Source organism: Cryptomeria japonica, chromosome 2, assembly GCF_030272615.1.
Source record: "Cryptomeria japonica chromosome 2, Sugi_1.0, whole genome shotgun sequence".
NCBI lineage: Eukaryota > Viridiplantae > Streptophyta > Pinopsida > Cupressales > Cupressaceae > Cryptomeria > Cryptomeria japonica.
Genome location: NC_081406.1, coordinates 635,260,343 through 635,332,431, shown reverse-complemented (window position 1 = coordinate 635,332,431; position 72,089 = coordinate 635,260,343). Strand labels below are relative to the sequence as shown.

General features: G+C 35.7%; 1 protein-coding gene across 1 annotated transcript; it reads right to left on the bottom strand.

Moving 5' to 3' along the window:
* Positions 1-29,616: 29,616 nt before the first annotated feature.
* On the bottom strand, positions 29,617-31,746 carry LOC131046897 (pentatricopeptide repeat-containing protein At1g63330-like). The gene has a single exon (XM_057980725.2). The coding sequence runs from the start codon at positions 31,605-31,607 to the stop codon at positions 29,631-29,633; it is 1,977 nt and encodes a 658-aa protein (XP_057836708.2). The 5' UTR covers positions 31,608-31,746; the 3' UTR covers positions 29,617-29,630.
* Positions 31,747-72,089: the final 40,343 nt, after the last annotated feature.

Sequence of the window (72,089 nt, the reverse complement as noted above, 5' to 3'; positions counted from 1 at the left end):
TTGCCCCGATTATTAATGGTTATCGGAATAAGCATGTTAAATGACGTGACCGATAGTTATCGGCATTAACTGAAGTGGTGCCTATGCACCGATCAAGGCATGCCTTGATCGGTGAAGCATAGACTATAAGTATATGCAAATGAAGTGCTGAAGATGCATCGAAATAATTAATGTTATCTTCAGCAACCTGTGACATAAGAAACAGAAAATATCAGTAAAGAAAAAAAATAATATATATAACTCCAGACTTGAACATAAATTTGAATATCATTTACAACATTGATTGGCTCAGATAAAATCCTCATCAAAGGCCAAGATTAAAAGATAAAAACCCTAATTAGGGTTTGTTACACCCAATACAAAGCATTTAATGCTTGACCAATGATAGAATTACATTGAGTGGGACACATGTCCTTCATTGAATATTCGACCAATAGACAGTGAGGGTAGGTGCATCGAACTTTGTGCCTTCATGTGGTAGTTATCTCTTTGATGGATGAGTCAGGTGCATTGAACTTGGAAGCCTCCACTTAGAATGATGTGATTGGATAAGTGATGACTAGGCACCACCTTAGTTTGCTTATTTTTGTAACCCATCACAAAGGTAGGTGATGGAGGCTAATATCTTTATACTCAACATTATCCAAGCACCTGCAATGAAGGATGAGATGGTGGTGGGATATACTCCCAAATTGCATCATCTTCCTAACTTGATCACCCCCGCATTGGAATTACCATCATGATTACTCTTGCTATATTGGCAATGATTCTTGGATTTGCAAAGGAAATTAACATTGTGCAAAATTTCTTCCTTGAGTGCTTGATCTTCCTTGTACAATGTTATCTTTTTCATGTAGTGGAAATCCTTCATACCAAGCCTAAAGTTTTCTTGTGCTCCTTGATCTCTTCCTTGCCTTGTAGTGCTTTGTGTTTGATCCTCCAAGCCTCGATTCGCCCTCTTGCATGTGAGTGATGTTCCTTCCATGCCTTGAAGTCTTGACCTTCTCACATTCCTTTGTATGTTCATCCCACTTGAATCAAATATGGAAACAAACATAATTTGAATCAAAACATTGTAGAAAGTACTACAAACACTTCACAACACAAATCAAGCTTCTCACTACCCTCCCTAAATCTGGAAATTAATTTTTGGATCATGGAAACATTTGATTTTAAGTCTAATTTCTCTTCTTTTGACTTAATTCTCATCAATTTCAGTCTGATTTTGTGTCTCGAACCTGATACATGTCTCATTACTCACTTTTATATGTCTGATTTGATAGGTTTCAAGTCTGAGACATGCCTGTTGATGTGTTTTTTATGTACATGCAAACACAGAATAAAATACCAAGGTATCTTATCCTCTCTTGAACAAAGTCTCTCATATGCTATGCTTCATGATCAAATGAGACAACTCCAAGGTTACGAAATGTTAGGTCTTGACTTGTGGATTGTTGGCATATGTGCAGAGTATGACGACATGATGGTATTGTATGTTGTCATTGATGTCAATATGCTGAAGTATGAACCGGTATATTGAAGTAAGCGAACTGGCAAGTGAACCGGTATGATGGTACAAGTGAAGCGGTATGTTGAAGTGTGAACCAGTATGATTGTATGAACCAATATATGCAGAAAGTGAAGCGGTATGTTGGAATGTGAACCAGTATATGCAAATTTTGTATTGGGGTTTCATTTGATATGACTACCGGTTGCTAGTCTCAGCTTTAAGGTTTCCGGTTGACGCATTCCAAGTCTATGTGATTCGACCGATGACATCCTGTGATGAGTTAGCATTGAAATGAAGATTAGATCGCGTTGCCATGTCAGTCTTGTGCGCATGAAGAATCTCCTTGAAGATCTTGCATGAAGAAGATTGATTCTATCTATCTCGGGAATGTGCAAAATTTTAGTAAACAGTGGAGAGCGTGTGATGGGTTATCAGCTTCCAGAAGCGGTGAAGAACGGACGATGGAGAACGTCTTGAGATTTGTTCAAGATTGTTTTACCCTATGAAATGTGTTTAAACGGCCAGGATTGAACCGACTGTATTGTTAACCTAGATGCTTAGGGTTTTAGGTTTTGGCCACCAACCTAATTGTTGTCTATAAGGTCGATGATGATTTTTATTTGAAGTTGTTGGCAAATGATTGTATGTGAGGTGATTCTTGCCAGACCAGAGAAGTGAGTAGAAACCTGCAGAGTGTGATTGCAGATGTAAAGGAACTGAAGTGGATCTGCCTTGGCATTAAGTGTTGTTATCAGATCAGTGTATTACCTGTTGACTTCTAACCATTTCAGCAGACGGAAAATCCCTTTACTAGGTAGCTTTAACAGGCCTTTTGTAAATCCTTTAACAGGGTGACTCAAAATCATTGAGTTCTTCAAATCCTCTCACAAGGTAACCTTTAACAGGGTTTTAACCTCTAACCGGGTATTTAGCCATCCCTTAACCGGGTGATCCCTAGCGGGATCAGTTCCCAGCAGAACCTATTGTAAAAGTCTTTAACCGGACTAGGCTCCTAACATAGCAAACTTCAAAAGAGTTCAAAGAACTTGTGGGTATTCATCCCCACCGTGGTTTTTTCCAGTTGGGTTTCCACGTGAAAAATCAGTGTGTTATGTGTGATGTTTTTTCATATGATGTTTTAGTGTTTTTTGTTAAGTGGTAATGCAAACTGATCCAATGGTCATTGTATTTCTGATGTATTACTTGCTTAAGCATATGGGTGAAGTTGAGATGGGTTATTAGGTTTTGAGAAGACCTAGATGTTACCGATTTATGTCTGTTACAATCATACTGTGTTTTACTGGGAGTGTCTTGATTTAGATCGGTGATATTGTTTACCAGTTAGTGCAGTCTTTGCAGTTTAAGTTGTTGAAGAAGTTTTTGTCCATACTGATTGACGCCCCCCCACCCCCCTCTCAGTATCTGTTGAGTATTTACTGTTCATCATTATTCATCAATTGGTATCAGAGCATCCTCCAGGTCCTCTGTGTTATAAGCTTAACCGCTTGAGGAAAAGATCCTATTCTAATGATGAAGAGGGAAGGTCCTATGTTCAACAGAGATAACTTTAAGATATGGAAGGACAAAATGAAGATCTACATTAAAAGCATGGGTGCTCAACGCTGGAACTATGTTGAGAATACTTATGTTGTCCCTACCGGTACTCTCACCGATGATCAAAGAAGAGAGAATCAAGAGAATGGGCAAGTCATGGAAACTCTTATCAGCAGTCTATCTGATGTTGAGTTTATAGATGTTCAGGATAAAGACAATCCCAAAGATGTATGGGATACTCTGGAGACTATCTATGGTGGTGATGAGCATGTGAAGCAAGTTAAGGAAGAGAGCCTTAGGGGAAAATATGAAGACATGTAGATGGTTGAAGGAGAGACCATTCAACAATATGGGATAAGAATTAAAACTGTTGTTGGAGACATCAAGAGTGCAGGAGGTACAATGGATGATTCCACCGTTGTTAGCAAAGTTTTGAGATCCTTATTACCGGTCTATGCAATAAGGATTGTCGCTATTCAGGAGTTGAGATCTATTGACAAGACAAAGGTATCCCTTGACTCCATCATTGCTAAGTTGACCGCATATGAGCTAAACAATTATGATGGCAGTGTTCAGAAGACTGAATCAACCTTTAGAGCATCTGCTGCACTATCTAGAAAGGGAAAAGAGGTTGGTACTAGCTGTGAACCCAGACAAAGCAGGGATATGGATGATGAGGAGATCCTGATGGAGTTTGAAGCTCTTCTTGCCAAGAGACTTCCTAAGGGAACTGGAAAATACAGAGGTAAGCTCCCTTTGAAATGTTTTTCTTGCAATAGGATAGGACACATTGTTGTCAACTATCCCAACAGTGATAATAAGGACAAACCGGAGAAGTTTAAAAAGTTCAAAGGAGGAAATAGGAGAAACTGTCTTGTTGCAGTCGATGAAGGTGTCACTGATGATGAATCAGAAGATGAAGAAAGCGAAGACATAGTGTTTGTAGCTGTTAAGGAAGATGTGTCAGACAAGAAGGCTCTTGTCTCCCGCTTTGATAATTCTAATGAGTGGATTATTGATAGTGGATGTTCTCACCACGACTGGTGACCGGAGAAAGTTTCTGTCTCTGGAAGAGTACGATGGAGGTGTAGTCCGATTTGGTAATGATGCATCATGTATGGTAAAAGGCAAAGGGTCCATCTCTCTAAATGGAAAAAGCAGTGCTGATAATGTGTATTGGGTAGAAGGTCTAAGGCATAACCTTTTGAGTGTTGCCCAGCTGAATGATAAAGGACTCACTCTGGAATTCAAAGATGGAGTGTGCAAAATAAAAGGAAAGAGTGGTGAACTGATGGCCATCGGTATGCAGACCAAAGGTAACTTATTTCAGTTAAATACAAATATCAGTCAATGTCTAATGGCTAAGTTTGATGACAGTTGGATATGGCATAGGAGACTCTGCCATGTAAATTTTGATAATATTGTGAAGGCCAGTAAGATCAAGGCAGTTAGAGGATTGGCTGTGCTGAACAAACCGGAGAATCCTTTGTGCAGAGAATGTCAACTGGGGAAAATGTCTTCCTCAACCTTCAAAGGTAAATCTTTCACAACAGATAATTTACTTGATCTTCTGCACACTGATTTGTGTGGTCCTATGAAAACTAGGAGTGTTCAGGGAGATAGGTACTTTATGATTCTTATTGATGATTGCTCAAGAATGATGTGGGTCACATTCTTGAAAGACAAGTCTGAAGCTTTTGGAAAGTTTAAAGCCTTCAGAGCACTAGTTGAAAAGGAAAGCGGTAAGAGGATTAAATGCCTTAGAACCGACCAAGGAGGTGAGTTCACTTCTAATGAATTCAATATGTATTGTGAAGAGAATGGCATCAAGAGGCAACTGTCTGTCCCTCGGACTCCACAGCAGAATGGCCTAGCAGAAAGAAACAACCGGACTGTAGTTGAAGCTGCCAGAACAATGCTGATTCAAGGGAAGGTTGGTCACACTTTTTGGAGAGAAGCAGTGAGCACTGCAGTCTACACTATGAACCGAGTACTCATCAAGAAAGGTAAGGATAAAACTCCTTATGAGTATTGGACCAGCAAGACTCCAGTAGTAAGTTACTTTAGAGTGTTTGGTAGCAAGTGTTATATCAAAAGAAGTGAACACCAGAGAAAGTTTGATGCAAAATGTGATGAGGGAATATTCCTAGGGTATTCCACCAAGAGCAAAGCTCTCAAGTGTTTTAACAATAGGACTCGGAGAATTGTTGAAAGTATCAATGTTAGAGTTGATGAAACCTCTGAGAAACCTGAGGAAACTAGCAGCGAGCAAGCGGTAGATGAACCGGATGTAACCTTCTGGGAACCGGTTGCAAAACAACCAAGTACAAGTAACAGTGCTCCTACACCAATAGATGTTGATGTAGATGCTGATAAAGATGAGGATGAAGAAGAAAAGCAAGAGGAATCAGTTAAGATTATTCCTAGTTATGTAAAGCTGCATCGTGATCCAAAGCAGATCATAGGGGATAACGATGCAGGAATACTTACAAGAAGAAAGGTCAGAGAAAATTCTTGCATGATTTCTGAGTTTGAGCCCAAAACATTTAAAGAGGCACACAAAGATGAAGACTGGATTAAGGCTATGGAAGAGGAACTTGACCAGATAGAAAAGAATGGTACATGGTCTTTGGTACCCAGACCTTAGCACAAAAATGTTATTGGCACCAAATGGGTTTTTAGAAACAAGCTGAATGAAGATGGCACAGTGGTAAAAAACAAAGCAAGATTGGTATGTAAGGGATATGCTCAAGAAGAAGGAGAAGACTATGGAGAAACCTTTGCTCCAGTAGCTGGATTGGAAAGAGTTCGTATGCTACTTGCATATGCAACCTTCAAGGGATTCAAAGTGTATCAGATGGATGTGAAATCTGCATTCCTAAATGGAATACTTGAAGAGGAAGTGTATATAGAGCAACCAGATGGGTTTGCACTATCAAAAGACAGTGATATGGTGTGTAGGCTACATAAAGCCTTGTATGGATTGAAACAAGCACCTAGAGCATGGTATGAACGTTTACACTCCCATCTTGTGAAGATTGGATTTGAAAGAACAAGTGAAGATAGCAATATCTATCTGAAGACAGAAGGAGATCAGATTCTGATCTGTGAAGTGTTTGTTGATGACATAATTTTTGGTGGAGATGACAAGATGAGCCATGCGTTTGCAGATGAAATGAATAAGGAATTCGAGATGTCACTAATCGGAGAGATTAAGTTCTTCATTGGACTACAGATTCAACAAATGAAAGATGGTATCTTTATCACTCAGTCCAAGTATGTCAAAGAGGTGTTGAAGACCTTTGGCATGGAAGACAGCAAACCGATTGATACACCAATGATGACCGGTTGTAAATTGTCAAAAGAAGATGACTCAGCGTTGGTGAATGAAAAGGAATATGTAATGTCCCAATTTCGCAAATCTAAGGAAACACATAAACAATGATTTTCTTAATGATTGATTAACTCATCTAAGGTATAATTTGTCTAGAATTCATTTGAGTTTATTATATATCAATAAGTCGACTACATGTTTAATGCCTAGTGGAAATAAAGGATAAGCTACCGTAGGAATGCCCGTAGCGCTTATCAGGCCCAAGGACGGTGCATACCCCCTTGGCCCTCCTGCTAGAAGCCCTTTGTCAACTGCAGTGGGTGGGCTACCTGACAGAGGCCTAGTTCCTGGCTTATCAAGCCCAAGGACGGTGCATTCCCCCTTGGCCCTCCTGCTAGAAGCCCTTTGTCAACTGCAGTGGGTGGGCTACCTGACAGAGGCCTAGTTCCTGCTATTCCCTGTTGCCCAATTCCTCATCTACCCCACCAGGTTTTAAACATGTAATTGCTTATTTCATATTATTCATAATTTAATAATAATGCATATTATGTCCATTAACCCTTAATTACTTTAAGATATTATTTCCTTAGTTAAGATTTGTGGTTTATTAATTAGTTCTATTTATTAAACTATTTACTACCTGTTCATTCCTGATGATTTATTCATTATTGTGTCACATATATATATATATATATATATATATATATATATATATATATATATATATATATATATATATCTATTATTTTATATTACTACATTATTTATCTATCATTAATATAACACACAATGCATTTAAATAAGGAACCTTATGCTATTATTTCATCCTAACAATTTATATACTATCTATGAAATTCTATATTTTAATATTACTTTTTCTATAAAATATATTTAAAGATTTAGCGGACTTACCTGTTGCCTGCGCGCAGTCCTTCTGCCCGAAATACCCTCGGTCGAGTGTCTGCCTGCGTTCCTCTTTCCTTTCTTCCTGCGTTTTCGTCTTTCTTTCGCTCCTTATTCTTTTCGTATCCCCTTCCTTCTACCGCACACCGTCTTTTAATACCCTGCGTGAGGGTTATCGTGGATCCCCCAAGAGTTGCGACCCGAGGGTGAGGTGGCGTCTTCGGGGAGTCACCCTGGTTCTCCCGCAACTCATTCAGGCGTCTTAAAACGACGCGTCTTGTTCGCAGTCCCTTCGTTGAGTGTCACGTGTATTGCACATACCCGATAGTGCAAGGGATAATGTGCATCCTTTTAAATATGTTAATATTGTATTTTAGCGCAAGGTAAGAAATAAAAATGAGTGTATACATAAGGTAGTAAGTATTTAGTCTTTGTGTTTTATTATTATTATATAATAAGAAATTATTAATAATTATATTTAATAATAATTATTAGTCTTGTGTATTTTACATTTATTATTTTATAGCACCCATTATATAAAAATTATGTATTAACAATTATATTTTTTTTAATAATAATAATTTGTTAATTAGAGCGTAATTATAAATAATGAATTATTTCATATACATGTAATGTATAAATAATTACAAAATGTGGGGTCATGACAGGCCTCCCCACTCAAAATTGCTTGTCCTCAAGCAATCTGGGTTTGAGATGATTAATGGTCTCATCTCCTTCCCATGTAGCATCTTCCCTAGGAAGGTTCTTCCATTTGACCAAATACTCTGTTATGGTCCTCCTTCTTAATTTTCTTTCTCGTTTGTCAAGGATAAGTTCAGGTTCCAAAATCAACTTTCCTTCATTATCAATTGGGGGTAGCTCGGTACAAGGGAGAATGTGTTGGCCTAAAACCTTTTTTAATCGGGATACATGAAATACATTGTGTATTTTACTGTGATCTGGTAGCTCCAATTCATAGGCTACTTCGCCTATTCTCCTCAAGATTTTATAGGGACCATAGAATCGTGGTTTCAATTTCTCAGCTCCACTGATTTTAATGGATGACTGCTTATAAGGTTGGAGTCTCAAGAATACCAAGTCTCCCACTTCAAATGATCTTTCAATCCTTTTTTTGTCCGCATACAGTTTCTGTTGGTTCTGTGCTTGGTGAAGATTATCTTTAAGGGTATTCATGATATCTGTATTTTGCTGGAGGAAATCTTTTGCACCTGGTACATGACTTTCTGATCGGATGAGATCCCCAAAGGATGTTGCTTCATACCCGTAGAGGGCTTTAAAGGGACTCATTCGGATTGACATATGATGGGTTGTGTTGTAACAATACTCCCCAAGATGCAGCCATTTAACCCAAGCATGCTGCTGACCTGAAACATAGTTCCTTAGATAACCTTCTATCCATTTATTTACTATTTCTGTTTGCCCATCGGTCTGTGGATGATAACTGGTACTTGGAGTTAATTCTGTCCCTGCTAGTTTAAATAGTTCTTGCCAAAATATGCTAAGAAATCGTCTATCTCTGTCACTCACAATATTTTTGGGTAAACCGTGTAGCTTGAAGATTTCTTTAAAGAAAATGTCAGCTATGTGGGATGCTCCAAAACTTGAAGGAATGGCCATAAAATGTGCATATTTCGTTAATCTGTCTACTACTACAAAAATGCAGTCTTTATTCTGTACCTTTGGAAGTCCTGTTATGAAGTCCATAGATATGCTCTCCCACTTTTGATTTGGGATTGGTAGTGGTTGGAGTAATCCTGAAGGGAAAGTGTGTTCTTCTTTATTTCTTTGACACACCATGCATTCTTGGGTGTGTTTCAGTACATCTTCTTTTAACCCTTTCCATGAGAATCTTTCTCGGATCTGCTTGTAGGTTTTATAATACCCTTGATGACCTGCTAAAGGAAGGTCATGATAAGTTCTTATAATGTCTTTTTTCATATTTGACCCTGATGGAACATAGATTCTGTTTTTGTAGAGAATGAGGTCATCAATTACCCGGTAATTTTCATCTATTTCTTTTCCCTCTAGGATGTTGCTAGAGAATTTGTCTTTGGCATATTCGGTACTTAGAGCTGTCTTCCAATCTATAGACAGGATTGATAAAGACCCCAAGTAAGGTTTCCTTGAAAGAGCATCTGCCACAACATTATATTTCCCTTTCATATATTCTATGTCGAAATTATATGCCTGAAGTTTACTCACCCATTTCTGTTGTCTATCGTTCAAATCTTTTTGATTGAGAAAGAACTTCAAACTGTTATGATCAGTTTTAACTATAAACTTCCCACATATCAGGTATTGTCTGAACTTCTCTAATGCATGCATAATAGCTAGCATTTCTTTATCATAAACTGAATAGGTTCTTTCTGGGTCTCTAAGTTTCCTGCTTTCAAAGGCTATGGGATGTTTCTTTTGCATTAAGACAGCTCCAATGCCCTCTCCTGAGGCATCACAATAAAGCTCAAAAGGTGCTGAAAAGTCCGGAAGTGCTAAAACCGGGCAAGTACTCATAACCTCTTTAAGTTTTTCAAATGCGGATTGGGCTTCATCTGACCATAAGAATGCTCCCTTCTTAGTTAAATTGGTTAAAGGAGAAGTTAGCTTTGAAAATCCTTTAACAAATCTTCTATAGTAACTGCATAAACCTAGGAAACCTCTGAGGTGAGTGAGGGTTCGGGGTCTTGGCCAATTTTTGATGGCTTCAATTTTTTCTTCGTCCACCTTAACTCCATGGGTGCTGATCTTATGACCAAGATACAAAATTTCTTCCATCCCAAACTCACATTTTGACATTTTGGCAAAAAGAGAATGTTGTTCAAGTAGGCCCAATATTTCATCTATGTGTCTCAAGTGTGCTTCCCAAGTTTTGCTATAAATCAATATATCATCAAAAAATACTAACAGGAACTTTCTCAATTGTCCTCTGAAAATGTGATTCATGCATGACTGGAAGGTGGCAGGGGCATTTGTAAGCCCAAATGGAAGGACCAAAAATTCAAAGTGGCCATAGTGGCATCGAAAAGCTGTTTTGGGAACATCTTCCTTCCTCACTCTTATCTGATGGTATCCCGATCTCAAATCTATTTTTGAAAAGTATACTGCTCCATGTAATTCATCTATAAGTTCGTCCACCCTAGGGATAGGGTATCGGTTCTTTATAGTCTTCTTATTGAGTGCTCTATAATCAATGCACATCCGCATGGTCCCATCCTTCTTTTTTACCAATACAACAGAGGAGGCGAAAGGACTGGAGCTAGGTTGAATGTGCCCCATTTCTAGAAGCTCTTTGATAGCTTTCTCAATTTCTTCCTTATAGCCCCTTGGATGGCGATACGGTGTGGTGATTACTGGTTTTGCACCTTCTTCAAGTTCAATAGTGTGTTCAAATCCTCTCTTGGGTGGCAGTCCTTTTGGGATATCCTCAAACACTTTTTTATGTTTTTTAATAATAGGTTTAATATCAACATGGATGGCTTCCCCTTGGTTTGAATTTTTGTCTAGTACCATGCATTGGGCAGCCCACTCTCCTTGGTTACGTCTAAAAATCCTTTCCATCTTTTTGGAAGTTACCATTCTGGTTGTGCCATCATGCATCCCTTGGATTAGTACTTCCTGTCCATTTTGAGTGAAACCTAACTCCAATTTGGGGTGATCGAGGTAGAATCTTCCCAAGGAATGTATCCATGGAATTCCTAGGATTACATCTGAATCCCCTAACTCTACCACATAAAAATCTTCTTTGGTAGGGTGTTTCCCTAATGTTATGTTTAATTGAGGGATTTTTTTGTTACATGAGGAAGTGGATCCGTCTGCAAGAGCTACTTGGAAACCCTTAAACTCTTGTGTTGTCAGCTTCAATCTTTTTACCAAACTTTTATCAATAAAGTTGTGGGTAGCCCCGCTATCCAGGAGCGCAATTACTCTCTGCCCTTTGATTAAACTTTTGATTCTGAATGGATGGTGTTTTGAAGCTACGGAAATGGCGGCTAATGATACTTGCACATCTTCAGAAATTTTTTCTCTTTTGCTTGGGGGTTCATTGAGTTCTTCTTCTTCATCACTAGATAAGGCTTCCAAGTTGTGGGCTTGGCTCTTCCTCCCACATATATGACCCGGTTGCCACTTTTCTTTGCACTTAAAGCATAGCCTTTTTTTCTTAAGCATATCTATTTCATTTCCTTCTTTGCAACTGTGACCATATTCCCATTTCTCATGACAATGGTAACATACGTTCTTTCTTTTACTCTCTTCCCTTTCTTTAAAGGTGTTTCCCTTCCTAGGCCATTCTTTAGTATGTGTATTTTTAGTGATTGTTTTGGAGGATTTCTCCCACGTTGAAGTGTCTTCTAGGCCCAAAGCTTTATCTATGGCATCGTCTAGAGTAGGAGGTTTTAATGCTCTCATCAATCCTTTAATGGAGTCTTTGAGTCCCTCCACAAAAAGATAGGTGAGCCTGTCCTCATCCACTCCTGAGACCCTTACGGAAATTTTTTGAAATTCAGTGATGTATTCCTCCACTGTTCCCCTTTGTCTTAAGAGGGTTAATTCTTTAAAATCTTTTTGTGGGTGTTTCCTCTCAAATCTCTTAATGAGTTTCTGAGTGAACTCATCATAAGTAGTTATACCGTCATGACCTTGTGTGAGGGTGCCATGATACCACCACTCATGGGCTAAACCTTCTAGGTGTAAAATGGCAAATTGAACTGCATCATTTTCTGTCATGGGGCTGAGATTTAAGTATGTATTAAGTTTTTGTATCCATGCTTGGGCTGATATTTTTCCGGAGCCATCAAAGTTAGGTATTGATAGTTTATTTACTTTGTGTTTTAGATCCCTGCTGAATGGTTTTCTCCTAGGGGTCTCATTTTTCTTTGCTTCACAAAACTCCCTAAAAGATACAATCTCTCTCACTTCTGGCCCTAATTTAGCATAGGCCATGGCTATTTCTTCTGTATTATTCATGGAGGAGTTATTTGTTTCTTCTCTATTATTTCCCTCTCTAGGTAGGAAATTGGGTTTTTGTATTCTGGAGCTGGAAGATGTATTATGAGTGTTTTCAGAATTATTAGAATTTTCTTCTCTGCCATTGGAATGATTTCTAAGAGTGTTCATGGTAGTATTCATATCTTGTAAGGCTTGAAGCAAAGCCTGACTTGTTTTTTCATTTTGCTCCATTAGAGCTTGAGTTTTTCTATCATTGTTTTCCATGAATGTTCTAAGTTCAATTTCCAATGGTTCACCCATGGGGTTACTACTTCCTCTGGTTCTCCTTTGATAGGTTTGCATTAACAACCCTTAACAGGATGGCAGAATCAGGCTCTGATACCAATTGTAATGTCCCAATTTCGCAAATCTAAGGAAACACATAAACAATGATTTTCTTAATGATTGATTAACTCATCTAAGGTATAATTTGTCTAGAATTCATTTGAGTTTATTATATATCAATAAGTCGACTACATGTTTAATGCTTAGTGGAAATAAAGGATAAGCTACCGTAGGAATGCCCGTAGCGCTTATCAGGCCCAAGGACGGTGCATACCCCCTTGGCCCTCCTGCTAGAAGCCCTTTGTCAACTGCAGTGGGTGGGCTACCTGACAGAGGCCTAGTTCCTGGCTTATCAAGCCCAAGGACGGTGCATTCCCCCTTGGCCCTCCTGCTAGAAGCCCTTTGTCAACTGCAGTGGGTGGGCTACCTGACAGAGGCCTAGTTCCTGCTATTCCCTGTTGCCCAATTCCTCATCTACCCCACCAGGTTTTAAACATGTAATTGCTTATTTCATATTATTCATAATTTAATAATAATGCATATTATGTCCATTAACCCTTAATTACTTTAAGATATTATTTCCTTAGTTAAGATTTGTGGTTTATTAATTAGTTCTATTTATTAAACTATTTACTACCTGTTCATTCCTGATGATTTATTCATTATTGTGTCACATATATATATATATATATATATATATATATATCTATTATTTTATATTACTACATTATTTATCTATCATTAATATAACACACAATGCATTTAAATAAGGAACCTTATGCTATTATTTCATCCTAACAATTTATATACTATCTATGAAATTCTATATTTTAATATTACTTTTTCTATAAAATATATTTAAAGATTTAGCGGACTTACCTGTTGCCTGCGCGCAGTCCTTCTGCCCGAAATACCCTCGGTCGAGTGTCTGCCTGCGTTCCTCTTTCCTTTCTTCCTGCGTTTTCGTCTTTCTTTCGCTCCTTATTCTTTTCGTATCCCCTTCCTTCTACCGCACACCGTCTTTTAATACCCTGCGTGAGGGTTATCGTGGATCCCCCAAGAGTTGCGACCCGAGGGTGAGGTGGCGTCTTCGGGGAGTCACCCTGGTTCTCTCGCAACTCATTCAGGCGTCTTAAAACGACGCGTCTTGTTCGCAGTCCCTTCGTTGAGTGTCACGTGTATTGCACATACCCGATAGTGCAAGGGATAATGTGCATCCTTTTAAATATGTTAATATTGTATTTTAGCGCAAGGTAAGAAATAAAAATGAGTGTATACATAAGGTAGTAAGTATTTAGTCTTTGTGTTTTATTATTATTATATAATAAGAAATTATTAATAATTATATTTAATAATAATTATTAGTCTTGTGTATTTTACATTTATTATTTTATAGCACCCATTATATAAAAATTATGTATTAACAATTATATTTTTTTTAATAATAATAATTTGTTAATTAGAGCGTAATTATAAATAATGAATTATTTCATATACATGTAATGTATAAATAATTACAAAATGTGGGGTCATGACAGAATACCGATCAATGATTGGTAAGTTGCACTATGTGGTACACAGTAGACCGAACATTGCACATGCAGTGGGCATTGCTGCACGTTTCCAGAAAAGTCCAAGAGAATCCCACTTGGTAGCAGTCAAGCAGATTCTTAGATATCTGAAGGGAACTATAGATTATGGATTGTGTTATCCATACAGTAATGATTTCAAACTCAAAGTGTTTACTGATGCCGATTGGGCTGGTAATGTGGACGACCGGAAGAGCACAACCGGTGGTGCATTCTTTCTCGGTGGTAGACTAGTCTCATGGATGAGCAAGAAGCAGAGTTGTATCTCTCAGTCCATAGTAGAAGCTGAGTATGTAGCAGCATTTATGAACTGCACTCAGACAATTTGGATGAAGCATGTATTAAGTGGTTTCAAAGTCCCTGTATCTGAACCGGTGAGTATATTTTGTGATAACACAAGTGCAATTAATATTTCCAAGAATCCGGTATTGCATGCTAGAACCAAGCACTTCGAGCTCAAGTATCATTTCTTGAGGGAGAAAGTTCAAAACAAAGAGGTTGTATTGAAACATGTTTCCAATAAAGAGCAGTTAGCAGATATATTCACCAAGCCTCTACCGAAGGCTACATTTACGTATTTAAGAGGTGAATTAGGGGTGTTGCCCCTTCAAGAGGTGAACTAAAGGTATGTGCTCCACATCAGTCAGGTATTGCATTGTCAAATCTTTTCAGGATTGATGTGTTGAAGGATGCTACTCCTCAGGGGGAGCAACATAGTAGATCATGGATGTTTTTGCCTCCACTTTGGCATTGTTCTCAAAGGGGGAGAAGATGTGAAGCAGAGAAGATATCTGCAGTATTGAAGACATATAACATGGAAGAAGATGTAGAGATATCTTTGTGTATTGCCATCAATGCCAAAGGGGGAGATTGTTGGCATATGTGCAGAGTATGATGACATGATGGTATTGTATGTTGTCATTGATGTCAATATGCTGAAGTATGAACCAATATATTGAAGTAAGCGAGCTAGCAAGTGAACCAGTATGATGGTACAAGTGAAGCGGTATGTTGAAGTGTGAACCGGTATGATGGTATGAACCGGTATATGCAAAAAGTGATGCGGTATGTTGGAATGTGGATCGGTATATGCAAAGTTTGTATCGGGGTTTCATTTGATATGACTACCGGTTGGTAGTCTTAGCTTTAGGGTTTCCGGTTGATGCATTCCAAGTCTGTGTGATTCGACCGACGACATCCTGTGATGAGTTAGCATTGAAATGAAGATTAGATCGCATTGCCACGTCAGTCTTGTGCGCGTGAAGAATCTCCTTGAGGATCTTGCATGAAGAAGATTGATTCTATCTACCTCGGGAATGTGCAAAATCTTAGTAAACGGTGGAGAGCGCGTGATGGGTTATCAGCTTCCAGAAGCGGTGAAGAACGAACGATGGAGAACGTCTTGAGATTTGTTCAAGATTGTTTTACCCTATGAAATGTGTTTAAATGGCCAGGATTGAACCGACTGTATTGTTAACCTAGATGCTTAGGGTTTTAGGTTTTGGCCACCGACCTAATTGTTGTCTATAAGGTCGATGATGATTTTTATTTGAAGTTGTTGGCAAATGATTGTATGTGAGGTGATTCTTGCCAGACCAGAGAAGTGAGTAGAAACCTGCAGAGTGTGATAGCAGATGTAAAGGAACTGAAGCGGATCTGCCTTGGCATTAATTGTTGTTATCAGATCAATGTATTACCTGTTGACTTCTAACCATTTCAGCAGATGGAAAATCCCTTTACCGGGTAGCTGTAACAGGCTTTTTGTAAATCCTTTAACAGGGTGACTCAAAATCATTGAGTTCTTCAAATCCTCTCACAAGGTAACCTTTAACAGGGTTTTAACCTCTAACCGGGTATTTAGCCATCCTTTAACCGGGTGATCCCTAGCAGGATCGGTTTCTAGCAGAACCTGTTGTAAAAGTCTTTAACCGAAGTAGGCTCCTAACAGAGTGAACTTCAGAAGAGTTCAAAGAACAACTTGTGGGTATTCATCCCCACCGTGGTTTTTCCCAGTTGGGTTTCCACGTGAAAAATCAGTGTGTTATGTGTGATGCTTTTTCATATGATGTTTTAGTGTTTTTTGTTAAGTGGTAATGCAAGCTGATCCAATGGTCATTGTATTTTTTATGTATTACTTGCTTAAGCATATGGGTGAAGTTGAGATGGGTTATTAGGTTTTGAGAAGACCTAGATGTTACCGGTTTATGTCTGTTACAGGCATACTGTGTTTTACCGATAGTGCCTTGATTTAGATCAGTGATATTGTTTACCAGTTAGTGCAGTCTTTGCAGTTTAAGTTGTTGAAGAAGTTTTTGTCCATACCAATTCACCCCCCCTCTCAGTATCTGTTGAGTATTTATTGTTCATCATTACGAAATGTCGGGTCTTGACTTGTGGATAAGTTCAGTAGTTTGATGTGATAATGCTAGAATCACAAGGGGACTTACGTTGTACATGAATGCTCAATCTTATCATGGATTAGGATAGGTATGCCGATGACTTAGGATTTAGCAATGAAAATCTGGACTTAATTCTAACAAGACTTCCTAAAAAAGGGACAAAAGGGAATAGGGTTCAAGAAATCTATTCTAAGCCTAGGAATGTAGAAAATGATGAACAAATTTAGTGGAATCAAGCTATGCAAGGTCTCACCATCAAGTCGAACAGATTTTGACACGAGCTTAGTGCAATCATCTAAGGTATGCTTATAGATTTTCAAATTATCACCATCAAACATTGACACCATCCAAGTTGATGCATATCAAGGGACGCATAACAATTGAAGTTAAGCTTGCATAAATTTCCAGTTGACCATGCACAGCACACTTACAATCAGCAAGAGGCTAGTGGGTATGGATTAAGGATTCCACACAAATATATTCAACAATTCTTTCATTCAATCTAACAAACATAAAAGCAAATTCTAATCTAACTTGGAGGAATTGAAAACCTTGAATGCAAAACAACACTTGAAAGACAAAATCACCATCAAGTCGAACAATGATTTATATTCAAATAGCTGTAGCATATACCAACAATTCTACAAAACCTCTCGCTTACAAATGAAAGGCAATGGGGTTTATATAGAGCCTCAAAAGAAATGAATGGCTCAGATTGATTCAAGATCAACGGCCAAGATTACAAGATAAAACCCTAATTAGGGTTTTGTACAACCACCATTACATTGGCCAATGAGAAACGAGGGTAAGTAAGATAAATAATATTTCATGTAGCGCCATGTGTCACCTTCTCCCTCCTTGAATGAATGTTGACCTAGAACCCTTTGATTGGACGAATGGTGACTAGGATGCCACCTCATCTTGCCTTGTACATTTTATCAATTTGCCTTGTACGTTCCTCTTCTTCATGATGTTTGGAATTCCTTATGATACTTTGCATTCCATCCATATGTTAAGGAATTCCATGAACTATTCCCTCCTTATGTTTGGAAAATTTTGCCAATCTTGGAATCCTGAAATATTTCCTTCCTTGGTGCTCTTGATATTGAAATTCCTTGATGTAGTTCCGGATTTCTTGATGTGAAATCCCTTGTGTTCATTTCTTGAGCTTGCTTCCATTCATTTGTTCATCATCAAGGTGAAGTCTTCTTCATGATTGATCAAGTTCTCATCTTCACCCTTGGAAATCCTTATCCTGAAATCCTCCTCCAATCCTTGAAGTATTGATCATCCTCATCTGCATTGCGCGCATCTTCCTTCACCTCAAGCCTTGATCATCAAACTTCCTTTCCTCGTAACAGTCCTACAAAACAAATAAGCATTGAATCAAACACCAGTATGATAAACTTAACTTCAACCTTGATGGGAAATTCATCCGCATATGGACTGATCAGTCCTCAAAACCACCTGCATTATCCTTGTCCATTCTTTCACTTGGTGGAAATTTGATGCCTATCTAGATAACTTCCTTCCTTTGTAATTTTGCCCTTCAATGGAAATCCAACCCTCATCCGGACTCATTGTCCTTGAAAATTTTGTGGAGATTGGATGATCATTCGATGGAGTGGACATCCGGACACCATCAGGACTTTGTTCCTGACATTTGTCCCAACATGTGATAGGTAATCTTAGAAAATTGTAACACCAATTCTGGAAAATATGAAGGTCCGGATTGAAATTTGGAAGATTCTCCTCAAGAAAACCTGATTTTTAGACCTAGGATAAGTCTGATTGCATTTGCTAAGTTTGAAGACACCCATGCAAACTCAGAAAATGTATGGTTTGGTGCCCAAAAATGAATGTCCAAGTCTGGAAATATCACTTGGAGGTTTGAAAACACTCAGAAAGTGACCGATTTTTTATATCAAATAGTCTGATTTTCTGAGGACTGAGTCTGAATACGCCCTCCAATGTCTGAAAATACCAGTGAACCACGGGGACGCGTCCCCCCCCTTTTTGGGCGCGTCCCCCCGTCAGAGACGTCTCGGGGACGCGGGGACGGGGACACGACATCCCCCGCCGTCCTGCCACCGCCACCCAAACGCCGCCGCGTCCCCGCGTCTCCGCGTCTCCCAGGGAGACGTGGAGACGTCTAGGCGTCTCCTGGGGGACGTCTAGGCGTCTCCTGGGGGACGTCTGGGCGTCTCCGTGGGAGACGCCCAGGCATCTCCCGCGTTCCCACGCGAAAAAAGACAGTTTTGTTTATTTTTTTAAGTTTTTTTATAACATGTGCTTTTTGGGGGGGGTTAAGGGGTAACCCTAATTGGACGTGGGCCCCACCCTACCCCCCAAAACAACACAAAAGCATGTTTATTTTGGATTTCACTCTCATTTTGCAAAACTGATTTTTTTTCCAGCAGTTTGAAGAGGAGGAAATACTTGAAGAAGATTGATTGAAGGGGTGAGAAAAGTGACTACAAGCGTGATAGGAGCTAGAAGAAGCAAGAAGAAGAGGAAGAAGAAGATTCTTCTACATTTTGGAGAGATTTTTCAAGCACAAGGTAGGGTTTTTCAACTTCTTCTTGTTTTTTTTTTGTTTTACTTTCTGATTTTCATTGTTCTATGTCATTTTTGGTTTTTTTTTCCCTATTCATCTCAAGACTCAAAATGAGATTTGATGTTGAATCTTGAGGGTGCCCTCAAGATTCAACATCAAATCTCATTTTCAGATGAATAGGAAAAAAATTTAAAAATATATTGTTAAACAAGGCTGATTTTATTTTTATTTTTATTTTTATTTTGTGAAATGCAGTGTCAATTTGAAAATTTCACAATGAGCTCCCAAGGCACGAGTGAAGATAACATGGAAATCCATTCTCATAGTGAGAATGATTCAGAATATGAACCTGAAAATGAGGGGGGTGACCATGGGGCTGATCTTGGAGCCCAATCTAGTTCTATGGCAAGTGCAGCAGCTAGTACAGGTTGCCCTTCAGAGTTGTTGGCACCATATGCTAGGGGTCATTTTGATCCTAAGTCTCCTCTAAAACAGTTTGCTTCACAAATATCAGTACAAGGCACTGCATCACATTCAAGTGGGGGAACAAGGAAGTGGAAGTGCAATATTTGTGACAGAGAATGGTTCGGTAGCATTAGCAGGGTGAATGCACACTTTCTATTTTGGAGAGGAAAAGGCGTGAAACATTGTAAGTTTTTGGAGGAACCCAAAAATATACAGTACAGAATTGAGTTTAACAGGCTTTGGGGGGTTCCAGATGACACAAATATTTCAATGCCTACTACTTTGTCTGCTAGGGCATCACTTCACGACAGCCAGAATGTGTCAGTGCCACATACTTCTCATGCTTCGCAGGCGAGAGGAATGATGTTTGGATCTCCATCTACTTCCACTTCTACTGCTGCCAGAGCTGGGAAACGTAGGTTGCATACACCACAGAGCAACCCCATTGCTGATATGTTTAATGTGCAGCTGAGAGATGAGATAGATGAATCCATTGGCAATTTCTTCTTTGCCAATGGCATTCCATTTCATGTTACACGGTCTCCTTATTATAGGAAGATGATGGATATGGTGGCCAAGGGAGGACCATCTTATGTGCCACCAGGGGAGACGAAAATGAGGACCTCGATCTTGGATAAAAGCTATTCCAAGATCAATATTTTGATGGAGAAGATGAAGGCATGTTGGGCGGCATCGGGGTGCAGCATAGTTATGGATGGGTGGACGAACATTAGCCATCGTCCACTCATCAACGTCATGGTCACATGTGCAGAGGGCCCATACTTCCTTAGAGCAGTTGATTGTACAGGGCATCGTAAAGATGCTGATTTCCAGTTTCAGGTCCTCAGGGAGGCTATTGAGGAGGTTGGGCCACAAAATGTGGTCCAAGTAGTGACAGATGCAGCCTATGTGTGTAGAGCAGCAGGGAGACTCGTTGAGGCAGCCTATAGACACATTTGGTGGACCCCATGTTGTGTGCATGCCATGAACAATGCACTCAAGGACATGGGGAAGATTGACTGGATTAGAGGAGTGGTCACCGATGCGAGAGATGTGCAGATGTTTATCTGCAACCACCACACTTCACATGCACTCTTCAGGACCTTCGCGAAGAAGGAGTTCTTGAAACCAGTTGAGACTAGATATGCATCCTATTTCATTCTCTTGGAGAGAATGATTGAGTTGCAAGAGGCATTGCAACTCATGGTTATGACTAATGAGTGGAATAGGTGGGCTGAGGCCAAGACAGAGCAGGGGAGAAGGGTGAAGGAGATAGTGAAGAGTGATGTGTTTTGGACTGATGGGAAATACATTGTCTCCATCATTTCTCTAGTATTCCAGGTGATCAAATATGGGGATGGGGATGCACCTAACCTTGGAGAGGTGTATAAGTGCATTGACTCTATGCTTGACCAGATGAGGGCTGCTGTGCGAGTGAAGGACCCCTCTCTAGCATTCTACAATGAGCAAATCCGGCCTATCATTCAGAGTAGATGGGACAAGTTGAACACTCCTTTGCATATGGCTGCCTTTGCCTTGAATCCTAAGTGGTACAAGGCTAGACCGGGTAGAATGACACCGATTGAGGATGATGAGGTGAAGGCGGGTTTCTTTAGGTGCATAGAGAAGATGTTTGATTCCAGAGATGCCGGCACAATGCGCACTGAGTGGGGAAGATTTGCCACTCTTAGAGGTTATTCAGATGCGGCAAAGATGGATATAGACACTATGGCACAGGAGGACCCACTTTTGTGGTGGAATTGTCATGGCCCGAAATCTTTGACCACCACTCTAGCCATCCGTCTGCTATCCCAGGTTTCCAGTTCTTCAGCTGCTGAGAGGAACTGGTCTACATATAGCTTCATCCACTCTCTTAAGAGGAACAGACTTACCTCTAAGAGAGCAGAGAAGCTTGTGGCTGTACACAGTGCTTTGCGTCTCATTGACCGCAAGACACTTATGTACAAGGAGAGTCCAGCGGCAAGATGGGATGTAGAGCCAGAGGAGCCTTCACAGATTGATGAGGATGATCCTACCACTTCAGATGCAGGGCTAGTTGGTGTGAGCTTGAGGGACCTTGATCCTCAGGAGTCCAGCAGTTCCAGTGAGGAGGAGTTCGCAGATGATTAGAGGCCTCCATTAGCTACAGTTTGAGTTTTCAGTTTCACTTTTCAATTTTGTCATTTTGTATTTGACTCGTCTCTTTTGTAATGCTATTGCTACACGTATTTGTATTTGGCTACTCATTGTAATGATGAATCATGTAATCATCTTTATTATTATAGACTTTGCAATGGCATCAGATATTCATATTTTTCGTTTTCCTTTTTCAATATTCATATGATAGAAATGAGAAATCTCCAATTTGACAATTTCATTTGTCAAATTTTATTTACTTTTAGCAATTAGTTACGTATCACTAATCTAAGTAATCTTGGTATTTCCTATAGTTTCATTTGAAATCTAATTCTTATACTGTTATACTGTTATACATCTTTTCAAAACTAGTTTTTCAAGTACTATATGTATATATATGAGCACCACCACCCCGCCGTCGTCCCCCCGCCGTCCCCAAATTTAGGCCCTTGGTCCCCCCGTCCCGGAAACGCGTCCCCCTCGTCCCCCCGTCCCCCCGTCCCCAACGCCCGTGGAACACTGGAAAATACTCATAAAATGGTGTATTGAAGTCTGATTTTTTTATTCTTAAGTCTGAATACACCCTCTAAAAGTCTAAAAATGTCTCCAAAAGGTCTGAAGACACACTGAAAATGATGAAAATCAATGGTTGGAAATGGTCACAGCCAAGTCACATGCTTGCATTTGAATTATTTTGCTCCTCAAAACTCAGAAATGGTCACATTTGGGCACAACTATGTGGCTGGAATTGAAGTTTCAGTCTGAAGACAACCTGGTATACTCAAAAAAATATCAAAATTAGTGCCAATAAGTATACCACAATTCTGAAAATACTTGGAAAAGGGTGTGGAAAAGTCTGATTTTTAGTTCATAAAGTTTGAAGACACCCTTCCAAGGTCCAACAATGGCTGCCCAATGTCTGAAGACAACCTACAACTTCAATAGATTAGTCATTTAAACTTGTTGCAGTCATAGGAAACACTTGTATTTGATGGATTTCACCTTCCCAAAGTGAAGTTTGTCAAATTTGGGCACAAACAAAGGGTTGGTAATGAATATCTAAGTCTGAAGACAAATCTGAAAGTGAAGTTTCAGACTTAGATCAACAATGGAAGCTCCATCAAATGCCCAAAAAACTCATAAGAATGATGCACAAGTGAAATTTCCCAAGTGTGCAAGTGGCTGGAAATGAAAATCAGTTTGAAGACAACCTGCAACTATGGAGTTTCAGACTATAACAACAATGGCAACCCTTGAAAATGCATTGAAAACTCCTCCAAACAACCCTTAACCAAAATCGCCTTAGTGTGGATGAGCTAGGCAATGAAGAAATAATTCTGAAAATGAAGTTTCCAACCAACAATGGAGTCCAAATCACTTCCAGCAATGGCGTCAAACTCTTATCTGAGTGTAATGGCAGCCTCCTAGCAATAATGGAGCTCAAGAGAATCACAAAAATCACCCAAAATGAAGGGCAATCTGCCTAACAAACAAAATCACAGCCCCTCCAATCATGGCACCATCTCCCAAAATTGCCATATGTGGCTTAATCATCCATTAAACATGTAGCTCCTCTCCAATGGTGGCGTCCAGGTCTGATTGAGCAAACTCTTCCTTCAAATCTGCAACTTCAACTCCAACAATGGTGTCAACTTGACACTTGGGCAAAACTTGTCCAGCTGGGACCTCCAATCTACCTTCAATCAGCCACCTAACTGTCACATCAGCAACTTATAATGTTATTTTAATGCTGGGCAGGCATACTTAAACACATTTTCACCTTGAAACTTCACCACACAAGCAATGTGGGATAAAACTTTGATACTTATACTTGCCTGGGGAAAATCGATTTGCTTCTAGAAGTATATAATCATTAAATGTTTATTGTAAATCATTTATGAATTGTTTTTTGATTTTTTAAATAACATTAACACTTGTAAAAACAATTAAATTGGGTCACTTTATTAAAATATTTTAAAATTTAGATCAAAATTGACCCTTGGGGAGAAAATCGCCCCATGTTGGGATAAAAATCCCAATGAAAACTTATTAAAAATCATTAAAATGGTCTTTGGGGGAAAATCGACCCCAGTTTGGATAGCAATCCGGACTCAAAAAATTTCAATTTGTACTTATCCGCACTAAAACCCACAAAAGTCATCATGAAAGCTTTGGTGGAAAATCGATTGTCATTAGGAATCTTCACTTCAGTCATCCGCAACTTCATCCACACTCCCTAGGGGAAATTCAAAGGTAGTCATGAAAATTCCCAACACTTAGACAAAATTCAATCATCCTGGTGGAAAATCACCCCTAGTTTGGATGTTGAATAGTGGAAAAATGGGGCAAATCTGGATTCCAAGGGAAATCTGTTGGCATTATACACTCAGATGAGAATGGTTGATGTTGTCATTGATGGTAACCAACTGGTAACAGGGTTCAAAGGTTCTACCGGCAACAGACTTCACCTACTAGCACCGGCAGTCACTACAAGGTTTAATTCACACTGGCATCCAGTTACACCGGCAATCCAAGCCGACTTGGAAATAATATTGTTTATGCGAAATGTATTGTAATGTAATATTATATTTGTATGGCCGACATGATGTATTGTAAAGACTCATATATGTATGAGATCTTGTAGGTCATTTGAACATATGATATGATATGTAATGTAAGGAAGCGGTAATATGTGATAGGTTATGATAGCGAATAATTGCATATGCACTTTGATGTATTTATCTTGAGAGCGAATAAGAAGCAGAGCAGAGCAAAGCAAGGTTTTGGCAGAGGTATCAGTCTGAGCATAAACCGGTACTAAATCCAGCATTGCAGATGCTATTTTGAGCAGTACATTGTTATTGGATTTAACCATCCAATTGTGTAGTCAGTGGGACTCCATTTTGTATTGAGCAATGCGCTCTAGGCAGTTGGCCTTCCTGCATGTGAAAGCCCCTATTGTACTAAGTAATATTTATTCATATTGGCCAGAGAGTAAATATTGTGGGTCACAGATCCCACCGAGGTTTTTCCCTTACCGGGTTTCCTCGCCAAAAATATTTGTGTTATGGTGTGCATTGATGCTTATTCTTTTGTTTCTCTTTACTGCATTATTATTTGTTTACCGGTATTTTAATTTGGGTTATAAAGTTGCAAATAAGTTTAAATCTTTCATCCACCGGTTAGACATTGATTCACCCCCCCCTCTCAGTGTCTTTGGGACTAACCAAATATCTAACAAAATCCATGTCCAGTCTAGCTTTTGAGTGGGGAAAATCATGGGTAGTCAGAAATATTGAGGGGAAAAGCACCTCTAGTGTGGAATTTTGACATTTTGACCCTTAGAATATGGATTTTCATTCAAAATATGATGATTTTTCCACTCAAAACCACTAGGAAACTTCAAAACTCAATAAAACTCATCTGGACTTAGGCAAATTTACCAAAAATTTGGGCGAAACACAAGAAAACCTATTGGGATAAAGTGCAAAATCAACTTGAATAACTTCCTAAGAGCGAGAAAACAACTTCAAAAGGTCTTAAAATACCTTAGCACTTAAAAATCATTGACATGGACATTCAAAAACACTTTAATGCTCAAATGTCAAGGCAACACTTAGAAAGAATAAATCAAAACCCTAAGGCAACCCCTAGACTTAGGCAAAACTTAGAATCACTCTAACATTTTGACATTTTAAACACATGATCCTATTCAAATTCAAAAATCCTCTCATTGGCAAAGGCAAACACTAGGAAATTAGGCAAAACTTCTACTCTAAAAAGCGAAAACTGGGGGTCCCCTTTTGCAATGGGGCGATGTGTGAAGACGTCACAACAATACCTGATCTGCATTGGTTTCAAGGTGGCAAAGGAATTTTGTGGATCTCATAGGGCAAAGGAAGTGGAAGGTCACAGATTTGGAAGGGCAAAGGAAATGAATAAGGGGGGGTCGCAACTTCTGGGGGTCAAAGGAAATGCTAGGTGAAAGGTCGTGGATTTGGCACCCCAAAGGAAGTTTGCAGATTTTGGACCCCAAAGGAAGTGCCATCATGCTGATCAAAGATTTTGGGGGTCAAAGACAATGACATCAAATGTTTCAAATGCTCTTCCTTGATCAAAATTTCAAATGTCTCCTAACTTGATCAGGCATGACAGCCTGCCCTTCCCAACATTGCTTGTCCTCAAACAATTTTAATTTTGGGTGATTGAAGATTTCAACTCCTTTTATGGGTAGACCCTTCCATATATTAAGATGAGGATTAGAAGCATGACACACATCTATGCAATGTTCTTTGTCAAGAGGGTTTTGGGAACTATCTTTTTGTTTCATAATCTTGTATGTTTGTGTGACTTAAACTAGATTGACAAGGGTGTGATAGATCTTGCGTTAGATTAGTCATGTTATCGTGGTAGGATGATCTTTACTAAAACTTCTCCAAAAAAAATCCAAAGTTCCTCTCCTAGTTACATATGAGAAAAGTCTAATTTATTGGTTTGGCATCTATATTTCAAATTTAGCATACAATGTTTGGCTTTATTATAAGATGGCCTTTCGTATTCGTGTCTATGCCTCAAGAGGAACATCAAAACTTGTTCTTCAATATGTCAAAGAACACTCACCTTTGGCAAAGGAACACTCACCTTTTACATTGCTTTTGTACTAACAAACCCAAACGAACCCAAAACCCATTTTCAAAATTTTACCAAAATGGCAACTCAGGTCCTCAATCCCGAATCTAAACCCAACTCTGAACCAGCAACAAAAGCTTCTTGTGGAATCAGAAAAGGAAATCTTTTATCTTCTTATTTGTTTATTTAATGGCAAAAGGATTAGGTCATTTGCTAAAGCAACATAAAGAAAATGATCTCAATCCCATCTTTTGCTTGTGGATGTCATGGCTTTGACAAGTTTAATTAAGATTGGGGAAGCAATCAATCTTAGAAAAGCTTCAGATATCTACTTATCTACCTTGGTCAGCAAATTAATGAAAACAAATCTAGTATTTTCTTCTTCAATACGCCTAAGTTTATTCAACACAAAATTGCTACTATTCTTCACACTCATATTGGAAGGATGTGGATTATTTGGGAGTTCCTTTGCCTTTGGAAATGCTTAAAAGCTTCACTATAAGAAGATTGTTGATAGATTTTGAACAAGGGTTAGCCACTAGACTTTTCAATGGTTACCTTTTGTTGGAAGATTGACTCTTCCAAAATCTGTCTTGTAGGCTATTCCAATTTACAAGTTTTTAATTTTATCTAATCCCAAGAGCTTTCTAAAGGAGTTTGATGTCCTTCTAGAAATTTCTGATGGGCAGGGAATTTGGATAATCAGAAATGGAATCTGGTGAGCTGAGACCATGTTTGCAAACCAAAAAAAGCTAGCGGGCTTGGGCTTGGGCAATCAAAACTCAATGGTGAAGCCTTAGCGGCTAAACTATACTAGTGATGGTGCAAAAATCCAAATCAACCCTAGGCAAGAATTCTTAATTTTAAGTATTTGGGAGAGACAAAGATGGGGGCATTCCACTGATGGAATTGACTAGGAAAGGTTCCATAGTTTGGAAAATGATTAAAAGGGGGCATTATTAGGGAAGGGCACTTCTAGATAACTAATAAGTGTAATAATGCCTTGTTTTGCACTGACTCCTGGGATAATCAACTCCCTAGTCTCTTTTTTTTTTCTCAGCCCCAATCTTTGAGTGAAATTTTCTTTCCGCAAGGTGGTCTAGAGTAGTTGATTTCAAATACACTATTTTGTTGAAGATTGGTAGCCTCGGTCATCACTCCCAACCTGAGGAAGACAAATATGTAAGTGGTCTAATCGGCCTAATCAGCTTAGAGGGGATGTTGATGCTATGGTTGGATTCCTTCAGGCCGACATAGACAACATAAAGGTTGTGATAACATAATTATTGTGATATAATAATTATATTGATAATTATTGATAATATAGTACTTAAATTGATAATATAATTATTATATTATTATTGTGATTATATTGTGATAATATAATTATATTATATTTATTGTGATAATATTATTATTATGAGATAATATATTATAATTATATTGTATAATTATTATATTATATGATAATATAATAATTATTATATTATATTAATAATATTATAATTGGTGCCAGTTGGAAGAGTGGCGTCCCTTGGTGAAGGGGCGCCACTAAAGGTATAAAGGAAGATTAATCTTCTCTCTTGAAAAAAAAGGAGAGATAACACGCAATCTTGTATATTGAGAATAAGCAGTGCTCAGGGGAGACAATCATGTATTATCTATGGTTGGGAGGGCAAAATTAGTGCCCATGGTTAATCGAGCACACCACAAATCAACATATTCCTCTACGGCAATCTTTGGCTTATCATTGGTAGGAACCCTAGAGTTGGCCTAGGGGAGTTCTTTGAAGAAGCAGGACATTCTTGCCTCTATTCTTGTGAGCTACCCTTGTGGTTCTTTGGAGGGCAGGGGTATTTTAGCTTGGAACCATGATTCTAAAGGAATTTATTCAATTGCTCTTGGCTATTATTCCTTAGAGCAGCAAAAATGGGGCATTAGAGTCTTCTTGGAGGAGAATTTGGAATAAATTTGGCCAACCTAAGCGCAACCTATTTATGTGGCTGCTAAACCAAAATAAATGTCTAACCTGGGAAAGCATTCAAAAGAAAGGATTCCGTGGGTCTTCCATTTGTATTCTATGTGGCAACAGTAAAGAATGTACTAGGAACATTTTCTTTCAGTTTCCTTTTCCTGCAACAATCTAAAGCTTATGGTGGAAGATCTAGATTAGATCTATTATTCATGCCACTTTCTTGTCTAAGTTTTGAGCTAATATGGGTTGACCCGACTTCTGGATCCTGTTAGATACGGGTCCTTTTATCCTTTGGCAGATCTGGCTGGAGCAAACCATCACATCTTCCATGAGTGCCAACGCCTAGATGCAAGTTAGGAAAAAGATCAAAAGTATGCTCAAAGAGACTATTGAAGCTAAGTTCAATATTGACAAACCTCTTTCTTCTTCAGAGGTGGGAGTTGCAAAACCTTTTAGGTAAGTGAAACCTCATGGGATTGGTCAGTCCCTACAGTGTAACCTTCTAGGAAAGTGAACTGATCTGGTAAGTGATCTCCTCCACTGATTTTTTAAGAATAATATGGATGGCTCTACTCAGAGGAACTCAAGTATACAGGGATTGGCAATATTGATCAAGATACTGAAGGCTCAGTTCATTTTTTCTTTTCTACATATATGGGATTGCACTCATATGATCAGATGGAGGCTTGGGCCATTCTTAAGGCTCTGGAGAGAGCCTTTCAATTGGGTTGGAGGAAGGTTATATGTGGAATGAATTCTATGATCTTGGTTTCTTTGTGAATAAAAGCATTTTGCAGGACTCCTCTAGAGATTGGCTTTGGTGACTTAGCAAATTCTTCATTTGGCCACAAACTTTGAAATGATATCTTTTGTTCATATTCCCAGGGAATAGAACCAGGTGGCTGACTGTTTGGCCAAATGGATCTTTGAAATGTCTAATTGGAAAACTGTGGATTGAGGAGATTTGGCTCATAATAAATCTCAGCAGCTTCTTCAGCTTATTCACGATGATCAGGGGGAGGAAATTTGGTTTTCTAGTTGGGGGGAATGGTATCTTAATAGCATTTTGGATTTTTCTGAATGTAATATTGGATGGTATCGCAGGAACCTCCAATGGCAATGGGTTATTCTCTTGTTGTCTGTCCTGATGGCTATATCTATCTGGAAATATAATTTTTAACTGTGAAAGGGCTGACTACATTCAATACCTGATTGAAGTAATGAATATTTGCTACATCAAGGAGAATGAGTTCATTATATCTAGCACACCCCAAGGTAGAAGAATTACTATCATTTAGAACACATGAAAGCTTCATTGTTTACAAAGTCCTTAAATTTTTTAGTTTGACCGGCATAATACATCCAGCCAGCTAGCAACTTAACAGTTGTACTATCTGGAGCACAGCCTTGTTTCTTCATTTGATCCATCAATAAATAAGCTTTTTCCATGTTGCATTGTTTACGGATGCTGCGAAATAATTTGTTGTATGTGATGACATCTGGAATCAAACCCTTTCCTTTCATCTCATCCATTATTGAAAACGCAATGTCAATTTTGTTTTTCTTGCAAAACAAGTCCATCAGCACAGTATAAGTTATAACATTAGGAGTAATACCAACAATTTTCATGTTTTCATAGAGCCTCAAAGCCTCATCCAATTCACCAATCTTGCAATTAGCATTAATCAAACAGTTATAGGTGACAACATTAGGAGCCAAACCTTCGTCAGTCATCTTATTCATGAATGTGTGTGCTCTTAAAAGGTCACCTGCCTTGCACAGACCATCAATGATTATATTGTATGTTTCTTCATTGGGTTTCAAATCCCATTGTGCCATTTCATCTAACATTTGCCATGCCCTGTTCAGCTCTCCTGTCCTGAAGAATGCAGAAATAAAAATATTATATTTCACAACATCGGGAAGACAGCCAACACTTGCCATCTCCAACAGAAGTCTGCGTCCTTCATTTGCCCTGTTATTCTGGCATAAACCTGCAATCAGACAACTGTAAGTAACAACATTTGGTAAGCAACCTTTACTTGGCATCTCTTTAAATAACTTTTGAGCCTTTTCCACCTCATGCGTTTCACATAAACCGTATATCAAAGAGCTGTAAGTAATTGTATTTGGTTGCAAACCGTTTCTGTGCATTTTATGAAAACATCCCTGAGCCAAGTCCATCCTACCATCTTTGCACAGACCATCAATTATTGTGGTATATGTTCGTACATTAGGAAAAGGGCCAAAATTCATCATCTGTACGAACAAATTGTGGGCTTTATCTGTTTTACCAGCCTTACAAAAGCCATTTATCAAGTTATTATATGTAAAAATATTTGGAAAGCAATGAGTACGTGTCATCTTAGCTACAAATTGGAGAGCTTCATCTAGTCTTCCTTCCTTGCAGAGACCATCAATTAGAGCACCATATGTAACAACATTGAGGGAACAATTCGCACATTTCATCTTAGCTACGAATCCCAGAGCTTCATCTACTCTACCTACCTTGCACAGTCCATCAATGATAGTATTATAAGTAACAATCATTGGAGAACAAAGAGTATGGATCATTTTAGCTACTAATATAAGAGCTTCATTTACCCTGCCCACCTTGCAGAAACCATTAATTAGGGCGTGGTACGTAAAAACATCTGGAGAATAGCCATCTTGTATCATTTTAAATGCTAGGCCGTAAGCTTCATCTACTTTACCTATCTTGCAGATTCCATCAATTAGGGTGTTATAAGTAACAATATTTGGAGCACAACGAGCACGCCTCATTTTGTGCAAGAGCTCGTGTGCTTCCTCAATCTGGCCCCACTTACACAAAGATTTTGCGAGCCTGTTATAAGTGATAACATCCGGATCAATTTTCATTTCTTTCATTTCATCAAGAAGGGAATTGATTCTGCAGATATCAGCAATTTGACCAAGACCACCCAAAAGCACGTTGAAAGTTTTTGCATTGAGAGAAAGCCCTTTCGTTTTTGCCAAATGGAAAAATTCCCAGGCACTGTTTATCTTCCCAGATTTGCAGAGGGTATTAATGAAATGAGTAAATTGTGTTACATCAGACTCGTGGGTCATACGAAGCATAAACCTCTCTATTTCTGGGTCTGCATCTTGCAATGTGGTCCGCTCTAAGGAATTCGGATATATAAATGTAGATAATCGATAAGCATTTAAATTGAATGTCGGGTGTATTGCAGTTGTTACCTGTAATCGATTGAACATGGGTTGTATACATTTGATTTTGTGCACCATCTTTGGACAGGCTCTAAGAGTGGCTTCTCAGCAGGTTTTGTTTTTGTATTGCTTACGCATCTTCGTTCACTGCTCGTGCTATTTTGTTATGATTTGTTGGTTTCGTACCTTTCACAGAAGTCCTTGGATTTACTGTGAGAAAAGCAAGCATTTAGACTCCTAAAAAATGTGTTTGAGGAAATTATAGGTGGGAACTATAAAAAGAAATTTTAAGTAAAATTAAGAAAATGTTATTTGTTATTTTAATGTTTTGTTTGTTTTTTTTAAGAAAAGGTGGCAGTGTCACTTAATATATTTTATTTATATATTTATTTACACAAGTTGATTTAAAGAGCTTCAACTAGAAAGAAAAACTCTGATCCTTGCTCGATATTACAATACAGTCCAAACCAAAACATCATGAAAGTTGTACACATTAACATATCCGTCCACAATTTGTCTTGCTTCATAGATGCCCAAATCAACATCCATTCACATCATAACCATGGAACCTTGCAATTATAATACCTCACATACCAATTTTTTATCATTATGAAAACAACTGCATAACCTTGTGCAATATTATCCTATTCCCATGTCCTCCAAAATTATTTTTCTAAGGATTGGAAAAGAATCGAGATCACAATTCGGACCCATCATATTAAGTTCCACCTTGGAACTTCCCATATTTGCCAAATGATCTGCAACCCGGTTTCCTTCTCTATACACATATGAAATAGTAAAATTTACAAATGTATCAATGAGTGTCCATGCTTGTTCAAGCAAATATCTTATCTGTCAATTGTCAATATTCCTCTTTATGCAAGCGTTGATAATAATAGCTGAGTTGCATTCGATGTGAATATAAGAGATGTTCGATTTTTTAACTAGTAGAATGTCTTCAAGCAAAGCATATGCCTTTGTGTAGTTGTTAGTACCGGTGGAGTGGAAACAGACTTCAAAGCAAAAACATACCCTGTATGGTTCCTAATGCATACTCCTACTCATGCATCACCCGGGTTACCTTTAGAGGAGCCATCAAAATTCAATTTTTAAAATGTGTTGAAATCGGAGGACACCATTTCACTTTATTTCTATCAATTTTACTAATCCTCGCTCTCGGAAAGCAAGGTGATACGGGAATAGAGATGCCCTTCCAGCAATTAATAACTTTACCATCCCAAGAAGTAAATTCCCTACTTGGATTGAACTAATTTGAAACATGAGCATTAACCAGTTCTAATACTGATTTTTTGATGTTATTTTAATGTTAAAAAGAAGAAAATCTCTTTTATTTATTAATATAAGCATTTATGATTGTAATGGTATGTCTTATTTTTTACTTATTTTTAGATCTTGCTAAGAATTATAGGCATTGTATTTAACATGTTATTGATGTTTTTTTTTTTTAATTAACCATATTGGAGATATTTTTCAAATGTGAAAAAAAAATTATTCTTTTTAAAGTTTAGATGCAAATATTTTAAACAAACATGTTTCATAAATTATTTTTCTCTTACTTCATTGGTTGAAGTAATTGACCCAATATGGATGATTAATGCACTGCTAATGTGGGGCTAATGGTAGCTGAAATAAGGAATAAAGATATTGGGGACTCAATTCAACCTAAAACAAGGCTTTAACTTTTATAATTTAATAGACGTGTGAATGATAAATTATCGTTCTAAATTCTTGTAAAATTGATCAGAATCATGTGTATCCACAATGGTTTTTTTAAAAGTGAATGAATATGGAACCATTTTTTCTATAACTGTTTTTGGTGCGAGTGTTTCTTAGGTCATTCGAGTACAAAAAGAAATGTTGCATTTTCAAGAACATTTTGGAGGTACATTATGAACTGTATGGCAAGGCCATAACTTGTTTTTCTTAAGTTTTTCTCTTAGGTAGAATCATGAGTTCTTTAAGGCCACTATTAGAGATGAGATTCTTTGTACCCTTCAATGTCCATGGACACTCTAGTAAAAGTGAGTGCAATATGGACTATCTCGATTCTATGGGTAACTTATTGTGTTCTTATAAACTTAGTTGTCATTCATAAAGACTATTATATTATAGGGGTTTTGGAAAATTTTAGTAGCTAAAGCTATATTTGAATTAAGTAAACACACTCAAAATTGGTCTAAAATGACCTATCTTTTTTCTTCCTTTTGTGTAGATAAAGCAATTTTCTTGTACCACAACTTCCATCTAGCAGATAACTATACTTTCAAATTTAAAAACTAACTGTGATAATATTCTTGTTTTCTTGAACATCATTCTTCTACCTGCCTAGTTGCTTGTGAGGCAAGTTATGCAAATGGTGTAAAGTATTCATCTTATTGTGATCGGCTCAAGGGTTTTCTCTTTGGAATTATGCAATGTTACATCTTTAATTTGTAACATTTTCAAGATTTGGATGAATGCAATGGTGACAACTAATATTCCAAGGGAGGAATGATAAATGCAATCCTACAACTTTAATTTTTTTAAGCTTTTTCATTTATTGGTGTGAACATTGAAAATAATAAAAATGTGAAAACCCTTACTATTCTTGATATTCTTAGGAAAAAAGAGAGTGTTTTATTACATTTTAATTTCTTCATTGTTAAAATGGCCTTCACATAATAATTTTCAATTCACTTCCCTCTTTATTTGAAGTTGTTCATTGCAGATATTTCAATTGTGTTAAAGATAGAGAGTGCTATTAAATAAAAGTGACATCACTAGTCATGCATTGAATCACAATGGATGATTTGAAAATGCTTAAGGATGACAATGGGTGTGATCATGAAGACAAGCAAAGTAGAAAGTAGTGTACTCAACATAGAAATCTCACAAATAAATCACCATGTTCTTTACAAGAAGGAATTAAGAGAAGTTGCCTTATCAATCAACTCAATGAAGAAGAGTTGTCATTAGATCTTGAACTAATATTTTCCATATCAAATTCTTGTATTTATGTTTATTTTGGTAAAAATAGTTTAATGTAAAGAGGTATATTTTTGTATTGAGCTGGATTAATAATCTAAATGTTATTTATATTTATTTTATTTTAATTATTTTTTATATATTTTTCATTATTGCATTTTATTTTGCACATTCTTCTAATCTATTTCCAAGTGATTCAAAATTGACTTGATTCAATTTAGGCATGAGAGAATGAACCTAAAATTCAAATTTTAAGTTTCTCACCCTCTTCTACTAGCCATTATAATTGATTGAACACATATTTGTGTATGTTGTTATATCAAAGTGTTTAAAAACATTCAATGTGTAATTTTTTTGCATGCAATGTGTAAAAGAGAAAATCATTAGAGCTCACTTTGATTTTTAAAGGGTAATGAAGAATAAAGTTCATATCATCATATAGGTCATCAACATGTCTATTTGTTTTTTATTTGATTTTCTTCACCATCATTAATCAAGCATGTTAAATAAGTTTGACCTAGGAGAACCCATTTACCTATTAATCAACAAATTTCAAAAAAATATCCTTAAACACCACCTTGACAAGTTCAAATAACATGAAGGCAAAGGCGAATATGTTTTTAGGTGTGCATTCTAATAGATCATTCCCATGTGGAAAAAATCATATCCACATAGTTGATCAATGTTTTGATAGTTGGATCAAACTTGTGCTACTCAAATTTAAACCACAGAGTTTTCTCAAACAATACAAATTCCAAGATAGTCAACAAACCAAGGACACCAAATTTTGAGCAATGGAGAGCTAATTTTGCATGACTTCATCATTATTCTTTGATCATCAATTCAAAGTTAACTAATCTTAACCCTCTGATTTAATTTTCATACATTTATTGCAATTATTTGTCCTCTTGAATTAATCTAGGTTTCTACCTAATTGATTATATTTATTTAATGTCTAAATATTTTATATGTGCAATTTATTAGTTTGCAAAAATATACACTAGAGTAAGAAGATATGAATGATATAAATATTGCGATAAATGTGTAAAATAGGTATCCACCTGATATGACATTATCCACCACAAGAAAAAATGTAAAAGTTATAATCTATACTTGGCAAGGTATAAGTAGCACAGTGTCATGGAAGTCATAAATGTGACTCTATCACTTTATAAGGTGTGAAAAAAATTACTTTGGGGAAAGACAATGAAAAGAGGGACATAGTTAAAGATATAAATCCAAGATGGCTCATTTCTCAATGCACTAAATAATCTTTCTAAAAAAGAGTGGATTCATCCAAGATTTTATGCTTTATTTGGGCGACAAATTTTCCCATGGTTTTAGCACATGACATTGGAAACTACCCTTGGTTTCTAATTTTGGAATTGGTTATTTATTAGATTCACTCACAAAGAGAGGGTGACATATTTGTAGGGTTGTGATGTTGGATTTCTTTCATAATTTCACTATATTTTCATGGACATGACATTGTAGTGTAGCCATAGTTGAGATATTGTTAGGGTGTTCACACTATGTAAAATGGTCATTAGAGGTATTTTATGAGCATATTGACTACATGAAGCTAGTATTTTGAGATATCCTCCTTATGCTCTCGATAAAGCATTTTAAAACTTATTGAATGTATTGTAACTTATTCATGGAGTGTGATTTAGAGGATATTTTTTCTCACAAGCGTTTCCTAAGACGCATCTTGTTTCATGTATTTTTATTTGTTGAATAGCTTTAGATTTATAATCTTTTACAATGTTTCTATAATGGAATTAATGAACTATTTATTTTTTATCTGTAAGCTTAGCACCATTCCTTTGGGTATCATAGATTTGTTTCAAGATTTTAATACTAGATATGATATTATAATAGTTCCTTTCATAAGGGTTGCCCTTTTAAATAAAACTCATAAAGCCATAAATGAATCATTTCGTGTATCTAGGTGATATATAATGGTTAAGTAAGAAGGGTAAGGTTGGCCTTAGTTTGGAATTCAATAATAAAGGTTTTTGGGTCATTTCCATAGTTGCATATAAAAACTATGTAATTTAAATGATTATAGATTTCACTTAGGGTACAAAATAAGTGGACTTAAGTATTGCAACGATTCCTTAAGAGTAATTTTAGATGGAACACATAGACTTATGGTTTCTACCAACTATGTTAAAAATTGTGTCATTTGTACATTTTTTATTATGTAAGTAATAGACTAACAAAAAGGGTCCAAAATAAAATGAAAAAGTGTAAAACAATTAGCAAATATGAAAGTAAATTTACTCAAAACTCATAAATAAAATAAGGATATGGATGTCTCTTCTTGGACTATGCTCCTTTGGAATGAGTGGATGCCTTCAAAACCAACAAAACAATTGATGAATAACACCATATAGGCATCAAGTCCAACAATATGGTATTTATGATCAAAATAAAAAGGATAAAGAGAAAAAAGGGTTGAGATATATTCCACTTGTGGTAGAAATAGGGATACCACTCAAGGAAATAAACTAATAGATATCACCTTGCTATAGTAAAAGTATTGTGGCATTATATGTAATGGACTATGATCATGTGGTAGTCACCACAAGCATAATTAGGAAAGGAATATTAGTGACCTATTATGCCCCCTCATTAGTTGCATGCAAAGAATGTGATGTAGTCACAAATAGAGGGTGTAACAAAAGATAGTTTATTCATGTAGCCCAAACACAAAAATAAGAAACTCAATGTAAGAGTGCACAACAAAATTAATATTCTTAGAAAATAATATAAGCATGAGATGGTGGAGAACCATCATTTTACATAATACTCTAATATCATGGAAGAATTGTATAAAAACAACTAAGGAATATGGGTACATACCAATAGAGTTTATGTGAAGATTATAATATTTTAGATCTTTGATCTTGCGATAAATCCTATCTCCTTTCTTTGTTCATACCTATCAATAAAAATCGATTCCCTTTTGTAGAGAGATCTTGGTGTCATAAGATAGCACCAACTAAAATATTACAATGTCATACACAACAAGATATGAAGATTGAAACTTCACAAAGCTTCTCCCATGCTTCTTCCTACAACCAATATTTAATTATAGAATATTATAGTAGGAAAGCAATACAAATATTTATGCATATACCTCAAGTGGGTCTCTTTAAGCATAAAGGCATGTCATAAAATATATTGAAGGAGCCAAATACAACAAATGGGACAAAAAAAAATTAATGCCTTGATGGAGTGTTGTGATTATAATCTTAGAGTTCAATTATCAAAATGTGATACCACATGGTACAAATATTATATATGACCTTTGTAGAGTTGAACTATGATGGTAGCTAAAATAAGCTTTCACAATGACAATTATTCTCTATAACTAGAATAAATGTGACACTTTATTATACACACAAAAGGAAAAAAAATATTAATTAATTTTTTTGTGATTAAGATTTCTCACCCCAAAGATGCCCCTACATCAAACCTCCTAGGTAATAGAATTTTGAGCTAAATGATCAAAAGTAAAGAAGTGAGGGAGGGTGATTTGGGCACCCCATATAACCCACTTCTTCTTTAGAAATCCATGTATCCTCTTCCACTCCCTTTGCTCTCCATCTAATAATATATTCCTTGTACTCATTTAATTTTTCTTTCGTGAGCACATATTCAAAATGTACTTTATCTCATATTGCTACTTCTTAGACACTTGTTGCTTCCAAACAAGCTCTTGGAGAAATTTGTGTGACACCCATATTATATTTAGCTTCATAATAATCGTGTAGATCAATGGAACTAAAAATCTATGAGATATTTAAACCTTTATGTAGCTCAATTTTATAAGAATTTTTGAAAAAATTGTCATGGTTTTCAAGAACCAATCTTCTTTGACTTCAATCTACTTAAATTCTCCTAGGAAACCTTTCCTTTCCCAATCCAAAATGGATAAATCTCCTCTAAGTAAGTCTTTTCTCTTTCCTATTGATCTATGTAATTTTTATATATGTACCTACTCTTCTTGAACCTCTTCCTAACTTATACATTCACTTCCTTGATGTGTTGTGTAAAGTATTATATATTTGCTTGATTTCATTCACCATTTGTAATCCTCAGCAAATATATAACAACTATATAACAACTTTAGGAGATGCTCCATAAATAATTTGAAATGATGTCTTCAATAGACCTATTTACTAAGTTGTTGAACATAAATTTTTGAGCTTACACCAATAAGAAATCCCATTACATTAGTTTTCTCCTACCAAACTTCTTAGTAGATTACCTAAAATTATGGCAACAACTTATATTTGACCATCTATCTATGAATCATATGCATGATAGTAATTTAATCGTGTTTCTAATTTCATCCATAATTTGTGTTGAAAATGACTCAAAACCATATTATCTTTATCTATAGCGATACTCTATAGTAACCCATGTAACTTGAATACTTGGAAGAATAAATCTATAGTCTAGATGCATCATTCAACTTTTTGTCAAGGAATGAAATGCACCGGTTTTGAAAATACATGTAAGAAGCATTACAAATACTAAGATTTAAATTACTTATCTACTCTAACTCTTACAAACCTCAAATTAAGTTCAAAAAAATGATTGTCTCAATACTTTGGCAATATGTGAGTGCTCTTGTTCCATTAGTATAACATTAGAATTCTCTAAATTACAAAAGTAATAGAATAATGTTGCATTAAAGATTGATGATAAAAATAATGAGCAAGAGAATGAATTTATAAAAAATTTAAAGATCAATTGGATGGTCAAGATTCTGATTAAAGATTCAGAGTTAGCTCCATTGGTCATAGAGTTAGATTAGAGAGCTCAATTAGTTAACTAAAATTTATGAGGAAATTGTTATTTTGATAATGGAGTTAACTAATAAAGGGATAATTATAAATTAATTAATTAATTAAATGATAATTAGCTCATATAAATTGAATAATAATGAATTATTTAGTTAATTAATAATATCAACGATAATGATAATAATGATAGAAAATGAAAATTATGGGATGGTAATGATTAATGAATAATAATAAGATAGTGGTGTAAATAATCTTAATGATTAATGATAATAATAACATGATAATTAATGATAATTAGAAAATTGTTCTAGTGTCTACATTTTACCCCTCTTCGAGATAATGCTCAAAGTAATATTATTTTAAAGAAAATAAAAATAGCTAAGAAGAATAAATTATAAAAGATGAAGAGAGTGATGAAATGCCCTAGTCATGTGGAGGAAGTAATTTGGTAAAATTGATCAATTAGTGGGATGATGCCCACTCAAGAAGATATTTAAGCAAAAATTGCATGACTAAGCTCTCAAAAGAAGAGATACAAACAAAAAGTCAAATGGTAGATGGAAAATGATGAATCAAAAAAGAGAAAAAAAACAAGAGATAGATGTCAAAAAATATGGATACGAAAAAGGATAATGGAATTATTATGGTGATGTATGAGAAATAAATTATTTTTTAATATATTGGCTAGGTTTACACGAGGAACCTTTATTTAATATAGTAACGGATATTATGCACTAGGGTATAAATGTTAGAGTGAATAATGTCTAGTACCTAGTAAAGGTGTATTACTTTGTAATTTCTTAGTAACGAGACATATTTACATGTTAACTTAGGTCCTAGGTGGCATTATAGAAGTCTTAGTTGATAAGATATAAACACATTGTTGAACATATGTTGTCATTGATGTCAAAGGAGTGTTTTACTTGATGTCAAAAGTGTGTCAAATGTGCTAGTTAGTTATATCATTGCTGCAATGACATCCAGAAGATTAAAGAATGTATAATTATGTCATGCAATGTCAGAGAATTTTGAGTTACAGATGTATATGTGGCTAGATATGGTGATGGAATCAGTTGGGGAATGCTTGTAGTATCATATTGCATCTATTCATATCATTGGAAGTGATCTAAAATTTGAGGTAGGTTACCCAAAAATTGAGCTTTTTTTGGTAACTTGTTATGTTATGCATTTATTCATAGTTGAGAGTTATGTCTAATAGATTGAAAAGAGAGTATGCATACACATGTTTCATCATATTCTAGAGTCTTTGGAATTCATGTTTTAAGACAAAAGGTTTAAAGTGATGGAAGGGTCACTGTGTTATTTTATTGAGTGGTTTGTTGTTCCAGTTTGATGCAATAGAGGCTTGTAACGTGTTATCATTGGAGATAGTTTGTGGATGACCATTGGAACCAAATAGGACCACATTGGGAACCACATAGCAATCCTTTATTTTGGAGTATTGTGTGTTCTTTTGGACTTATCCTATCACAAGTTTGGTTTAGTAATTTGTTGTGGCCAACTTGCAAATATTGTTTTATGTTTTAGGATGACACTTGAATGTACTTGTAATTGTGATGCATATATATAGTGATCTAGGATTTGTCCTAATGTATAGTTGTTGTTGTTGGTGTTGGAATGCTATGCAATTAGGACTTTAATGATTAATGTATAGTCAAATTTGATATAATGTGAGTTGCATTCCAATCATTGAATGAATTATCACAAGATCATATGAAATGTGGGAGAGTTTGATCAGAGCATGCACAAGTTGATTTTTTAGTCTTCAAGGTCCACAATGTTGGCATTTTTGTTGTTTATGTTGTGATTGTCATTGATGGACACACACTTGTATTGAGATCCCCTTTATATGTATGAGCTCATGCTCAACCGATATTTGTTCCAACCGGTATGTTGTATACTAGTCTTTAGACTAGTGGTGATTTTGCAGAATGTGTTTCTCGGTCTGAAGCGACATGACGACCCCAAGCAGTTCGTAGATCACAAGCGGTACGAGGGAGCAAAGCGGCACAACACATTCTTACCAGTCTTCATTTTTGACAAACCGACAACCAGTATTTTGTATGAACCGGTAATACTTTGTGATGAGTTACCAATCCACCGATTGTTTGACGGTGTCGACACATTGACGATGCTTTTTGTGTCGTGTTACTGAGTATGTCTAGATTCATTGAACCTAGGAAATTGTACTGAAATCCTATTGGACCGACATGAAATCAGATTCCTCTAAAAGGACATCATGTCTAGGGTTTTATGCTATTGCTGAAAGGATTAATGTTGAGCTAGGGTTTAAGGTGGAAGTTGAGAATGATCTCATCTGAGAAGATCATGTTGTAACTGTGAGAGAGAGAGAGAGAAGACTGAAGTAAAGCTAGAATGCATTAGCTGTGAGCAATACTGGATCTAACCAAGCAGTTTGTGCTATTAGATAGATTAAACACTTGTTGATTACTCACATCTTTGACAAGACTGTAGCCCTTAACAAGGTAGGCCTCAAAGCCTTTGTAAAATCCTCTAACAAGGTGGTTCACACATGTGAATCTAAAATCCTCTAACAAGGTAGTCTTTAATCAAACTTATCTCCTAACAGAGATTGAGATTCCTAACAGGATCTGTTCTGGTGAAGAACATTGTAAGACCTTAACCGGTCTGACCTTAACCGGTCTGACCTTAACCGGTCTGGTTTCTATTCTGCAGATAGTGACTTGTGAGTTCCATCTCACCATGGTTTTTCCCAGTTGGGTTTCCACATCAAATATGTTGTGTTATGGTTGTATTGCTTTTGTGGGTGAATGCTTTATTCGCATTTTGGTTTGCATGTGTGGTAACCGGTTTGACTGTTAGACTGCTTTACCGGTTTATCTTTAGACTATGTAAGTGTTTTAGTGCAATAATTTTTGGCATACTAATTCACCCCCCCCCCCTCTTAGTATTCATCACACAAATCATATCTTTGCAATCTAGTAGGACTAGAGTCTTACGTACTAACTTGGTGTTCCAATCTATTGAAAATGACTTTGTTAAGAAGATAATAATTTGGTCTATTATTATAATATGTTTTATAGATTGTATCTTTGCCATTTATTTGGAATATCAAATTGGTGCACAAGAAATTTTGGTGTATATAAGTATTATATAGTGCGGTGAATTTCCTTTGAAGATTTGTTATATCTATACGTAGTTGTGAAATGATTTTAGTAAAGTATAGTTTGGTTATGTCTTCTTCTCATTGTTTTATCAAGCTATGCATGTGTAATTACTATGCATTAATAGTTCTTTCTAACCTTTCCTTTTCCTCCCTTATATTTTTCTTTAATTCAATTTGTGAATAATTGTGTTTAATAGATTAAAAATATAAGTGTTATAAGTAAAATATTGTATTAAAATAGTTAAAATATCAATCATTAATTATCTATGATCCACTAAGTTTGAATATGAAATAATAGTCCCTTTGTGAGACAAGACAATACACAAAAAACCCTTAGTGAAGTTTTTACATCAAGGCCTAACAATCAAAGCCTTGGGATTGCAAATTCTTAGCAATTTAATAGATATTTCAGGAGAGATAGATTTCATTGTAAGAATTCTATTTGAGATGCATGAGCTACATATACATTAACAAGAAGGTAGTTAAATTGAAAGGTCATGAGTTAGAGAATAAGCTCATAATTTTGAGCCCTAGATCCTTTGATAGCCTGTAGACTTCTTCACTAAGTTAAAATTAATTGGGTTGTAGATCCAAGGATATAGAATAAAGAAAAAAGAGGATGAACTAGTTCCTTCTTTACTCTCCAAACTAGGTCCTAACTATATTGTGTTTACATCTACCTTCTACTCCACCAAAATTGCACCTATAACCATGTGAAAAATGTTTTCTCTAGATAACTTGATTTCTTACTTGACTAGGGAGAAGTATAAATTAATATAACTAGGCTCATTGAAGTCTTCAAAACCTCAATACCTCTTTTATGGGAATGAGAAACAAAAAAATTTAAGCAACAAAGGGGAGTTCAACAATACACTCCCAAGGATGAGGAGATCAATAAGGATTAAAAAGATGAATTCTCCAAAACCAATATGAAAAATTCTTCAAACCAAGGGAAATCTAAGAAAGAAAAGGTTAAGTGTTCCTTTTGCAAGAAACATGGGAACAATGATCACAAATGTATAAAGTATATTGACCAACTCTCACATCTTCTTGAGAAGAACATAGAGGCCCCCTAAATTTATCAAATAATCCTCATCAACTCAATAATATACTAAGGAAAAGAAAGACAAAACTAAGGGCAAGGTTCTAGTTGCTATTACATAATCCACGACTTGGGTTCTTCATAGGTTAATATTTTTTCCTTAGATCCTTATGGTATGTTGAAGTTAATGATACTCTAGTAATAATTATAGGGTGTGGAACATTCTGAGATATTCTAAGTGTACATTGTCTTTTGGGTAATATCCTATCACTCTATTAGATTACACACAATGGATTAGGCAAGGCTATGGATTTCACACCTAAATAAATACTTACCAAAGAATTGTAGATTAGAAAGCTTATTGTAATTAGGATAGTTGAACAAGAATCTTGATTACATGTCTTCTCATAGTTTTCTCCTAATGATCTTGTGCTACCATTGGATGTGTTTACGCTCTCATGTATCTAGAGTGGATTAGATACCTGAGAAGTTTGGTCACATAAACCTGTGTGTACTTCCATCCACCTTAGTTCATGAGACTTGCTTTGAAAATTTTATCTTCTCCAACTCCTACATCTTTAAAATTACATTTAGTTTTGTGGGATGTTATGTGTCTTTCATTTCCATCTTTGTGGGATAATAATTTTTCATATATTGCATAGTTATTTATTGATTCACAAACTATACATTTGGAGAACACTATTGATCATATTCATGTTCTCTTTTATGTTCATTGATGCTACTTCTTATTGATTCACAACATCTTCTTCATATGTTGTGGGGGATCATTTAAGTCCTCTTATTCCTATTTACCTCATCATTTGTCATAGTTTGGTAGTAGTGTGGAGATATTTTGGTGGCATTTGGATGAGCCATATTTGTCTTTGGAATTTTTCTACATTAGTTTCTATAAGCTTCTATATTTTCATCCCCATTAATGTGGCTTGGAATACTTGACTTGATTATGGTAAATTTTAACATTGACATGGGGACACTTGAGTGGAATTTAGATACATCACACATGTTCATCTTTATTTCCTCATCTTTCTTTTAGGAAGGATAATAAATATTTCATACATTCTTGGTTTTATTTTTCCCCTAAGGGGAGGAATTTTGTTGGACAAAATTGTATCATCTTTAGAATTCAGTCATTGCAAGAGACTCTACTTTGAGGGGGGTTCCATAGTCTCTCTTATTCTTCTATTATGTAGATGGGGTTTTTGGGTATTATAAAATAACAAAACCTCATAGAGAAAACAAATCTAAATCCATAAAATAAAGATTAACAGTCTCAATTTTATTCAAATTCATAAACTACAAACATTACAATGCCAACAAGAGTACAAATACACTATTTGCATTCTCTCCTCAACTTTGCATCTTCTTAGCATCCTCTTTTCACTAGCGTTCATTCCTTCCAACATCTTCCATCTTCCTTTGTAGTTCTCTATCTCCCACTTGCTTCATAATTTGGCCAATACCTCTTCACTAGCTAACAATATCCTCATATCATCTTTTCTAACTTCCTATACATACCACCTATTTTCTTGATGGTGACCCACTCTTCTAAATCACTTCCATTTCCCAAGACCTATCCTCAGCCAATTGCAAACCACACAAAAAAAACAATTCCTCCTTTTTATACTTACCCATGCAAGGAAGTTCAACTATAAAAATGAAGTTGAACCATCATTCCAACAATGGAATGCCATATAACTAACATATGTAACTACTAGGGTATTAGACTTTGTACTTTATTAAAACATATTCATAGATTTTTTTTGGCTTTCAATATACCCTCAAACTCCACCCTTTGACTTGGACAAGGTTTTCAGCTTCTCCAAGAACTCAAGCATCATTTTCTCCTTATTCATCAAGGTCATAGGCTTCATCAAGAACTCAATGATTATCTCTTTACTTATTTGGGTTTTCATCATCTAGAACTCAATACATTATCTTCCTTTATTTGTTCCTCATTGAGGTTTGAGCCTAAATAGGAACTATTAACACCATTTGAAAATGTGACAATTTATCCTATTGGGGTTTTAAGGTTTTTTAAACCACCAAGAATCGATAACTAATACCTTGATATGGCTTTTGATAAGAATGGGAACCTTATCCAAAAGTTTCAATGTTTCAAGGTTTGCACAAAGTTTTGATTTTCTTTATATTAAAGGTTTCATTTAATTTTTCTAATACATTAAGAAATTCATTATCATTAGAAAATCCTTCAAATACTTCTAATTATTTTCTGTTATTGACAATCTTATAGGAATTAGGAACTTGTTATTTAGTATTGAGGGTTTTAATAAGAACATGAACTATTAAGGGTTCTCAATGTTCTCAAAACTAGCTAGGTCATTGACTCCTTCCTCAACATTTATTTTCATTTCATCAAATCCTCTTAATGATTAGGAACTCTGCAAAAAATCAAGAGAATTTACTTTATTAGACTTCAAAAAGAAGCAAAGAGATTGAAGCTTACATATTGACTAAAAAACTATTGACACTGAACTAGGAAATAGGAACTATCAGTGATTTTGGAGGTTCTTGGAATTGTCAAAACCTTTGACTTATTCTTGCTAGAGGTCAAACCACTGATCAACCATAACTTTGCCAAAATTTTCCCAATTTTCATCTAATTTGAACCATGGATACGTGTTAAATCCTTTAACAAAATGGTGCTCTTATATTACCAAAACAAAGTCTAAAAAAATTTCATAAAGAAAACCACCAAAATAATTGAAAATACACAAAAAATGAAATAAAAGAGAAAATGAAACCTACTTTTTTTGGGTGATGCAAAATTTCCTATGGACTCAGACTTGGACTGGGATTGTGTTCCAAAATCCAAATGAGACAACCATCTGATTTTCATCTACCAAGTATCATCACACCCTCTCATTGTTAATGATCATGTCTACTTCATATAGATATGCATTCTCCATAGCTTATACATCTACACTTTCTTTTTTCAAGGGCGATGATTACCTACAAAATGAATCCCATGATAACTATATTTGTTAAATCTACATAGGAAAATTCTTGTTGTTATTGTTTTTTTATGTTATGTTTTATTGCTAAATTTGTATGGATGATGTAAATAATAAATATGGTGTGCATTTTGACATATAAAGTTTATAAAAACATCTTTTTGTTTGTATGTATCTCCATATTGTGTACTTTTATTTTGTTTTCTCTATATTTTTGGAATGATGCAACTTTGTAAGTACGCATAAAAAATATTCTTATCACATTGAGCAAAGCATAATCCCTCATCTATTATTTTGTATAATTATATGTATTTTTCTTCTTCCACTATGCATTATTCTTATGAATCTAAGGGTGATCAAAATATTGAGGTGATTCACTATCATGTTGACCTAACAGCATAGTATCCTTCTATTATTCATATATTCCTTTTGTTTATCTTGTTATTTCTTGTTCAATGATATTGGAGATGATTTAAGGAATCTAAGTGCTTTGCCTTCATCATGTTAAACCAAAATCATATTTCCTTTATAATGATGTTCATATCTTTATTCTTTTTATTTGTGTGGCTCTTACTTTTAGGGGCAATGGAGAGTGTTAGAGTGATTTATACCTTTTCTCTTTATGTTAACCCAAAAACATATCTCCATTATTGTTTGTTTTGAAATTTTTGGATTTTTTTCCATGTTTCTAATGCTTCTCCTTTTGTATATTTTTGTGGTTTAGTTGCCTATTCTATCTATGTCACGTTTTCCTTGTGTGATTCTTATGGTGGTCTTTCTTTTCCAAACCATTCCTTATTTGTATTATTCATCAAAATGATCAAAATACAAATATAACTCTCACTCTCTTTTTTCTTTGTGAATGTATGAAAACTTGAAATTATATATATATATATATATATATAAAGCCACACTTCCTAAATAAAAATTATAAACATTTCTTACATTCGAGCCTTTAAATTTAATGACTTATTTTCACATATCTCTTACATTAAATATTTTTATGTATCCATCTTACACAATATTTTCTTCCAGATATCACATGGGCACTTTTCTACTTAGCATGTTCCATAGCTATAATGTTTTGAATTATAACACAAACCTCTTATGAAAAATAGTTACCCTCACAATAAGGAAAATCTATGGGGACATCCTTGGGGGCAACATTGTCATCCCCCTCCCCCTCTTTACAAATGCATGCTTTATCCATCACAATAGATATTTCAAGCCTACAAAACTTTCCTCCTCTCTTTTTATTTACCTCAAATTGATTACACACCTTTTATATCCAACTAGGGTGAGTAAGGGAAGACACATATCCTCTCTCACACTACAATTGACATTGTGTAATGGTTAAATTGTCTCTTCATAAGCCCTAAATTACACATTCTTAGTTAAAGGGTATTTCCATGAGCCCGACACCACACTCTCAAACTATAATTGTTTAGAAACTAATAATCTTTTATAAACAACAACACAAAACTCTAGCCTAGATAGATATATAATATCAGTCCAAAGATTAATATGAATTACCTATTTTCATTCTATACATTTAAACACTATAAACTAATATGATTTAAGCATAACATAAACTATCATTAAGAAATCCTATGATTTAAGAACTTGTTTGTGAAACTACGAAAGCTCATTTTTTAGGGATTTAGAATAATAAATTTATCTTAAAATTATTATCTTTAAATAAAACACTTAAATCTAATCAAAATCAATCTATATAGAGAGAAATTTAGAAAATAAAACTATTATAAACAAAACTCATAAAAACTAACTAAAAGTAATTTTAAAATGACTCTCAACACCCTTTCTGAAAAATAGAACAATGACATAAAAGTAATGGCTAAAAATAGCCACTTAGAAAAATATTCGCAACTTGATTTTTTATGTATATCTCTATTTAGAAACATGATAGATCCTCTACAAAACCATCAAAACCCTAACCTCCAATCCATGAGTAACTTTTCTAGTAATCTTGGCAACTTGAATATGATTCATTTTGTAGAAATTGTTAGAATTTAGTGTTCCCAACCTAATTATTCTCGTGATGAATACAACCTCACCAAAAATTGTTGTAAAGATAAAATATAAAAACTGTGATTTTGTTCAATCAAAAAAAAAATATCATACTAAGATTAAATGCTAAAATCACTCTTACACAACCTTAAAAAATTATTCACAAACCATGAGAACCATTTACTGAAACATGTAACTAAAACCCTTCAAAAAATATTTAAACCCTAATTATATGAAAATGGCTAAACATGAATTTCAAAACAAGACTGATTTAAATTTTTTTTGTCTAGGTACTCTATAAAAGTAACATGTATACCTTTGAAACCTATTACAAACCATAAATGTAAACTATGTGACATAAATATATTTTGATATCTTCCTTCCAGTTATTTAAAAATATCTAAAACCTTAGGGTTTCAGTCATAAATCAATTTTAACAAGTTGAAATTCTAGGTGACTAAAAAATTACTTCCAACCTTAGCATGTAGATCACGCCTCTAAATGTTTCAACTCTTGTGTGAGCATACCAAACTAGATCATTAAACATTAAACATTGATTCTACCTTTTTAAGTGTTTGATTTTAATTATGTTAGAAATATGAGAGTAACATTTATGAGGAGTCTTCACCATTAAAAAAACAAGAGTTGTGTTACAATTGGAGTCCATGTCTTCTGCACAAAAAAATAGGAGACTTTTCTAGGTTTAAAAAAATTGAGTGATGCCTAAAAATAGTTAAAATAATTTATTAATCTTTATTATTTTTCTTCCAGCCTAGAATAATGTCAAATTTCAAAAGATAGTATTTTCATAATAAACCCCAATCACTGACTACACATGGTAGTGAGGCACAAACATGCATGCATGGTAGTAAACCAAAGTCATTTGTCTCAAGGACAATTTAGTTGCTTTCCATGTCAAAAAAAAAAATTTGCTTTAGAAATTCTTAGGAAAGGTATGCAAGTATTTGATGTAATACCCTAAAAATGGTCATCTAAAACCATAGGCCCCCTAGTCTCGATTTCATCACCAAGGTCCTAACCAAAGGCAACTAAAATAAATCTTGAGCACACAATTAATTTCTTAAATCATCAAATGTCACATGGCAAATTAATCACTCTGAATTAATTAAATAAGCATTTAATTAATTGATCATTTCAAGTAAATTATTTTTAAATAATTATCCTATTTATTTTATTAAATATCCTAGTATATTTAATTAAATAAATCAATTTGGCATTAAATCTTCAAAAAAGGAATTAATTGGAAAAAAATAATTAAAATTTGAGAAAAGAAATCAAATTGAGATAATGTTGAAAAAGAATTAAAATTTGAAAAAATCTCAGGAAAGCAATTAAAACAATTCAATCTCAAAATTGAATGGAATAGAGAATAAATCTGTTTTTTAATTTTATTTTACCTTAATTTTAGTTCAATTTCCTTTAAAACTGAGAAAAACAGCCAATTAAATCAATTCACTTGGATTGTGCTTCTTCGTGGAAAATCTTGACCGCTCATCATCATTTGGTCTCAGTCATCGACTTCTTTTTGAATTTTCTATAAATTCAAGCTCTCATCTCCTAATCAAGGATCTTGGAGAATATATTGTTATCATGTTGTTTTTGCTCTAGGTTCATTAAGATTTCATATTGAGAATATTTGCATATTAGTTATTGCATATTTTTTAAATCATTTAGCTTAAATATTCATTCATAGCTTAATCATGTTAGCTTAATATTCATTAACCTTGCATATCTTGCATCCATCTACCTTAATCTTGCATTCATTTAGCTCAATTTCATACTCATATAGATTAAATCCTTCATTTAGGTGTTGTCTAGTCACTGGTATTGCATATAAACATTTGAGAGCAAGACTAAACTCGCATCTACTAGAAGGCAATAGGTCGCTTTGTGATGGTTTATTGTTCATTGTTGATTGATTTAATAACCATGCATCTAATAACTTATTGAAGTGTTGTGTATTCCAAATACAGATACAGGTCCACTTTTCATACACACATTTCATACCATTTCTTATGACACTTTGTTTTACTATAATAAGACTGGAAATTTGGGTGTAAAGATTACATAGTATTGCATGTTGCAAGTCTTGTTGTTTTGTGGCTTTTATTTAATGCAATGGTAGAAATTCTTAGGAAATGTAGGCAAGTATTTCACACTCTTTCTCATGATACCTTGATTTACTATAACAACCATAAGGGAGTGGAAATTTAGGTGTAAATATTAGATAGTATTGCATGTTGCAAGTCTCTTGTTGTGTGGCTTTTGTTTAATACTATAGTGTCCTAAAATTGCACCACTTTGCAATTTTGACCACATTTGGGGCTCTCACCTTAGTTTTTACATCCCTATGCCTAATTAAGGCCTGATTATGCCTTCACCATGAAAATTTGGCCTCATTTTCAATTTATCCATTGCATAACCCCCTTAGTCTATCCCTAAGAAGGGATAGGACCAAGGCGTGGCACTTTGGACCTCATTGGGACTAGGGCGACACGCTCTTGTTCCACTTAATTGGGCCCCTCTTTGATCCCCTCCTGCACCTTAAAAAATGAGTGGTAAATCTTTCCCCGTGTCAACATATGTCAGAAAATTAATGCATTTTTCGATAGGAAAGTGTATATAGAGGTTTTCCCCTCTCATTTGTATAACAAAGAATAACAAGACATCATAAGAGATAGAAAAAATTATCATCATCAATCATTCAATCATTGGAGCATTCATTAAACATCTCTAGAGGTCTTCAAGGCTGCATTTCTTCATTCATCAATTGTGGAGCATCATTACATCATTCATTTGCAAGCATGTGCGTGTGATTAGGGTTTTGTCATGTTCATGTCATTTCATAAAACATATGTGATTACATTAAAAAAGAAATGCATCATTATTAGTCATTGCATATCTGAGGTATATCCTATTGGAGTCAGGGATCATTGAGAGGGGAGGTGAATCAATGATCTACCAGAAATCAAAACTGCATACTTATTCTTTATCCATCGGTTAACAATGCATAACAAATATGAACAAAAACATGCAACAATAAAAGCACAAATTCACAACACTGGAATTTTTACGTGGAAACCCAAAAAGGGAAAAACTACGGTGGGGCTGGAACCCATAATATTCATATACTATGGCTAGGAGTACATAAATATTACATAAATAGGGAATGCACTTGCATTCAGGCTCACCACGCAATTACAATTGCCCGAAAGGCTACAACCTTCAGGGAAGGCTCATTGACTTACACTTTGATTACAATGAGAATGTACAATGGAATGTGTATACACATAAAAATGGCTATTAACAATTAAATAAATATTTTCTATTTATTTAATATTTATTCTTCTATTAAATAGTTAATTTGAAAAGATTAATTTATTTAATTCATTTTCGTGTCTTTCTATTAATTAATTTAATTGAAATATTTTATTAATTAATTCATCTATTCTATTCCTCTAAATAATTAAATATCTAATATTTAATTATCCTTTTAACCAAGTTAATTAAATATCTAATATTTAATTATCCTTTTAACCAAGTTAATTAAATATCTAATATTTAATTATTTCCTTCAATCATTTGAATATCTAATATTTAATGATTATTCTTCTATCCTATAGTCTCAAATATTAAATGATTTCCTAAATTATTTAATCTCTCTTTTCCAACTCACCCTCCATCTCCACTTCATATTTCCTTTTCCAACTCATCAAACATGTGGCTAAGGAAATTAATATTTCTTAAATATTAATTCATCATTTATCTCCAACCTCCAAATTTAATGAATATTGTGTATGTACACATATTTCATAACCTTCTTCTATATTCTCTCCAACAACCCCTACATCTTAGGAAGGACTTGAGTCCACTTGTCCTCTCATGCCTAAATCTTCTCCAACCATCCCTAGATTCCCTCAGTCAGCAACTCAGTCAAGGTGAGATGAGTGGCACTTATCTTCTCCTTCCCCCTTTCTCTCAACCTTCACCTTTTCTTACAGCCATCCAAATCTGTAGATCTAATCATGACCGTTGATCTGAGCCACATCATCTTATCCTCTCAAAGTCTATAAAATCAAGAGCTTTAGTTGAGAGAGAGTTAGTCTTCAAGTGAATTTGCAAGCCAAATCATTTGTGAAAACTTATGCATCCATGAGTTTTAATCTTGAAGCATTTTAGCAATTATCATATAGCATAATCATGTAGTATTGCATATCATAGCATTTGTGAACTATTAGTTATTAGTCCATTCTTCATATGCCATCTTGGAAGCTATTAGTGCTTGTCTAAGAGCACACCATCTGCAACCAAGAACAATGGAGTTAGGACACAATGAGACATAAATCATGAAGGTAATATTAGTAATTTTATTTCATATGTATTTCATGTAGTTTCATTGGTTGAGTTTGGATTTCTTGTAGCATTTCCATTGGTATTTTGTGAAACTAACTTGTTGCAGGTAGCACTCTGAGGATGAAATTCAAGTCGACACATATTGGTGCCCACCGTGGGGCTCATAGACCTCGCATATACTTTTAAAAATCTCGCAAAAGTAAAATTAATGCATTTGTAATGCAGATTTACGCATGTGTGAATTCTGGCAGCGCTTTTGTTCAATAGGTTAGCGCATTTGCATCTTAGGTTAGCACATTTGCATCTCAGGTTAGCGTATTTGCATTGCAGGTTAACGCATATGTCACGTAGGTTAGCACTTTTGTCTGAAAATCTGCACATTTGCATCACAGGTTAGCACTTTTGTCTTCTAGGTTAGTGCATTTGTTAAAGAAGTCACGCTTTTGAGTCCACAAAGCAACGTTTTTGTAGTGCAGGTTAGCGCTTTTGCTCTTCAAATTAGCGCTTTTGAGGTGAAAGATAGCGCATGTGTTAGAATAACACTTTTGTTTGCAGCTAACATAATTTTCTTGCAGGTCCGAATGTCCCAGAACTAAAAATTTTCAAACTACTGACATGCATGTGCAGGATTGTGTTTAAGGCAAATTTTATGCATTTCCTCACCTAGTTAATTAAGAGCCTTATTCTGGAAAGTAATATATCATGTCTTGCTCATTTAGTCTAACTAAGGGGATAAATTGACAACATGCAACTTGCATTTTGAGTAACTTCTCTAAAATAGTTGTACGTAGACTTTTAAAAAGGCTAAAATAAACACCATGCTTGTTGGAGTAACATCTCCAAATAGAGGATAGATCACATTGCTATGGAAAGTTTAAAAAAACACTTGTATTTTGTGTCTCGAAAGTGGTAGGTATATGCTCTCCCCTTAATTGGGTGATCAAAAAGCCAAACCCACTATTTTATGCTTTCTTTACTTTCAAGAAATTAAATCCTTTAGAGGGCCTGCCTTCCCGAGCTGCCTTGAGGGGACCAGTGAGAGGGGAACGATCCAAAGTGGAAATAGGCTAATACCGAGTCCTTCCAATCCACTCTAAATAAATCATGTTTGTGATGAAAGTCACAAGCAACATGTGTTGATAAGTTCATACGAACACTATGTTTCCCCATAAACCCTATGGAGCATAACCTCTATAGGCTGGGAACCTTCTATATTTACAGAGCTGAAAGTGTTGCATGTATGGCCACATGACCGGAAGCCTTTACTAGAAACCACTTGTACTAGTTGCCAAAATCCTTCTAATTGTTGGCGTAGGAGGTCGGACCTCTGAAGCAGCTCACACACATACGGTTCTTAGTAGAGATATAAAATTTTCCATGGGGAGTTTTCATGGAAACTGGTGCTTGGCTACCCTGAAGAAGTGAGTGCCGAGGGTGGAGCTAGTGGGGTCAAGCATCTAAATATCCGCTTTGAATAGTGTAGCCTCAGGGGAAACCCCATGTGAGATTCAACAATTATTGTCTCAGTCTGCCATAGGATTTGTACTTGCTTGTGCATTTTGTTTATTAAACATTGTGTCTTCTATGTCTATAACATGTTCCAAATGGTCAAAAATTGAAGAAAATTATCATCTACAAGTGAGCAAAAATCCAACAAATTGCTAAAAATAATACTAATAAAAAAAAAATCGATCAAAAGGGTAATACAAAAGCTTTCTAACATTTGAAACACTAGATCAAACTAAAGTGTCAAAACATTAGTATCGAAATGCTTCTTGAGTAGATTTGTCTCTAAAACCATCACGTATTTTCAAATTAGCTCAACAACTGGGTCACTAATCCAACAAGATATTCCCAAAAGGTTTCTATAAGCATAAACATTCAATAAGCCAGTGTTTCAAACATCTTAAGTGCAAAAAAATCAACATCATTGTCAAGTTTCTCATCAGGATATATCAAATCCTCTATCATGAAGATTGGTCAATCCATCTTGTGTTCATAATCCTGGATATATCTTTCCTATTTTAAACCTAGATTTATCTCTAAATCAGAATTGCACCATTGGAATCCAACAAACTTGTGAACTATCATATGCTTATATGACTTTTAAGTATCGCCTTAAGAAAAGAAAACCTAGTTATAAAGCTACTTAGAAAAGAATAAGATTCTTGTATATCAATCACAAGATCTAATTAAAACATAGGACATTCCTACACCATTTTTGTCACTACTTACGTGGTTGCGGTACTGAGTTTGATGGAGAAATTTTGCAAGGACGTGATTTTCAACAAAGAGACTTTTTATCACAACGAACAAACAGTAGCGGTAAATCAACAAAGCATATCTTCCTACACCGATAATCACTTATTGAGTTGTCCTTTGGAAATTTCAAAAGTTTTGAAACAATCACATGCCAGTTTGGACTAGAGCCCAATACGAACAACTGAGAAAACAACAACAACAAATGGAGGAAGAAGATAATCATGCATTCCAAAATTTTGGGTATACCATTGTTGACGAAGAAGCAGTCAATAGCACCATTAGAGACCTTGAGAAAGATTTCAAATTTGATAGGCTAATGGAAAAATTGTTGGCAAAGCAAAAAGAGAAATATCTCTTGATGTTGGCAAAATCTAGAGCTAAAATATCAAAAGACTTTAACATAGAAAGATTGAAACAAGATGCAGAAACAAGTAACACCCAAAACACAGATGAGTCAAATAATGATGATGCGAACAAAGAAAGTCATGAAGAGACAAGAAAATAAAGGGATGACACAAGAAAAGAGCGTAGTGATAAAAGAACGTATGAAGAAACAAGGAGAAACTATGTGGATAATATGTTATTAAACTTTACTCAACAAATGCAAAATCTACAACAACAAATACAAGATATGCAAAATGGAACAAGCTCCAAGAAGTATTCATTGGAAGATATATGCCCATATCCTTTCGATAAAAATCTGAACATGATACCATTTCCACAACATTGCGAGATTCCTAAATATGAAAAATACGATGGAAAATTTGATCCTCGAGATCACTTTAGGGAGTTTTGTACTATGAGCATGGAATTTGCCCACGATGAAACTTACCTTATGCGTCTTTTCCCTAGGAGTTTAAATGGAAAATCAATGGAATGGTTTTCAAGATTACCATTCAGAATCAAATCTTTTGAAGAACTTGTGAATATATTTATTTCACAATACTCCTACAATGTAAGGAATGAGATAACAATGTTGGATCTACGCAATGTTAAACAAAAGAATGGTGAATCTTTTATGATCTTCTTGCAGTGATGGAAACACATTTAATAGGTATCCAAGAGATGTACCTGATCAAGAAAAGATGGACATATTCATTGATAATCTTATCAGTGAAATGAGTTATCAATTAAAAATGCAATGTCCTCCCTCTTTCGCCAAGATGATTGAGAATGGTTTGAAAATAGAAGACGTGATGGTAAAGAAAGGAAAGCTAAAACTTTACAATAATTTTTACAACAACAACAACGACAAACTCAAGTTCTGGTCAAAGAATAAGAATGTCATCAATGGAGGAAATGATGACAATAGTGCTACAAAACAACAACCAATCTTTAATCTATCAAGTCAAATCCCAAATAATAAAAATCAAGAAAGCAATAAAACCAAGTCCTTCTTCTTCAATCCTTGAAGGAAATTCACAAACATTGGAGAATCATTCGAATCATCTTTAAAAACTCTTCTCGCAAACAAACTGATTGTTTTACCAGAAACAAGAAGTTATGAACCACCAGTCAATCCCAGTTGGTGCAATGACAATCATTTTTGTAATTACCATCAGAATAAAGGACACCAAACAAATGATTGTCAAATATTGAAACACATTATCCAAGATCTAATTGATAATGGAACTATCACAGTGGATAGCCATAAGACAAACGAATCACACATGGCTTTCAAAACTCCACTTCCGAATTATAACAAGGATGAACCATCCCAATTAAAAGATGACAAAGGAAAAGCCAAAGTGAACTACACTTATACATATGATGATGTGGTAAATGTCATCATTGTTAAAGATAATCCACCTTCAGAGCCAATCAATGTCATTACGAGAAGCAAAGAAAAGGTCACCTTTTTAGGTATAACAAAAGACCCAACTTCTTCTTCACAACAATACAATTTAGTAGAGCAATTACAAAGAATACCTGCCCAAATATCAATTCTGGAACTTCTCAAAATTTCACCTATGCATAAGGAAATTTTGGAGAAAGTTTTAGTGGAAACAACAGTTTCAAAAGATTTGGATGTGGATCGATTCCAAAATATGGCGGGACACCTTATAGCCCCTCATTTCTTATCATTTTTTGAAAATGATGACGCATCCTTGCAACATCCTCACAATGCTCCCTTACATGGTGAAGTCACCATTAACAAAACTCGTGTCAAACGCGTGCTCATAGATGGTGGAGCGGGTTTAAACATCTGTGCTTTAAGTTTGATAAAAGCTTTGGGATATTCAGAAAATGCAGTGGACCCGAAGAAGAAAATAACCATTAAGGCTTATGATGAAGCAGAGCATTCTTCTAAAGGAATTGTGGTGTTACCAATCAAAATAGGACCTGTGGAAAGGAATACATTATGTCAGGTTTTAGATTTGAACCTCTCTTATAACATTCTTCTAGGAAGACCATGGATTCACAACATGCAAGTAGTTCCTTCTACATATCATCAATGTGTAAAATTTCCTCATGAAGGACAAGAGGTCACTATAATTGTAGACTCTAGCCAATATTGCAATAATCTGAAGCCAACACAAGATGCAAGAGTTCCACATAACAGAGAATCAGTATATCCTACCAAATAAATTCAAGAAAAGTTATGGGAAACATTTGAGAAAAAGCTCAAATTGAATGATGAAGGAATGGGAAAATATTCTTTGCATAATTTTCCACTTTCACCCAAGTCATATGGAAAGCCTACAAATATCCAATCAAAGATCTCAAAGAAATCAAAGGGCATGTTTAACGGAGCGTTTGTTAAAGCTGGAACACTTGAAGAAGAAAATGAAGACAAGGACATTCTTGGTTGGTTGTACAAAGATGAAAATGAAACTATGGCAACAACTCCAGAAGTCAACATTCCCATAGAGCAATATGGAAATGGTTATAAAATCATGCAAACAATGGGATATGAAGGAAAAGGACCAATTGGTAAGCGACATCAAGGTATTTCAAAACCTATTTGTCCTCATTCACAATCTAAAGAAGATAAATCAGGACTTTGATATTCAAAACTAAATCAAAAGCACCAATGTCCAAAGTGGAGAAAGAAATTAGACTCTAAAGAAGAACAATGGTAAGAAAAGCTACATCAAGCAACAGAAATAGTAGCCAACAAGCAGAAACAAGAAGAACATGATAAACAAGAAGAGGAAATTGCAATCAAAAGAAAATAAAAGTATTGTCAACAAGTTCAAGGAATACGAGAAAGTACAAAATCTAAACAAGATATTCCAGAAGCAGTAAAAATCGAGATGGCAGAAATCAGGGAACATTTTGCACCATACAACATTCCTGTGTGGTATAGTGGTATAGTCCTAGACAATGGTTCAGAGACAGATTCAAGTGAATATGAATGGGGTCCAGATGTTTCATCTAGTATATCAAGTGAAGAAAATAATGAAGAGAAAGCAGCTATCACAAAGGAAGATTTGTCTATTACAAAACAAAAGATGAAATTAGAAAGAAGGCAAGGAGAACTCAGAATTCAGAGAAAAGAGGCATATGCAAAAAGGAAAGAGAATGAAAAAGACCAAGAAATAACGCCACAGGAAGAAAACACGGATATAAATCAAGCATCTGGAAATATCAGATCCCTACCAAATGAAGAGAAAGATGTACCAAGGTATGGCAGAACCATAGAAGAACTAAGAATTAGTCAAGTAGGATTGACTATTAGTCCAGAAGAGGCTGAATTTGAAAGAAGACAAAAGCTAGCCAAAGAATCCTCTATATCATGTACACAAGTATGTCAACTCCAAAATGCAAATGAGGTCGATCAAAAGGAAACTTGCAGTACTAAAGACATATGTGTTGATACAATCCATTCTTTTAAGGGACAAACGTCAGATAAAGAGCCACTGGAATGTGAACTACAAAATGCCAACACTAATTTTATTAGAACTAATTGGAGAACACTTGGGAGAGACTATCCTCAAGATTATTCTATCTATGACATTTCCTATGCTACGCCAAATTATGATTATCATGTCATGAACTTTGAAGCACCTAAAAATGACGATGACTATGACTTACCCCTTCTTCATCCTAAACTGATTGAAGTAGATCCTGAAAAGGTCAAAGCCATCATGGAGATGGAATCACCCAGGAACATAAGTCAATTACGATCATTACAAGGAAGATTGCAATCAATCAGAAGATTTGTCTCTCAATTAGCAGATAGATGTCATCCATTCACTCATCTTTTATATAAGAATGTTCCATTCAAATGGGATTAGAAATGTGAAGAGGCTTTTATGAAAATCAAAGAATATATCATGAATCCTCAAGTATTGGTATCACCAATAAAAGGGAAACCATTGTTACTCTATATCTCAGCAATAAATGTATCATTGGGCACTCTCTTAGCACAACATGATGAAGAAGGAAAATAAAGAGCAGTGTATTACATCAGTAGAACACTTGCCGGCTATGAATTGAATTATACATCAATAGAGAAGACATGTCTAGCAGTTGTCTTTGCAACTCAGAAGCTGCGACATTATATGCTGACTCATTCTGTGAAGCTGGTAGCAAAGATAGATCCACTAAAGTATTTATTGAACAAGTCAACTTTGACAGGCAGACTGGCCAAATGGGCAATGATATTGAGTGAATTTGATATAGAGTATGTTGATCAAAAGGCTATAAAAGGACAGGTCATAGCTGATCAATTGGTTGATGCACCTTTACAAAACGACATGCCTCTACACATTGAATTTCATGATGCAGACATTCTAACAGTAAGTACAAACTTTTGGGAATTGTACTTTGATGGTTCTTATACACAATCTAGATCAGGCGCAGTAATTTTATTCATCACTCCTTAAGGACACACAATTCTAAAATCATATAGACTACGGTTTCCATGCACAAACAATACTGCAGAATATGAAGCATTAACTATTGGGCTCAAAATGGCTATTGAATGGAATATCAAGGAATTACATGTCTATGGTGATTCATAGCTTATCATCAACCAAATAAATGATGATTATAAAACTAAGGATGACAAGCTCATGCCATACAAATAGCTGGTAGAGGAGTTTAAAGAGCACTTTAAAGAAATATCATTCACCCAGATTCCAAGAAATGAAAATAAAACAACAGATTCAATGGCTACAATAGGGTCTCTCTTACAGAATCAAGAGAATCAACATCATTATGAATTCCTCATGGAAGATATCTTAACCCCTACTATTCAATCCCAACATACCTACATGATTTGCCATATATCGGGAACCAACCAATCTTTATACAACCAAACCTATTAGTACTTAAAAGAGAACATCTTTCCTCCTGATCTATCCCACAATCAAAGAAGAAATTTTATCCGTCAGTCATCTCGTTATGCTATTATTGTTGATACCTTATATAGGCGAGGTCTAGATAGCACTTAATTGAGATGTCTTGAACAAGATGAATCTGAGAAAGTTCTTAACGAAGTTCACACAGGTATTTGTGGCACACACTCAAGTGGATTAACACTGGCTAAGAAACTTCTTTGTATGGGTTACTATTGGCCTACTATGGAGAGAGATTCATTCACATATGATAAGAAATGCAAACAATGCCAGATCCATGGGAATCTCATCCACGCACCAGCACAAGAATTGTATCCTATGGAAGGATCATGGCCATTTTCTCAATGGGGCCTTGATTTGGTAGGTAAGATAAATCCTTCATCCTCTAATGGACATAAGTTCATTCTGACTGCTACTGAATATTTCACTAAATGGATTAAAGCAGTGCCTCTGACAAAAGTGACAGGAAAACAAATATCATCATTCATTTTGAATTATATAATTTGTCGCTATGGAGTTCCTATGACCATTATCACTGATAGTGGAAGACCATTCAAAAATCAAGATGTGAAGGAACTATGTGAATAATTTCATATCCAACATAGGTTTTCTACTCCATATTATCCACAAGGAAATGGTCAAGCTGAGGCATCAAATAAGACTATCTTGAAAATCTTGAAGAAAATGGTCAATGAAGCTGGAAAAGATTAGCACGTTCAGCTAAATCTCGCTCTTTGAGCATACCGAACCAGCATTCAAACACCAACAGGAGAAAATCCATATTGCTTAGTATATGGATCAAAAGCCATATTACCCATCGAAGTAGAGATACCCTCTTTACGGGTTTCCTTTAAAGGTCTTATACCAGAAGAAGAAGAATGCATCTTTAGACTCCAAGAACTTGAGTTGATCCAAGAACGTCGCTAAAATGCAACAGATCATTTGAAAGTATATCAACAGAGGATGACAAGAAGTTATAATCACAGGGTCAAACCACACATTTTTCAGATTGGAGATATAGTTCTAAGGGAGAATCCAAGAAATCAACAAGATCGAGAAAAGAAGGGTAAATTTGAACCAAATTGGCTAGGACCTTTTGTCATAGTAGCAGCATATGGCTTAGGAGCATACAATTTATCTACCTCTGAAGGTGATTGGTTTGATGAACCTATCAACTCTATTCATCTCAAGAAGTTCTATGCTTGAGATAAAAAGTCCTGAAAAAATCAATAAAAAGCATAAAAAGTCTTGAAACAATCAATAAAAAGCATAAAAGTCCCGAAACAATCAATAAAAAGAATAAAAAGTCCTAAAGAAATCAGGAAAAAAAATTAAAAAAATCATAAAAGCATAAAATCCCTAAAAAGTATAAAATAACAAAAATGTAATTAATTTAGATAGTAAAAACCTGGTAAATGGGCGCTCTCTAAAAAGTGAGTTCCTCCATCTATGAGATTGCTTTGCACACCTATCCACTCCATCCTATCGCATCTATCACTTCCATTTATCTTAGCTTATCCATTCCATATTTCACATCCATTGCTCTGAACAATTTAGCAAGAAATATGCAGCTTATCAACAATTATCAATCTTTGACATACTTGTCGTAGTCACTGTCTTAGATCTTATCAGAATCAATCAATCTGCATTTGTATCCTGCCATGGTTTGGATCTTGATTAATTCATACATCCATAATAAAGTTTTGTTTCTGCTAGGGGCAAAACCCTAATTCCTTTTGCTAAGGTGATCTTTTGAATCTTTGAAAATCCAAAACATTCGAAAAACTTAGAAAAACCAAAAACACCTAGGATTTTGAAATAGATAATGAGCAACAAAGCAACAAAGATCAAGGCATTTCATCAACAACTGAATCGTGACACTCGGGAAATGAAGAATCAATTAGCAAGTCACAAAGGATTATCAAAGATCATTTATCAAGATGATTATATTAGTTAATGACCATAAGAACATGTGAATGACATACAAGATTCAATGTTTATATCTTGATTTTATTGCTAATCATGTACTCTATGCGACTCAAGGATGTCCATGACTAGAGATGCTATGATGAGGCATGATTATTTTTCTTTGATTGTTATCTATGGTTTATCTCTTACTATGATATGTACTTGTCTCAAGATATTATCGCTAAAAGATCAAGGAGGACGTTCCAAGTCATGCATGAAAGGAGATAATCCTTGTCTGTTCTGCAAGCAATACTCAGGTCAACATGATTCATTATATCAAGTTGCTTGTATTAACTTGCTATATCAAAATCCATGTAAGAAATACTCAGGTCAACTTGGATCATTATGACAAGTTGCTTGTATTTTCTTACAATATTTTAAAGCTCAATGATGAAATCAAGCACTGCTACAAGATAGCATATGAAGAATGGCAGTATAATTTTTTCATTTTAGATTAGCTCATTTTTTTCGTCTGCATTATAAGCATTCAATGTCAGTTGCATTATAAGAATTTCATTTCATTCATAGATCAATGGTCATAAATAAAGATTGAGTATACTTGGACAAACAAAAACAATTTGCATTTGATCATTGTAAATACATTCATTTTTAGAATCATTTTAATCATCATCCATTTAATTTAATTACATTTAAATCATTGCATTAGTTTGCATTCACTTAAGTGCATTTCATTTTTATTTGCATTAGGATAATTCTCATTTTTCTTTTTTGAGGTCATTTAGTTGCATCTTTGCACTTAAATTCATTCATAATTATAAGCATTTATCATTATAAGTTTGATTAAACATAGCATTCATAATCGTCATCACTATAAAACATTTGCATTTTCATATCATTTTCATTTGTATCATTTCATTCATATCATTTAAGTTAGTAATCATTTCCATTTGCATCCATGGTCATCAACAACAACCAAAAACATTCATTATAACATCATGTAGATCATAATCATAAGGCAAGGAAAGACAATCATCATCATATCATCATCTATCTAATCAATCCATCCATATAATCAATGCATATAGATCATAAAATAGAGTAACATGCATAATAAAGATCATCATCATATAGAGTCCATGTCTGCATATAGATCATCATAAAACAATAAATGTCCAAGTATACAATGATATCATATAAACAATACAAGTGCCTCCAAATCAAGTCATGACTGTCTTGTACCACTACCACCTGACTATGTCTTTGTGGTTGTGGGTGTGAAGATCCTCTAGATGCCTGTCTCCCATGATCACCACTCCTCTGAGGAGGTCCCATGACTCCACCACTGCTAGTATCCATCAACACGGTGGTATGATAACTATCTGCTCTCTGGCTCTTTGTGACTACCTCCTCATATAGTCGTTGCCAACTGGAAGTCTGTTAGGTTTTCCAAAGATACTGAGAGGGGGGGGGGGGGGGTGAATCAGTATCTGATCAGTTAAATAATTTTCTTAACTTAAAACATGAAAAGCATACTAAAACTGTGTACCGGTAAACCAGAAATAATACAACAAATAAGAATAACAACCACAACATGAAAAACACACCATAACACAATATTTTAACGAGGAAACCCGGTGTGGGAAAAACCTCAGTGGGATTTGTGACCCATAATATTCGCTTACTGGCCAATAAGTGAATATTACTGCTTACAATAGGGGCTTGCACACGCAGGAAGGTCAAGTGCCTAGAGCTCACTGCTCAATTATAAAGGAAGTCACACTGACTTACAAAAATGGATTATACTAATCCAATGTCTTGTACTACTTCAGATCAGCATCTGCTATGCTAGATTCAGTACCGGTTTAAGCTCTTCTACATACATAAACCCTTAACCAATAATTCGCATATTAGGTCTGCTACCTTCTATTCATATTTCACATCATATCATTCACACTAAAATGATCTACAATGATCTCATACATATATGAGTCATATTACAATCCCCCATGTCAGCTTACAAAAGATTTTACAATTAATTACAAAATATGTTTATACAAAATTGATGTCGGCCAAGGTGTCGGTATTCTTCCTTTTTGGTGCCGGTGTTCTGTATGCTAGTGTAGAGTCTGCCAGTGTCGGTGCCTGACGGTATCACATGATTGTAAGGTTGCCATCAATGAAAATACCTTCAATCACCTACAATTTCTTATTGGAGTGTGCATTTGCCAACAATCTCCCCCTTTGGCATTGATGGCAACACTCATGAGAAAAATTCAAGAATGTACCCAAAAATTGAAGTCCAAAAATCTTGCCAAAAACTGTACCAAAAATTGTACCAGATGTGTGCTCCTCCTGAGCAGATGATCTCTACTTTTGGATTTTTCTCATCTCTACTACTCCCCCTTTGACATCAATGACAAAGGTTGTCATTCGCTATCAATGGAGTCCTGCCTAGATTCTTGAAGCCGGTGGGTTACAATCTGAAAAATATCTGTCAAAACCAAATTTAAACTATCGGTGATTCTTTTGCTTTCCTGTAATGCCTCTTGAGTTCTCTAAACTGTACCGGTGAGTATGTGCATTTTCTCTTCCGGTGTCTTAAGTCCAGGAACTAGAGCCTTAGAAATTTCTTTTCTCAAAGAAATGAGGTAAACTAGTTTAGGACCAAGTTTACATTTTAAGTTCTTTGCCTTATCCTTTATTCTCACTTTGTCCTTCTCTAACTTCTCAATTTTCTCTTCTAGATCTGCAATTTTCTTCTCTATCTCCAAAAATGAATCTGATGTACCTATCAGATTGTTAGCAATATTGTTAATCTTATCTTGTGCTTTGCTGATTTCCTTGTCTAGATCTTCTGTTAGAACATTTGTTTTACAAGTGTCTCTATATAATTTCTTGAAGTCAAAAATTGTCTCTCCAAGTTCCGGTAATAATGTTTCCATTTTTTCCTTATTCTTCTTCACAATTTCCTCAAAGATTTTCTCTTTTTCCTTAATCATTATTTCCTTGAATGTGTCCTCATTTATTTGATCAACGGTCAATATGTTGCTGGTGATGAACTTAGACAATGTGTCTAGTTGACCTAAAGAATCCTTATTATCAACAATGCACTTTGGTGCTATCAATTTAAGAATGGGAATGGTATCATCAATAGCCTTATAGGCTTGTGCATTACATTCTATGATCTTCTTTATTGAATCCAATAAGACTTCTGTTACATTTGTAGATCAGAATTCTCCCATAGAAGTACCAGATGTCTGTCCAATTGTCTTCACAATAGCCATGCTACCGGTTGTAGTAATCAACTTGCTTGATTCGACCTCTGGTAGGTCAGTCTGTGTTTTCATTTCTATAAGTAAAGGTTTGGGCTTTTCAGTTTTAGCTGGTGGCATTGTTTCTGTCTGATCTTGTGTCTCAACCTGTACCTGTTCCGGTTTCTCCATCTGTGTCTCAGAGGGTTTTTCTGAGCTCTCAACAACCGGTTTCTCAGGTGTAGCCTCTGTATGTACTTCCGGTTTCTCTGTTTGTACCTCTGCACTGTCCATTGCCGGTTCTCCTGACTGTTTATCAGTTGTATCTACCGGTTTCTCTAATGGTTTACCAGTGATATCCTCTGCCGATTGCTCTATCTGAGTAGATTTTTCTATGTTTATATTTATAGTTTCATTTACCTCAACCTCAACATCTGCAGTCGGTGACTCAGTAGTCACATCTTTCTTCTTGTCCTTAGTGGTTTCTCTGTCAACCACAACATTTACTTCTTGAGTATCTATATTTATAGTATACAAAATTTCAGACTCATGATTTGTATCCTCTAGTGGAGTCTCCATACTCTCTGTGGCCGGTTGACTGTCAGTAGTATGTGTCGGTGGAGTATCAGAAAAAGGTGGGGGTACATTATCAATTATTTTAAGGCTTGGAGGACCACCTACCTTACCTTTCCCCTTATCCCTGTCCTTTTGGTATACTCTAATAGTCTTGGGTCTTTTTAGTTCTTCGTGTTCCTCTTTTGTAACAAAGAATATGTCCCATCCATTTGTTGTTTCTTCAGAAACTTCTTTTACTCTGCCAGCCATCAGTGCTACATGCCGGTGACCAGTTCAAAATATAGTCCGGTTTGCTTCACTGATTAATTGATCAATCTCTTTTGGTGAGCTAACTGGATGAACTGCAAGTAGTTTCTTAATCTTAATTTTCTTATCCCTCTCAACGATGGCTACCCTTCTGGCTTATAATATTCTATACAACTCATTGGGTATCTCATCAACAATTTCCATCAAAATTTTCTTATAAATATCCAGGTGTAAAATTACACTATTTTCAATGCTTTCTTTGTCATCAGCAGAAAGTGTATTGTATAGTTTGCTAATGTTCTTCAACTTACCGTCCTCTATAATTTCACTAAGAAGCTTATCTAGTGGAGCAATGTCTCGTTTTACCTTCTTCTTCTTTGGAGTCATTTTCTTTACAAGAGGCCTCACTGCCTGTTGTTTTTGTATGGTTCTCTTAGGAGTGGGTGAGGGTACCAGTGAGGGTTTTCTTTTCCTTTCTACCCTTTTAAATACCGCTAGTATATCACTCTTAGAGGAAGTTCCAACTGGTGAAAGATGAGTTTCTGGTTGAAGTCCTTCCAACTCACTTTCCTTTATAACAGTTTGCTTCAAAACATCTTCCTTAATTGCTTTAGCCTATCGGGTTCCTTTCCTTACTATTTCCTCAACTTTCTTAACCCTTTTCCTTGACTGAATTCCACTCTCAATTGTTTCAACATTTCCAAAAACTTTCTCAGTGGGTTCCTTTGGTGCTTCAAGGAGGGATTTTGCATAAGTTTCAATAATATTGTCATTTGTTTCATAGCCCATTTCAGTTACCCAGATAGTTCTAGGGACAACTGCCTCCATCCAGATTTCATCCTTTTTAATTACAAAAAAAATTTCCTTTTGATATTTATCTACAATAGCTTGTGACAGTCTTATTCTAGTTTTCATTCGAGCCTTCAATGCTTGAAAATGTTCATTTAATTTTTTCTCCCTGTTTTCTCCCATGTTGTTCAATAGATCCAATAGTTGCTTTCCTACCAGTATGTCAAAATTAAAATATCTTCTGCCAATATTGGGTACTTGTTTAGTTATGTACAACATTAGACAAACAAGCAAATTTCCAAATCCAAAGGTTCCTTTCTTGTCTCCCTTAATTTTCTTTAGATTGTCTATCAATTCATCTTTAAGCCATTCGCATACATCTATTCTAGCATTATCATTGAACATATCATATGCACTTTTGATACATAGGCTAGAAACTGAGTTCAACCTATTTGCATGTGTGGCTTTGTAACCTAAGATCATACTGATAAATTTGACATTGATGTCCTTTACATCATTTACCCTTAGAGACCTTTTGTCAAAAGTTGCACCGATTAGATCTATCACTGTGTCATTTGAGACCCTCTTTGTTCTATCAGGTCTGCTACCGGTGGAAGGTAACCCTGTTACTGTTTTAATGACTTCCTTTGTAATTTTATGAATCGAATCCAACCAGAAGAATTCACCATGAACTCTTCTTAGAACAATTCTTATGATATCCTCAGGAAAATCAAGAATGCTAAGAATATCCACAAAGCCTAAGGTTTCTACTACCTTGTGTTCCGGCTTGACATTTCCATCTACATCACAAATCATAGTCCTATACATGTTTTTGATCTCATCATCACCTAATTCCTCTATATGACAATGTATGTATATCCTAGGGTCTTCAACATATACTACTCCCTTAGGAATTTGAGAAAATGCACCTATGCTATCATCTTTCTTCGCAATTTCAGGAACCAGTTTGAAGGCGGGTCTAGGGCATTTAATAACCTCAATCACAGTAGGGTTTGCAATAAATTCAAGAGTGGAGGAGGATGCCATAGTTATAAATACCTTAATCTACCTTAGGGATGAGTGCTTTGATGAAATTCTTCACTTCTTCGCTAAGAATGCCTTCGCTAGGGAATTTTCGCGCTCTTGAAGATTTGAATGCTCGATGAATGAAAAAGGAGCCAAAACACTTGCTTTATAATGTTATTTTCTCCAACTACCATATTTAATGCTCTGTCGATTAAGTCACAACTTAACTCATCTACCAGTATAGAAGTAATTTCAACTTCTCACCATCAACCGAGGGAATAATAACATATTTTTCATTTTGTTGCTAAACCCTCAAGGATTTTCCTTCAGTTAGATGAAGAGTCTCCTGTCGGTAGAGTGTTACTCTATTCTGCTGGTGGAGGATTATTCCCATCAACATTCTGTTCTGACTTTCTGATCCATTGCTTTGAGAATTCTTGCTTTACTTCTTCAACCTTTTCTTTACCTTTCAAATTAGGACCTTTGTTATTTGCCGATGGGGACTTGCTTCTACAAAATTTTGCAATATGTCCAATTTTGTTACAGGCATAACAAGTCACATTGTTTTTCTGAATAGCTTTCCCATATCCTATGCTGGTATGTATTCTGCATTGATTAGATAAGTGTCCAAATCTTCCACAAACATAGCATCTTACATTCATTCTACAATTTTCTGAGTTATGACCAACTTTGTTGCATTTAGAACATTGATCGGTGGGTGTATTAGTGTTTTGATCATTTCTAGATCTACATTGATTTTCTCTATGACCATACTTGTTACAGTTAAAGCATTTCCCATTAAATTTGTAAGTATTAGGTTGTCTTACTAGTTTACTATGATCATGATTGTTTGCAGTACCGGAGCTTTCACCAACTTCAAAGCCAAGGCCATTTGTATCACATTAGGTTTCTGATTCTTCGGCATGTCATCAAGTTCCTCTGAACTTTTCTTGAATTTCTCCTTGTGTTGATTTGCAGTAGCCAACTCATTTTCCAAGAAGTCCTTTTGTCTCATGAGTTCACTTTTATCATGTTCTAAGTGAATTAGATCTGTCTTTAGCATATCATTCTCATGACTGAGTCTTGTGTTTTCATTTCCAACATCATTTAATCTTCTAACCAAGTCTTCTTCATTCTTCTTTCTATCTTCAATCTCTTTACAAAATCTCATAGTCATATCTTGCATCTCATTCTTTGTTGTACTGATTTCTTGTCTTAGCTTGTTTACCAAATCATTAAGAGTTTCCTTTTCATCTTCATCGTTCTGCATCTTTTCACAAAGTTCTCTCCTCTTGTTCCTTGCAATAGTAAAATTATCTTGAAGTGCTTGAATAATATCCTGAGCAGCCTTCAGATCATCCTCAAGTTTTATATTCTTCACTTTTTCTGTATCATAGTCTGAAAGAGTTGTTTCCAATTGCTTTCTCAAGTTTTCCATCTCTACCAGTGTCAAGATCTTCCTCAAGCTATTAGGCTTTTAAAAATAGAGGACCAAGCTCTAATACCAATTGTTAGGTTTCCCAAAGATACTGAGAGGGAAGGGGGGGGGGGGTGAATCAATATCTGACCAGTTAAATAAATTTCTTAACTTAAAACATGAAAAGCATACTAAAACTGTGTACCAGTAAACTAGAAATAATGTAGCAAATAAGAATAACAACCACAACATGAAAAGCACACCATAACACAATATTTTAACGAGGAAACCCGGTGTGGGAAAAACATCGGTGGGATTTGTGACCCACAATATTTGCTTACTGGCCAATAAATGAATATTACTACTTACAATAGGGGCTTGCACATGTAGGAAGGCCAAGTGCCTAGAGCTCACTGCTCAATTACAAAGGAAGTCACACTGACTTACAAAAATGGATTATACTAATCCAATGTCTTGTACTGCTTTAGATTAGCATCTGCTATGCCAGATTCAGTACCGGTTTAAGCTCTTCTACATACATAAACCCTTAACCAATAATTCACATATTAGGTCTGCTACCTGCTATTCATATTTCACATCATATCATTCACACTAAAATGATCTACAATGATCTCATACATATATGAGTCATATTATAATCCACCATGTTAGCTTACAAAAGATTTTACAATTAATTACAAAATATGTTTATACAAAATTGTTGTCGGCCAAGGTGCCGGTATTCTTCCTTTTCGGTGTCAGTGTTCTATATACCAGTGTAGAGTCTGTCGATGTCGGTGTCTACCGGTATCACATGATTGTAAGGTTGCCATCAATGACAATACCTTCAATCACCTACAATTTCTCATTGGAGTGTGCATTTGCCAACAAAGTCTCCTTCCCGACCCGAACTAGTGCTCTAATAGTGTCAGCTGAGAGAGTACCCAATCCAACCTACTGAATATGATCAAGAAGGCCCTGAGTATCCTGTTGTCTCCTAAAAAATCTATCCCTCTCAACCATGAAAGTCTGTACCTGTGCTCAAAGTTGATCAATATGTGCTCTAAGACTATCAATGGTCTCTTGCTCTGGCATATCATGCTCTAGTGCATCTTGCTCTGGTAAATCCTACTTGGTGCATGAACCCCAATCTCCTCCTCACCACCTCCCCGTCCACCTACTGAAATCTTAGTCCAAGTAGCTCTCAGAACCCATCGTCTAATAAGTGGAACATGATCCTTTGGATCCTCATCATCTCCACCATGAGCTGTAATAACTCTAGGGTCTAGCTGAATCTGACCAAAATCAATGCCTCTCCCGCAACCTCCATCATGTCCAACCATCCTGCCTCCTTCTATTAATGGAAACCCTCTTGGTGATCTGATCCTTGCCCTACCATTATCCCTCCCAATCCAGCCAACATCTCTCCCACCCATAGGACGTAGTCCCCCAATCCTACCAATTGGTCTAAACAGTCCTCCATGGACTCTCAATCAACCTCCTCTTCATCTAGGTCTCCTACCACCCCCACCTCCATCCCCATCCTCATCTCCATCTCTCCCAGCCTCTTGAGAACTCCGAGCTCTAGTCTTCGTCTCTGTCTCCTAAAAACTGGATCATCTGAATCGTCATCCTCATCTCCCAAGCTAGGAGGAGGGTCTGTTGGATCAGTAATACGAGGAAATGGATGTGCTAGTATGCACTGAGAATAATCTGCAGTAACCCCAGGATCAAGAATGTGCAATCTCATATTATAAGCCACTCTCGGAGTAGCAAGAAACTCTGTGCGAGCAATCTCAAATGACAAAGAAGGTCCCCAATCTCGCCTATCTTTGTACCGTCGAGCATATATCGTCACACCAGTAGGCATAGGCTGGATGATACCAAACTATCTAAGAATGTGACTAATGAACTGTCGCTCAATAATGTAAGGAGTCTGACCAATGAGATATCTACTCTATAAAATAAATGGTAATGTCCATGCATCATCCATCCATGGCTCACAATCAACATAGGGTCTCCAAGTAATACTATCCAATGAATCAAGAACCCAATGCTAGTACTCCATCTTACCTAGTTTATGCTGAGTAAGGATACCTGCATATAGATACACATATGGTTGCCTCTCTCCACAAACTCTGTGATGGATAGGCCAAGTGATAGCAATGTGCTCCCAGCACCAGATCTACAAAAGTGTGCATCCTGTAGACAAACGAGTACTCTCATCATACACCACCTGATGAAGATCATGATATAAATGTGCAAGCATACAAACACCCCAAGCATATCGAGTCTGATGTTGCATCATACTTTGAAGAATATCACCCCATCCAATAACAAAACCTCA

Bases quoted from the DNA above. Each gene is read 5' to 3' on its own strand.
- LOC131046897 (XM_057980725.2), bottom strand. From the start codon at position 31,607: ATGGTGCACAAAATCAAATGTATACAACCCATGTTCAATCGATTACAG.